At 36.0% G+C, this 71,170-nt stretch overlaps 6 protein-coding genes and 1 pseudogene across 8 annotated transcripts in view; 1 reads left to right on the plus strand and 6 right to left on the minus strand.

Moving 5' to 3' along the window:
- Window positions 1-286: 286 nt before the first annotated feature.
- On the minus strand, window positions 287-5,942 carry LOC122316823 (fumarate hydratase 1, mitochondrial). Its single transcript, XM_043133627.1, has 18 exons — window positions 5,739-5,942; window positions 5,495-5,649; window positions 5,309-5,426; window positions 4,905-5,054; window positions 4,245-4,355; window positions 3,964-4,047; window positions 3,368-3,466; window positions 3,230-3,280; window positions 3,092-3,141; window positions 2,726-2,807; window positions 2,484-2,578; window positions 2,339-2,405; window positions 2,205-2,255; window positions 2,027-2,122; window positions 1,476-1,574; window positions 1,329-1,358; window positions 1,169-1,234; window positions 287-669 (listed from the first exon to the last, which is right to left on the minus strand). Exons 2-18 carry the CDS (start codon window positions 5,635-5,637, stop codon window positions 583-585), a joined length of 1,479 nt encoding a protein of 492 aa, XP_042989561.1. The 5' UTR covers window positions 5,638-5,649; window positions 5,739-5,942; the 3' UTR covers window positions 287-582.
- Window positions 5,943-13,474: 7,532 nt separating this feature from the next.
- Window positions 13,475-16,920, plus strand: LOC122315112 (probable polygalacturonase). The gene is made up of 6 exons (XM_043130878.1): window positions 13,475-13,670; window positions 14,514-14,836; window positions 15,025-15,145; window positions 15,245-15,419; window positions 15,556-15,626; window positions 15,818-16,920. The coding sequence occupies exons 1-6, from the start codon at window positions 13,622-13,624 to the stop codon at window positions 16,489-16,491; spliced, it is 1,413 nt and encodes a 470-aa protein (XP_042986812.1). The 5' UTR covers window positions 13,475-13,621; the 3' UTR covers window positions 16,492-16,920.
- Window positions 16,921-37,266: 20,346 nt separating this feature from the next.
- On the minus strand, window positions 37,267-38,458 carry LOC122315137 (annotated as a pseudogene).
- Window positions 38,459-45,313: 6,855 nt separating this feature from the next.
- On the minus strand, window positions 45,314-46,170 carry LOC122317034 (major strawberry allergen Fra a 1-3-like). The gene is made up of 2 exons (XM_043133925.1): window positions 45,866-46,170; window positions 45,314-45,793 (listed from the first exon to the last, which is right to left on the minus strand). The coding sequence occupies exons 1-2, from the start codon at window positions 46,047-46,049 to the stop codon at window positions 45,495-45,497; spliced, it is 483 nt and encodes a 160-aa protein (XP_042989859.1). The 5' UTR covers window positions 46,050-46,170; the 3' UTR covers window positions 45,314-45,494.
- An 883-nt stretch (window positions 46,171-47,053) lies between these two features.
- On the minus strand, window positions 47,054-48,076 carry LOC122314923 (major strawberry allergen Fra a 1-3-like). The gene is made up of 3 exons (XM_043130573.1): window positions 48,009-48,076; window positions 47,767-47,888; window positions 47,054-47,651 (listed from the first exon to the last, which is right to left on the minus strand). The coding sequence occupies exons 1-3, from the start codon at window positions 48,074-48,076 to the stop codon at window positions 47,350-47,352; spliced, it is 492 nt and encodes a 163-aa protein (XP_042986507.1). The 3' UTR covers window positions 47,054-47,349.
- Window positions 48,077-49,865: 1,789 nt separating this feature from the next.
- LOC122316778 (kinesin-like protein KIN-14I) lies at window positions 49,866-56,495 on the minus strand. Of its 3 annotated transcripts, XM_043133556.1 has the most exons (19): window positions 56,060-56,481; window positions 55,722-55,888; window positions 55,473-55,616; window positions 54,929-55,165; window positions 54,759-54,830; window positions 54,348-54,416; window positions 53,915-53,992; window positions 53,632-53,760; window positions 53,456-53,537; window positions 53,246-53,341; window positions 52,969-53,142; window positions 52,778-52,884; window positions 52,492-52,670; window positions 52,023-52,184; window positions 51,669-51,922; window positions 51,403-51,566; window positions 51,106-51,303; window positions 50,324-50,811; window positions 49,866-50,219 (listed from the first exon to the last, which is right to left on the minus strand). In XM_043133556.1, the coding sequence occupies exons 1-19, from the start codon at window positions 56,184-56,186 to the stop codon at window positions 50,087-50,089; spliced, it is 3,060 nt and encodes a 1,019-aa protein (XP_042989490.1). In that variant the 5' UTR covers window positions 56,187-56,481; the 3' UTR covers window positions 49,866-50,086. The 3 variants fall into 3 exon arrangements, with proteins under 3 accessions (XP_042989490.1, XP_042989491.1, XP_042989492.1); XM_043133557.1 differs by lacking the exon at window positions 53,915-53,992 and having other exon boundaries at window positions 56,060-56,484; XM_043133558.1 differs by lacking the exon at window positions 49,866-50,219 and having other exon boundaries at window positions 50,666-50,827; window positions 56,060-56,495.
- Window positions 56,496-66,222: 9,727 nt separating this feature from the next.
- The window catches only part of LOC122316513 (nicotinamide adenine dinucleotide transporter 1, chloroplastic-like), a 13,039-nt gene continuing 8,091 nt past the window's right edge, over window positions 66,223-71,170 (minus strand). Inside the window, exons 6-9 of the mRNA XM_043133095.1 lie at window positions 67,765-67,859; window positions 67,583-67,671; window positions 67,358-67,452; window positions 66,223-66,764 (exon numbers count right to left, since the gene is read on the minus strand). Coding sequence (XP_042989029.1) covers window positions 66,528-66,764; window positions 67,358-67,452; window positions 67,583-67,671; window positions 67,765-67,859 — 516 coding nt within the window. The 3' untranslated portion in view covers window positions 66,223-66,527. The remainder of the gene's footprint in view (window positions 66,765-67,357; window positions 67,453-67,582; window positions 67,672-67,764; window positions 67,860-71,170) is intronic.

Below are 71,170 nucleotides of genomic sequence, written 5' to 3' on the forward strand. Positions count from 1 at the left end.
CTATCAACAGCCCAGATTTTGTTTTTTTTTTTGGGGGGGGGGGCGCTCATACACTTAATTGGTGCTCTTTTTCTCTTCACATCCTGAGAGTAATTGCTTGGAAACGAACAATTTATTTTCAGATGCTGTTATAAGTAAAAGCTGACCTGTCACTAACGGAAACACCAGTCAAGGGGCCAAGGGGCCACTGACGTGACTGAAGGCCATCCTTCCTCGATTATCCGTCATGAATTATCTAATGATATATATATACTCTTCAAGGTTTGAACCACCAAATACAAATGGCTGTCCCAAAACGTAAAACAATTCTTTTATTTATGGAGCCCAGATCTCTCTGATACAACCATTACAGAATGAGAGGTTTACCCCTTATTTACCCAATCAAAATGTCATCATCGATAACCCCCAATGACCCAGACCAGCCATGGAGAAAGCCTCAAGAATATTGTTTTACAAGTCAAAAAATATCTGTTCGATGCTCGATTCCTAATACAATTGTGTGAAATAAATGATTCAAAAATGAAACATCAGGCACTTAATGCTGATCAATTCTCAGGAGCTTCAAAATCTTTAATAAGCTTATCAGTCAGATGGGCCAATCATTTTCTCGGGCACGACGAGATTATCAAATTCTTCGCTGGTTAGCACTCCCAGGTTCAATGCAGCTTCCTGCAGAGTGAAATACTCATTAAATTTGGTACCTCAGCCTCCAAAGGTGCCCCAAAAACACCATTACTGGATACCAACATCAAACACCCTGCTGTAGACATTATCTTCCCCCTATTGAGGTTATATGCACCTACCATTCCGGCTTGGTGTATTTTGGATAGATTTCTAATTTTCACGGGCTTATTGATCATTAGTGGCTCTCTAGTATGAGCTAGGTGTTTCTTGTATACACCCAGTGTACTTGGTTACTCATATCGATATTAATATATATAATATTTTTACTTATCAAAAAAATATATGCACCTACCAGCCATACAATTAGCACTGAAAGATGCATCAGTCTAGCAAGAACAGGGTATAATTAAAAGCAGTTGGTTTTACCATACTTGGCTAACTAATCAAGAACAACTGATATGTCGTCAGAAAAGTTTAAATGAGTCACAAGATAACTAACATACGGAATAAAGTATGAAATCACATGTGCAAGAAAAAATCATACCTTCAGAGTGCTTCCCTCCTTGTGCGCTTTCTTGGCTACCGCTGCAGCATTGTCATAACCAATTTTCTGGAACAGAATCAGTGGCAAAAGTTGTAAACTAAAGCAGAGGAATTCAGGAAGCATAGACATTAACACAGGCAGAGCATGGGCGTAAACTTACAGGGTTCAACGATGTGACAAGCATCAGTGACTGCAATGCAATGCAGAATGCCACGCAGCAAAAACAAAAACGTTCATTAGCACTAAAATCTATAACATGGCAGATGGTGTTTACAAGTTTTATATTCTGTACCCAGCATCAGCCTACCTCGTGCAACAATTTTGCAATTCTTTCCTTATTAGCTTGAATTCCTCTAACACAGTTCTTTTCGAAGGAGGCAGATGCATCCCCAAGCAATCTTAGTGACTGTCAGTAGGGAAACAAAAATGCTAGTTACGTACGAGGACACAAACACCAGCTGAGTAAGAACAGAAGCATGCAAGTATTAGAAATATGGCAAGGCATGAGATTTTGCACAAAGGCATCAAGAGATTAAGAATTTAGATTGGATCCAGTACAATTATTATAGGCAGGTTCACCACATAATATGATATTATTACTGAACTTTCCAAATTCCCAAATTAGCTTTTTGACTTATGGTTGAAAATTTAAAAAGCAGAATTGCTGGGTTGACTTAATTTCTACCCCAAAGCACTCTCTGATAAAAATTAAAAAAAAAAAAAAAGGTTTTTCCAACAAAATCATGGCCAATTGACGATGAACAGTGGATGTGCTTGGCACCTCTAATAAGTAACTAATTCTGAGATTGTATCCCTCATTAACAAGTAAAACCAAAATAATACAAGAATATAGCATACATTTAAAAGACCATTGGCAATCATTGGCTTGAACACATTTAGTTCAAAATGACCATTTGATCCCCCAACTGTAACGGCTACATGGTTTCCCATAACCTGAAAGTCATTTAGGGAAAAAGACGTCAAGAAAGGTACTAAGAATAGAATTTGTTGACCAAAATTCAAGACCTAAACTTACCTGAGCACAGACCATGGTGAGAGCTTCACATTGAGTAGGATTGACCTTCCCCTGAAACAGAATAGACTCGGTCAAGTGACAAGGATTTGAGATATTTTGGTCACAAATGAAAGTATGGAATGAAGAGATTTTACAGGCATGATACTGCTGCCTGGCTCGTTTTCAGGAAGAATGAGTTCGCCAAGGCCACAACGCGGACCGCTGTACATGAGAAGCATGGTGAAAAACTTTCAGAATTTATTAGGACAAAAATGAATTGGTCATGCTAGGCATACAGACCTTCCTAAGAAACGAATGTCATTAGCAATCTTCATCAGAGAAGCAGCAATTGTGTTGAGGGCTCCACTGGTTTCAACAAAAGCATCATGAGCAGCCTGCCCAAAATGAAATATATGAACATAAAACACTATTCTGCCTCATGCAGGACAAGAATAAGAGTTCCAATTGCTCGATAAAGTGTAACATCCATTCTTAAAAAGAATAGAAAGAAGAAAATCAGAGTCAGAGGATTAGAAGCTAACCAAAGCTTCAAATTTGTTTTCTGCAGTAACAAACGGTAAGCTTGTTTCTTCAGCTACAGCTGCAGCTATCTTTGCATCAAACCTAAATTCCAGTCAAACAACAACTACTGTAAAAAAACATAAACAAAATGACAGAAGGGTAAAAGCAACTTTCTGAAATAAACCTTAAAGGGAATTTCAGAAATAAAAAGGAAAAATGGCAGATAAAAAGAAGCATTGTCTACAGAAAGGGCTAGGAACATCAATAAAACAGAGTACAATCAAACCATAAAAATGAGAAAAGGCAATGACTTATATTTTCAGAATCATACACATTGCAAACACCAACAGAAGTATAATTTATTCAACCTCAAAGAAATAACATACCCTTTCTTTGTGTTCAATCCTGTACCCACAGCAGTACCACCCTGTGCAAGCTGCTCAAATAAAATCTCTAATCAGTCAGATGCGTGAAAAGAGAGGAAAACAAATAAAAGAGTTCACAGTTTAAAAAGAATTGATAACCTGATACATTCTGGGTAAAGTGCATGAGACCCGATCAATTCCATACTTCACCTGCAACCAAATCACAAACCAATGAGAAGTCCATCCCAACTAACATCAAGTTTGGCCCATCCTTCCATCCAAGATATGTCATCTTACTTGTGTAGAATAGCCACTAAACTCTTGCCCAAGAGTCAAAGGTGTGGCATCTTGAGTGTGAGTCCGTCCTATTTTTACAATATCTCTGAATTCAAATGACTGGTAAAAACAAAAAGTATTAGGAGTGGTGCAGTATACTTCAAAAGCATGAAAAAAAATGCCCGGGCCTGTATTTAACTTCTTATGTTACTTGCTGATTACATATTTGAATATGCAAATGCACATAATTGAGAAATGTAAAATTCAAACCTACTGAGGGAAAGAGAGAGTTTTCATGCATAGAAGAAAGATAAGGTAGAAGACATCTTTTGAAAGTTGATAATGATAAAATGAGGAAATATCTGTCATACTAAGATGGTCTCAGGCCACCTAATGTGGCTAAGTTTAGATCATACATCTAAAACTAGCATGACAGCAAATACAAAGTCGAATCACGTGAAGCACAAAGGGCTACATCTACATGCATCACTCTAAGTTATAAGGGGTTTCCAAAGATGTAACATTCAACATACATATAAGGCATAGGACATCAACAAGAAGTCTAATTTAAATATCGTGTTTCAGTCTGCTTCTAAACTATAGAATGACCATCAAACCTTTGAATTCAGTGAAGTATGCAACTGTTTCAAATTTGGTAGTAATCTCGAATTTATTTCCATTGAAGCTGCGATATGCATTACCTGGAGAACAAGGAAACAACATTACTTAAAAAAAGATGGCTAGAAACCAGGTGATCAGACCCAAAAGTCGATTAAGAAACATAAGGAGGAAGTATCTGTGATTGCTTTCCAGAGATAAAAATGACTGTTTAAAATAAAATCAACTGCACATCAGCTTTAGATATAGGCCAAGACACAAAAGAGCTCAAAAAGCTTACAGTAGGGAAAGTGTCATTAGAAGATTGTGATCTGTTGACATGATCATTAGGGTGCACAAACTTTTCACCACGCTTATGGCCAATGATCTCAGCTGCTCTGTTTGCAATGACCTAGAATGGTACACTATTACAACATAAATTTAAAAATATAAACCATATTCATGATCAAAGACAAGAAGTTAAGAATTTTTATACCCAGCATGCTTGATTGTAAAGATACATGCTGAAAAAGATGAATATCTATATGTTTTATCAATAGAGAACACCGTATCTTCACCTCCCTGAACTTAGAAGCACTTGCTAGGATGCTTTAAAATGGGCCAAATATTTTCCTCATCGGCATGTCAAATCTCTTAAATGGAATATCTCATGGATAATCACATGCACTGTCACGATTGTTGAAATAGACCATCTATATGAAATATTCAAGCAGGGGTTCACGATTGTTATCACTTTTTCTTTTTACATTTTGTTGAAATAGACCATCTATAGACCATTTACATTTTCCCGATGAATCCTTAAATGACACTTTTTCCCCCAACGAAAGTACTTCAGCGAATATGGAATCAATCCAAATAGGGTGCCTGCAGGCTGCAGCATTCGGGCTAAGTATAACAGATTCGAAAAAACCCATAAGCATACACATAAACCAGCTCTAACCTCATTGGCATTCATATTACTTTGAGTGCCGCTGCCAGTTTGCCATACAACAAGTGGAAAATGATCGTTTAGCTTTCCTTCTGCTACTTCTTGGGCAGCTTGCATAATCGCTTTCCCTATTGCCGGGTCAAGTCCATATTCCATGTTCACCTGCAACACAGCACGTTAAGTACTATTATCAAGCCTATGCTACAGTCCAGTGATTGTTGCATTAAAAATTGATTTAATACACGTTAAATATACTTAAGAAGGCAATTGATGGGCTATGAATTCAACTATTTTAGTGTTATAATGTTAAAAAGACCACCCGCGTATAAGCTAAAATGTAATTCTAGATTCGGATTGGTTGAAAAAATGGCGCCAAAATCCCCAAGGGGTAAGGGGTAAAGCTGAAAGGAACCGACCTTGGCAGCGCATTTCTTAAGGATGCCAAAGGCACGAATGATGGGTTCAGGCATTCGTTCACGCTCGCCTCCAATGTCGAAGTTCTGCAACGATCTTTGAGTCTGAGCCCCCCACAACCTTTAGAAAAAATAGATTAAAATCATATCGGGAAAGAAAAAGTAAGCAAAAGTAAAAAAGACACCAACTTGTCAGCGGGAACGAGTATTGGTCCGAAAGTGTCTCTCTCCTCTCTGAAAGACGTGGAATAGGGTCTCCAGAAAGAAGCACAACGCAACGTCCCTATCGCCGATCCACCGGAGAATCGCCGGGACACAAAATACATCGCCATTTGTTGGTCTACCTGACCTCACAAACACGATATCATGAACAACAAGATACGTAAATATATGCACAGAGAGAGAGAGAGAAGTAACAACGAGAGAGAGGAACCTGAGGAGCGGCGGAGCTGGGACAGAGATGGGAAAGGTGGTGGTGGTGTTGCAGATGCAGAAGGGTAGAGAACAAAGAAGTTAGGTCAAAATTGAACAAAGATAATTGGTAGCATTTGACGCCGCCGTAGTGGGATGCCCTCGGACCGTAGTTGTCAGCATGGTTACGAATTCCTAACAAAAATGGCCCGAAACTACAGGAGATGAAATTGTGACACGTTAAATTGGCGTGGTGTATTTAGCTACCAAGATTAAAAGCCATTTAGGTTGTATTTAGCTACCAAGATTTTTCATCTTAAACATAAATTTTTTATTCTATCATTACAATTTTTTTAAATCTCTACACAAAATATAATAAATAATTTATTTTTTTTTAATTTTTTCATATTTTAAAATAATAATATTATTAAAATATAATATTTTAATATTTAACCTTAAAACTCTAAATAATTTTTAATAAGAGTCACGTTAATAAGAAGAATGTTAGAAATTGCACTCTCATGGTATTTTTATAACCTTCAGATGATCTTCTACTTTTTAAAATAAATATAAAAATTGATTGACAATATTACCTTGTCATAATAAAATAAGAATGTAATTTATAGAATTTTTCATTTTAATAAAATAATCATAAGAGAAGCTACAATTATCGTGGGATTAAAAAATGGCAAGAAATTAGTGATTAGAAAATTGCAACAAGTAAATTTAACATGGCCTACCGGTAAAAGATATTTTAATCGATAAAAATTTTAAATATTTTTTCGTTGAGAGTTTAAAATATGATAGGGCTATCGAATATATATACTTGAAAAGAAAATCATCCTTAGAGATTTCTTTGCGGAGTTTGTAAAGGATGTTAAATAGAATTGTGTAACTATCGCACTTTAAACAAAAAAATAACTTTTAATAATAGATTTTACTCTTTTTTATAATAAATGCACGACGCTTATATAATATATAACTGTGTCTAGTATTACCTTTTTAAGATTTTTTATTGTCTAAATACATTTTTGAAGGTGAAAAATCTTTATAAGAAAAATAGTTGGCAGGTCATTTAAAAATAACAAATATTTCTCAATCTAAATGATGTCACGTTGAATGATCGACCAATATCCCCTAAACTATTTATCCAAACTCTAATGGGATGAGTAGGTAGTAAATTCTATAATATTTATTAAGTATTTAATATTTCTAAACAAACATATGATATGTTGTGAAGTTTGATTGGAAGCTCTATAAATATCTAAATCCTTAACAAATGATAATTAAAAATCTTGTGAGGTAAATTTAGGAAAGAGAAAGATATGTGCGGACTCAATATAATATTATTCAAATTTTAAATGGACAATATTATATGAATAGTATTACATGTACTTCCAATTTTACTTACAAGATTATTTTATTAGTTTTATTTTGAAATTCAAATTTTGAATTTAAAATCTAATTATTTTCAATATATTAATAATTGATATGTAGAAAAATAAGTTTTTTGTAAGTACATTTAACATTTTTTATACTCTATATATAGTGCAATATATATAATGACAATGATACCTTTACACCTTATTTATTACTGTTTTACTACCCGCCTATTCTTTTTTCATTTCATTATTTGAATTTGGATTAAAAATCTTATAATATGACTTTCTTATATAATATAGAAAAAAATAAATTCAATCAACTAATATAATCATGTATTTTAATTAAAAATAAATTTAATTTTATAAAAATTGACCTTCTTCTATTTTTTGAGTCAAATTTTATAATATCATATTATCCATATTCCAAAATACCTAATAAATCTTTTATAAATAAGCATGTAATTCCTTGGTCACGCATTTTATTGGTTAAAGACAAAAAGGAAAAGATAAAATCCATTTGTAAAGTTTTTACTTTTTCTTGGGTCGCGAACCTTAATGGGTTTTGGATAGAGATACGATTTACAAAAGAGATTTCACATAAAACTGTACATAAATTGACCAAACCGGTCATTGCCAGCGTGAACCAGCCGTTAAACTTCAAAACCGGCAGAAACTGGTAAAGAATTAGTCGGCTGGCGATAGGAAAATGATAAAATCAACATTGGCCGGTCCGGTACCAGTTGGCCGGCCTATAATAATATATATATGTATATATATATTATACGTATATAAAATGACGTTATTTTATACCTAAAATTTATAAAAAAAATTATATAAAATAGGGTCATTTTGATTTAAGATTTAGGCCCTTTCAGTTCTTTGAATAAGTTGAACTCAGCTCAGTGTAATTTAAATTTAAATCTTTTCTAAGAATCAAACAACTAACTGAGCTACATTGAAGTGAGTTGAAGTTTTTATACTATATCTAGATGTAACCCCTGACAAATGGCTGCTCTTAATATGAAAAAAATAAAATAAAATAAAATTGAAGATGGCAGCTAGACATTGCATTTTGACCATTATTTTATAAGCCGTTGGGGGCTGTAGTGCACGTGAATTAGTAGTTTTGCTCCTAATGTTGTATTTGGTGGGGTCCAAATACAAACTATTTGAGTCAACTCTTATTAGATTCAACAGTATAAAATAATAGTGGATTCAATTCCTTTTAACTTTCTATAAATATATTTAAATTCATCTTAATATTTAAATACATCTAAACTTATCTTAAGTAAACCCTACCAAACTTATTTAATCATCTCAATTTATTTCTAATCATAAATAATTTAGTTCAACTCAACTCGACATCTAAATACAGCCTTAATAAACCCGCCCCTCTCCTCCCTCCTATTCCAATTCCCAATTCTTCTTCTCTCTTTATATTTTCTCTCCTCTCTCACATGCAACTTGCGGCCTCACAGCCCGCCACTCTCCTCCTCCTTCAAGGCTCCACCTACAGGAAACCAATTAACCGATCCAAATTACACCGAAATTTAGACTATTGGTTTTGCTCCCTCTTTAATCAGTCACAATGACGATGTTGATTTTCACCCATAATCTCATGTATAAAAGTAAATTTATAAATTAATATAACTTAATATAATACATTAAATTATAAAATTATATTTATTATAAAATATATTTAACGTATCATATTTTTATATCAACCTATAAATTTATTTTTATAAAATTTCTGTACGTTGGTTCAAGTTCCGTATAAAATATGAGGTTCTCTTTGGCGAAAGAGAATGCTGATGGACCTCATACGTCACATGTATATCCACCTAATAAAGCAAAACATGTTGCACTAGAATATTGTTCGACCTCAAAATCTTCATATAAGATAAGCTCCAGTGCTCCATTTCGAATCATCGGTGTGCCAGCCTTGTACATCGATACAGATATTCAAATCCAACTATATGCAACTCTATCCGATTCATATTAATGATTTGCTGACTTCTTCGAAGATGGATTTGGAGAAGGAAGAAGAAGTGTAAACCTTTTTCAAAGCATCAAAATCAAGAAATTAAAAATGTTACCATTTAGATCTCTACTATTGGGTTCTTTTTCTTTTTCAATTTTATTTTGTCTATGGAAGGGGGGAGAAGTTTTATTTTTGCCCTTTCGCCGCTAAGGAGCCAGGGAGAAGCTGAATGAGCAAAAATGTGTAGAATGGTAGGTTTTTGCAATGGTAAAGAAAAGATAGAATATAAAATAGGATAAGTGCAATGATTATAATGAGATCTTATAAAAATAAATTTATAAATTAATGTAAATATTTTAAATTTATTTTATAATAAAATTAATATTATATCCAATCACGTGAATTTATAAAATATTATATTAATTTATAAATTTAATTTTATAATATTTAGATAAAAGCATCTGTCTCTGACAAGATGTAATAAGCACTTGATTGTGGATCCCAACACCTACAAGGATGTGTGTACACGGCGGTTGATAGGGGAGCAGTACTACTCTGCCGTCTGAGTAGTACCGCTCAAAGTGATCGATAGTCACTCTTTTCACATTTTTTAATAGATTTAAATATTTATAAAAATAAAAGTACTCCAATATATTTAAAATAACTTTCTTAACCACTAAGTGAAAAAAAAAAATGACCAGCAATCACTTGGGGGTGGCATATAAGGTTTTCTCTCAAGATCTGATTGACATTTGAGTCCTTTCGCTTTTTAATTTTTTCCTCCACAAATTATCATATGTCAATTATATAACACAAAATCGGTGGAGACGATTTCACTTGCATATAATATACCAAGATATATGGAAAATGCTTAGCGTGCATAAAAAAGAAAAAGAAAGCAAATCATATTGTTGGTGTAAATTGATTGTTGTATCATAGGGAGTGGTCGATATTTGATATGTGACTATCCATGTTTAATTAGCGAATGAATAATTTTGCTTGCAACCGCGTGGGGAAACCCCAACATAACCGGCGCCACATGAAAAATGAGAAATGAGAAAATGAGAGTGAAACGTAGCGTTTCATATAAAAGAAGCCCCAAATCACTTATTCTTCTTCTTCTTCTTCTTAGTTTTTTTTTCCCAACAGCTACGTTTCCGTACCGATTCGCGCACAATAGTTCAAACTTGAGTAAAATGCTGAAGTGTTTAGGGCTGCTTGAGTACAATTGTTGTGGGCGGTGATTCATGCCACTTCCTTCCTTGTTCTAATTTTTGAGCTTTTTAAACCATTGAAATAAATTGTATCTTTCGAATATATGTTAGAATGAGCTCTGAAATTTGTTAAACCTGCAAACTGTAGACGCAAAGTGCCCCTTTTAAAATGCGGCTAGAAGTAGAGTGGTTTCTAGGAGTACAAGAATGGTGGAAAGGTTATGGTTTTCATGGTCTATCCATTGAAATATTATATAGAAGTCAAAATCTTTAATGAAAGATTTGGGAACATGGAATAAGAAGCATTTTGTTGTAATGTCGAGTTTCTAATTATTTATTGTTATCTCGTAAATTATGTATGCTTTTTGTACAAAAAAGGTTTGATGCAGTTGAGAAATAAACTGATAGTGATGAAAGGACTTGAAAGCTTAATGATCTTGTCCGAGTGCTTTGGGATGGTGAGGAAAGTTGGGGCAAATGGTTATGGGAACTAGGTTATTGCTTCTAGCCTGAAAGGGATTTGGGAGAATGGAAGACGAAGGGGAAAGAGGATTTGGGAAGAAGGGAATTCAGTTGAGTGAACTTTGAATGCAACGACCCCATTTGAATGAATCCACGTTAGCCATAGTGCTCCCGTGATTCTCCTAGCCGGTTGCTTATAGAAGAACTGTTAGTTAATTTGATAGGAAAGATATGGAAAAAGAGTTTTGTTACTCGTCATTCTGACACGCCATACACCATATTTTTTTTTTAAATTTTATTCTTCTTAAACTAATTGAGTTTTTCTACTCATTATCCATACACTAAATTTTTGGTAAGAGAAAAAAAAATTATATATGATATGTGGTGCAAGGATGATGAATAAAATTTTTTAAAAAATACTTAGATGGCATCGGTAAAGATAAGCTTAGCCGTTGTGGGCGTACCATCGACTGATTAAAAAGCTTAGTGTCATGTTAATGATGCCAGAGGAATAACGATAAAGGTGCCGCTATCAAGTGAGACGCATGTGCAATTGTGCATATTGCTCAAGCACTTGGTGGGGAGGTGGCGAAGAGCAAATATGGAAACGACTTTGGTGGAGCACAATGGTGACCGGCTATTGGTGAGGAAGCGTCAATCTAAAAACAATGTGGAGAATGGTGTGGAAGAAAAATAACCTATTGAATGAAATTTCTTTAAAGAGAGATGTTAAACATTGATATAGTTATCGATGCCAAGACCAACCTTCTATTCTATTATGGTATCTATAGACAAGAACATGAGGTCCCGGCGAGTAAAAACTCTTAAAATTTTAATTTAGATTCTAAATAAAGTAAAGTGTGAAAGAAAGTAAATTAGAGATAGACTTTTGACTTTACTATAAATACTATCTATAAATACTATTTATAGCTGGGAGAAGTTATATTCTCTTACTCAAGTGAAATCTCTTTGTAATATGTATTTAGAGATGTGTTTATAAGGAAAGATGTGTCTCATATGATGCAATTCTTCTCGAGAATACGATTATGTAGTTGATAGTATTATTCGGATGAGAGTGTCTCATAAGGACCTATCTTACCAACATAAATCTAAATTTGAGATATACTTTGTCGGCCGAGATGCCTTACTGATTACCATGGCCCTTTAAGAGTCTTATTCTGTAGTCTCTAACGGTACATTTTATTTAGCTTTAGCCATTTCTCGTGATGGATCACAAAAACTTCTAATGATCGTATCATTGGTTGTTAGTTATATTTTTTTTCCTATTGCATATATTTAATCTCACTATTTTGTTCAAAAAAAAAAAAAAAATCTCACTATTTGTCTCTCATTATTCTTTTAAAGATTGTGATGGGAATATATGCCCAACACCTACCATAGCCATAGAATCTTGGTCGGGTAAGCCTCTAAGCCAAGGCTCTCAAGGATCAAAGGCGTGGCTTCATTTCGTATTGGGTCCATCGAACCCATTTAGCAAGAAATGACAGATGCCAAATAGTAAAGACTTCAAAAATAAAAGAACAAGAATTATAATCATAGAGAAGAAAAGGAGCATGGAGGAAAAAGAGCTCATTGCTCTCCCTGTGGAACCAACAAATCAGAAAACAAAAAGCATAACGTTAAGAGTGAATTTCCCGTGGGTCCTACCAATTTACAAAGGAATAATTGGGAATAATATATAAATATAAATTTTTTAATAAATTTTTATATAATTATATTTTAAAATGAGAATATTGATTTAAAATAATGTTTTTTTATAAATTATTTTGTAAAAACGATCCTAATTTATAACATAATTATATGTAAAAGATTGTAAAAAAAAATAATGTCTGTGATTTTATTTACAAAGACCAACTAATGAACTCCTAAGATGTACGTCGCCGCAACGAATCTAGTAAGCAATAAGCATGTTTAGTACGACGTCGTGTAGGTAACATTAATTGGGGACCGTTGCTTGAATAGTCAAGGGTACGGGCGTAAATTCAACCAATGGGAGACGACCCGTACGAGACAAGCAGACAGCAGAGACTAATAAAGGACGAGTGGGGTAGGATCCACAAATGACGCCGTATAACCCCCTAACTTTACCTCTGATATCTGGCGACTAAAATTGAGGACAGCCTAGCATTTTCCACGTATCATTATCGTGGGTCCCGTGTTTCCCAAACTGTAGACGCACATGCACATGATTCCACCCAGTTTATTTCCTTAATTGCAGCAAAAACCTCGACTCTCGAAATATAAGAAAAATAAAAATTCTATTTATTATCTCTTTCTTAATATTTTATTAGGTGACATCTGATTATTGGACTCACAACTTAAACATAATAAATAATTATTATAAATTAAGCATTTATGAATTTTATTGATGATATTAAATATCTAATAAATATGTTATTTTTTGATAATAATTTTAGATAAATGTGATCGGAGCTCTGCTTGGCCGATTAATGTTGTGTCGGCAAGATGTGGTTTCGATAGGGGATGATGGAAATAATAATAATAAACTAATGGAAGTTGGGATATCGGAAAATATTATTCAAATCAGGCTTTCCAAGTTAGATGCGTGGAATTTGCTTTTACATGGTTATAGGATACGTAAAAATGTTAATGAAGAGCTGGCTTTTCTTTATAGCTGTCGCTTTCCATGTACCGCACCCACCGTTTGTTTGTTTTCTTGTTTCACGTATTCGATTGGCATTATATACATAAAGGTTCCCCTGTTTCTTCTTCTTCTCTCTCAGTTTCTCTTCTTACTTCTTGCTGATCTCCTTCTTCTTTACTGCACGCTGCTCTTCTCTCATTGGGGTTCTTGATTTTCTGTTACTTGGTGCCGTGTGTTCCAATGGTTGGTGTTGAGGGAAGGAGAAGAGACCCAATGAAGAGGCTAGTAAGTACGTTGGCATTGTGGGATATGTTGTTCGATTCATTTACTTTCATTGGTTGTGTGAAATCCCGAAGTGGGGCTGATTTTATTAAGTGTTTTAATCATTTTATTTGTTTCTGTGATTGTTCGGTTGAATCTGATATGGCTATTGCCAGTGTTTGATAATAAGAGTGATCTTTTTAAGTGCTATTGAATTCACTATTTTTTTGTTTTTTTGTGGTATTTCTATGACCATGCGTTTCAAGTGAATCTTTTACCGGTAGTTTTGATTCACTATGAATTCCATTCTTCAATCTTATACTCTAATCACTATCCTTTCTGGTCTTAGATCTTTGTGATGTCAGATGAAGATATTTGTGTCTCGAAGCCGGTGTCCTTTAAGACCTTTTTTTCCAAAACATCCACAGTTCTTCCACCAGTATCATTTTGTGACGAATTTCTTGAAACGTTTTAACCTATACAGATTTGGTCCAAAACCAATTCCGATTTGCCTAAATTGTGAAATACGGACTAGTTCTATTCATAAGATCAGGTTCTAAGGTGTTGCATGTTATTCCACCATAATGTCATATATATTTCCCTTCTAGGAGTCTCTTTCACCATGTTGTAACTTTCAGAATGTTGACTCCATATGCATATACTGCATATTATCGTCCCAGCCTCCAAGGTTACTATCGTGGTGGTCCTTTGAGTCCACCCCAATGACGTGGTGCTCATGCCCAAGTACATTTCTCTAATGATATAGCCGCAAGGCTCATATATATATATATATAGGAACATTTCTTTGGGTTGAGTGCTTGTTTTGCAAAACTGGTCGCTAACCTTTTCTTTTTTCTTCACGTCTTTTCAGGCCAGGTGACTCTGCTTTTGCTTTTGGCATTAAGCGTTGCTATCGAACATGATGGTGAGGGAAATAATGGACAATGCAGTTACAAGAGATTTTTGGATCCCAGACCGCACAGTGTGTCCATCTTGGAATTTGGAGCAGTCGGAGACGGGGAAACATTGAACACAGTTGCCTTCCAAAATGCCATTTTCTATCTCAAGTCCTTTGCTGACAAGGGTGGCGCGCAGCTTTATGTTCCTGCAGGGAGGTGGCTGACTGGAAGTTTTAACCTTACTAGCCATCTCACTCTCTTCCTTGAAAGAGGTGCTACCGTTCTTGGATCCCAGGTTCTCATTTCACTTCTGCATACATTTTTCAGTGAATGCCCTCTTAAGAAAAGCGAAAACAAGAGTATTGAAGCACCTTTCTTGGCAGTGTTGTGAGAGTCTTTGGACCCTATGATACGTCCAGTATGTACTTGGTTGTGAATTGTCGGTGCAATGACCACAACTCTTACTTTTTATAGCTTTTGCAGGATTACATTCACTGGGATATTGTAGATCCTCTCCCATCTTATGGTCGAGGTATCGAGTTTCCAGGTGGCAGATATCGTAGCTTGATTAATGGGCAAAATTTAAATGATGTGGTGATAACAGGCAAGGATTTCTCATTATCAGTTTGTCTGTTAACTAGGCACCTTACTTCTGTCTTCCTCATATAAAAGATAATTTGCTTGCCTTTTGATAATTCAACAGGTGATAACGGAACAATAGATGGCCAGGGTTCTGTCTGGTGGAATCAGTTTAGTTTTCATTCCCTAAATCATAGCCGACCACATCTGGTGGAATTTATTGACTCTGATGATGTAATTATTTCAAATTTAACCTTCTTAAATTCTCCTGCTTGGAACATCCATCCAGTGTATTGCAGGTACTTCTTACTCGGCCAAACTACTGTCTTATTTGACTCATATCTCATTTCTTGTATTCTTGACCCATTTCTACAAGATTTCTAGTAGAGCAGAATTTCCTCAACTGATGTGTGTCTTTATGTGGATAAAATGCAGCAATGTGTTAGTTGAAAACATAACTGCTCATGCTCCACCAGAATCTCCTTACACCTGTGGTATAGTCCCAGGTTTGTCAAAAAACATCTTTGGTTACAGACCAACTATCTATATTGCTTGTTTTACTGTCTTGATTGTAGATTTCCCCATCATGAAATGGATAGCTTCCTACTTGACATATTTTCTTTTCTCCCAACTAACGTTGTTTCGAGGGAAAGGTCTTTCGCTGGAAAATATGTAATGTATATATTGCAATTCGCAGATTCTTCCGAGTATGTTTGCATACAGAACTGCAACATTAGCATGGGTTATGATGCAATTGTGCTTAAGAGTGGTTGGGATGAATATGGAATCTCATATGGCCAACCAACCACAAATGTCCACATCAGAGGTGTTCACCTTCAGTCTTCTTCGGGCTCTGGCCTTGCTTTTGGCAGTGAGATGTCTGGAGGCATCTCCAACATACTTGTGGAACAGCTGCATCTACGAGACTCTTTCATTGGAGTCGAACTAAAGACAAAAGAAGGCAGAGGTGGTTATATGAAAAACATCCTTTTCTCAGGTGTAGAGTTGGAGGATGTTCACTTGGCAATCAGTGTAACAGGTCAATCTGGCTCTCATCCAGATGAAAAATATGATTCTAGTGCTCTTCCAGTTGTTGGAGGCATCACCTTTAGGAATATGGTTGGTGCAAATATCACAATTGCTGGAAAATTTTCTGGAATCCAAGAGTCACCTTTCACATCAATCTGTCTCTCTAATCTTACATTCTCCATCAATTCAAGATTTTCTCCCTCATGGTATTGTTCCAATGTGATGGGTATCTCTGAGTTTGTGTCTCCTGAACCATGTACAGATCTACAGGACTCATTTTCGAATTCTTCCTCAGCTTGCTTTCTTCTCTTATATCCACATTCCTATTCTTCGGTTTTGTGATATAGTCACCTATAACTACAATTGTTTGTTCTGTTATCTGTACATGAAGTACTAAAAGCTTCTTTCATTCTTAAATTCAGATGGAAAACGCATGTTCAAATAAATTTCGGCTATGAGTCTTCATCTTTTTGCTACTTCAGTCGAAAATTCCTAGTCTTGCACTAGAATTTTCCATAAATGATGTCACTCCCGATCGTCTGCGCATTGCCTTCTTTCTTCAAGTAGAAGAGAATTTCAGATAGTACAGCTCAGATATAATTTGCTTTCGATATATTCTTTCCCTGTTTTGATATATTTAGCTACCATACAAGTTATATGTTGTTTATTTGCTATCTAATTTCATTTTGGATGGTGCGTGGTCAGAGGACTACTTTTATTGCAGAAAGACCCAACTGTTTCTTCCAAGTTAAAACTGTGCACTCTTTTTAATTTCTTGTCTATAATTGAAATGACTTGCTACAAATGGCTGGTCTTGCCTCATTTTATTTTCTTGAAATGATTAAAATGGAGCACTACTATAATACAACGACATTTGAAGTAACCATCCCTTAATGTTGCTGGGAACGATAAGAGAAAAAGTGAAGCAAAACAAAATCAATCACACACAAATACAAGACTTACGTGGTTCAGCAACATGCTTGCATCCACAGAGCTGCAAATGATTTTATTTTCTTAAAAGTCAAATATAGTTTGACAATACCAACCCCTCAATGTCGTTAACATGGCAATATCTGATTCAATAGAGATTTAAAATTTAAATCTCTTACAAATCAAATATTGTCATATTAATGACATGAAATGTGTGCTTTATACACCAGCTTACAAGAAGAAGAACTCAAAGTACAATATATATATATATATGTGGTGAAGCCCTAACTAGCTAGGGTTATTAGGGGTCGGGTCGGACCGGTGTGAAGCCCAATAATTCTGTGTTGCTAATTACTTATACCAAAACTCTATGCCAAAGGAAAAGATGTAACTTGTATGACTCATTTTCAAACACTTGACATAGACACTGGTGTCTTTGAGCATAAACGTTTGAGATTTCTTTCCCCTCCCCTCTTAATGTACCCATAATCAATTTCTATATTTGTTGGTGTTAACTAAGATAAGTCTAATCTTTGTGAATGTTAACTAAGGTGAAGACCAGGCATTAGGGGAAAACATGAGAATATAAATTGTGAGCAAGTTGATAGAAATCATGCAGTAAACTTTGGATTCAAGTGGTAATATCGCTACATATCGAGATAACAGAGAACATATGACATAGACTTGTAACAAGTTCAAATAAAACAATCCTGGAGTCCTGAATATTGATCCAATTGAGGAATTTATTGAAGTGGAAGACAATTTTCCACACATATTATATAGAATGCAAGAGAAATGTTAAAAAAGTAATAATAAGAATATGAAGAAAACAAAAAATCAAGAAAGACAATAAAAGACAAAACAAAAAAATGCGAGCACATATATAAAAGCTTGAAGACAGCTTAAGGGAATGACTCTTTAAGCATTGCCAGTGGCATTTTCCAAGAGGTAAGCTTCAACAACCTTGTCCATGGTCTGAAGGGACCATCCCAACCGAAGGGCCCTGGAATGTATAAGAAGGCCCATAGTACAATAAAAACCAAAAGGCCTAGAGGATGGGCCCAGGGGTCATAGAGGGACAATCAAGAAGAGTTTGAAAAAAGATATGCATGGCATCACCTTTAACAGAAGGATAAAAACAGCAAGGAGGGATGCGGTTATTCAAAATCTTAAGCCTTGATCTGTTCCAATAAATCTTGAATCAGATAAGTACAACAAACGAGCCTATATATATAGGTAGTCTTTGGTAATTTAACTCGAATACAATGATCTCTTAACTGACTTAAGCATCAGAGTGTTTTCAGGAGAAGGAGTCCCCCTCAAGTTTCATCAACGAAGATCGGTTGCATAGTGGAAGATTGGAAGTGAGACACGTCCCTAACATTTAGCGTCGGCTGTGCGATCTATGTGATTCAGTGTGGTTCTCACATGTCAATTGTAACACGATCAATAGCAAGCCGAACGATGGACGCCTGACCGTCATCTGTGGAAGTGCGACTAGCAGTAGCAGAAGAAAAATTGAAACAAGCTCTGGAGGTCGTAGGAATCTTACAAAAGGAGAACAATGACTTAAGACAGAAGAACGCCAATTCCCATAATGTTGATGTGTTCGCTCACAGCAAGCAAGGAGAAGATGAGGCCCATTGCAAGGTCGAAAAGCTTGTTGAACGAACAGAGAAAGAAAGAATGCATGAGGAGTTGAAGGAGCTAGCGGGAAAGTATGAAGAGATGATGAAAAAGATGGGCGGTTCTTCCTCGATGGAAAGTCTACTATACCAAATAGATTTGCTGTACATCGCTCGTATTATGGCTATGCTGCTCCCGCTAAAATTCAAAGTTCCCCAGATAGGGATGTACGATGGGTCCAAGGACCCGATAGATCATTTGGAAACTTTAAAGCTCATATCACACTCCACGGTTTCCCTTTGACCCTGAAAGGAATGACTAGGGGCTGGTTTGGGACCCTTAAACCAAAGTCAATAGACAGCTTTGAGGAACTAGCAAAGCAATTCTTGATCCAATTCATGCCTAGCAGAAGATGACGGCGCCCAGCCGCCTACTTGTTAACGGTTAAGCAAAAGGAGGATGAGAATTTAAAGACTTACTTGACCTGTTTCAACAGAGAACGCTTAACAACGAATGACTAAGATGAGAAGATCACCCTGACCGCCCTTTTAGGAGGGGTATGGTCGCGCAGTCCTTTTATGGCAGAATTGGCACGAAGGTCTCCTTCCACCCTCAGGGAGTTCATGGACAAGGTGGATGATTTTGTCAATGCAGAAGATACTCTGCAAGCTTTGGTGGACCCTTGTAAAGACGATACCCAGATTGAGCGGAGAAACAGGCGGGCTAATAAGAAGGGTAATCCAAGTAGGCGAGAAAGAGCGAGGGAAGAGCAGTCAGATCTCAACCTCAGACTGGTGCACAGTAATCTGGGCAAACAGGAAGGAGAGAGAGAAAGGGAAAATCGCCATCCTATCAAAATGGGCAGTCGGTACTGCAAGTATCGTCAGACAAGCTCGCATTGGACTGAGAACTACACGACCATGAGAAAGAGGGTTGCGAAGTTAGCAGGAACTGGCGAGCTGGAGCGAATGATCTTAGAGCGGTCAAAACCAAGAAGGCGCCAGGAGACTAAAAAACAACCAAGGCGAAGTTTCAGTCCAGAAAGAAGGTGCCACGCTAATGACCGCCAGGACAGGAGAGCGAGGTCGCCCCCAATAGGCGATTGGAACAGGGCGCCTATAGGAGAAATAAAGACTATAGCCGGAGGTTTTCCTGGGGGTGGTATTTCCACATTCAGCCGAAAGGCGTATGCACGAAAGGCAAGATATGAAGAGGTGTTCGTGGCTAATAGAGCACACAAACAACCAAAGCTTAGTAATGAGCGAATGGTGATATCCTTTGAAGAGGCAGATAGGGAAGGAATCATATATCCGCATGATGATGCTCTAATAATAACTCTCGTAATAGCCAATTATACAACTAGGCGGGTACTAGTAGACAATGAGAGCTCGACTGATATACTGTTTTGGGAAGCATTTGTCAAAATGAGAATTGATGTTGGCAAACTGAGGCTCTCCCCTACGCCATTAAAGGGTTTCTCAGGAGATACTATCCAGCCCGTAGGGGCAATCACACTTCCAGTAACTGTAAGAACGGGGACGAGGACGACAACTACCATGACCAACTTTTTAGTAGTGAAAGCTCCTTGCTCTTACAATGCTATATTGGAAAGACTGACACTTAACCATTGGAGGGCGGTAACATCCACCTACCATCTCAAGATGAAGTTCCCAACAGATAGCGGCGTGGGAGAGGCAAGTAGGCCCTGACTCAAGAATGTTATGTGCAAGAATTAAAGAAAGTCAAGAAGGAAGTCTGCACGGTGGCAGGACAGGATGGGGCCTTGCTGCCCCTACCACCACCTGTAGCGGTAACTTATGAGAGAGATATAGAAGTCAGGGATGACCGGATTCAGCGACATGCAGAAGTCAACGAACCTCTGGAACTCGTGGCATTATACACTGACCGCCGTAGGACCACTATCCGTATCGGGACACAAGTCCCACCAACAGATAGAGAAGCCCTAATACAGTTGTTGGTAGAACACAAGGATGTCTTCGCATGGAGCCATGAAGAGATGCCAGGTATAGACAACGAGGTCATTGAGCATTGCTTAGGCGTAGACCCAACACACAAGGCAGCGTGATAGAAGAAGAGATCATTCAGCGCAAAAAAGTACGCCGCCATTAATGAAGAAGTTGAAAGGTTGCTTGCGGCCGGCTTCATTAGAGAGGCCCACTACCCGAAGTGGTTATCCAACGTTATCATGGTGAAAAAGGCAAACGGGAAGTGGAGGATGTGCGTAGACTTCATAGATTTAAACAAAGCTTGTCCGAAAGATAGCTTCCCCTTACCATGCATCGACGCCATTGTAGATGCTAGAGCGAGGCATCCTATGTTGAGCTTCATGGACGCGTATTCAGGTTACAACCAGATACAGATGAATGCAGTGAACGAAGAAAAAACATCTTTCATCACAGACCGAGGGCTATATTTCTACCAGGTCAAGCCCTTTAGACTGAAAAATGCAGGGGTGACTTACCAGAGGCTGGTGAATCGGATGTTCAAGAAACAGATTGGAAAATCCACGGAGGTATATGTGGATGACCTACTGGTAAAGAGCAAAGAGCCTGCCCAGCACTTTGTGGATTTGCGAACGGTGTTTGGAGTCTTACGTCGTTACAAAATGAGGTTGAATCCATCAAAATGTGCTTTCAGGGCCCAGTCGGGAAAATTCTTAGGCTTCATCGTATTTGAGAGAGGAATTGAAGCTTCTTTAGATAAAAAAGAGGCCATAATCAATATGAAACCACCAAAAAATCTAAACGAGACTCAATGTCTGGCAGGAGAGTGGCGGCCCTGGGAAGGTTCATAGCCAGGTCAATAGATAAGTGCCTCCCCTTCTTCCAAGTATTGCGGAAAGTGCATCTTTGGAATGAACAGTGCGACCACGCGTTCAAAAAATTAAAACAATATCTGATCAATCCGCCCATTTTAAAGCGACCAGAGAAGGGTGACGTACTCTATGCGTATCTAGTAGCTCCCAGCATGCTGTATCTGTTGTTCTCATAAAAGAAGAAGGAGCCGTACAACATCCAGTATATTATGTGAGTCGAGCACTCAGAGTAGTAGAAACAAGGTATCCTCGAATCGAATTATTGGTATTCGCTTTGGTAGTGGCGGCTAGGAAGTTCTGTCCTTATTTTCAAACCCACATGGTAAGGGTACTAATGGAGGCTCCATTGGCAAAAATTCTGAGGAAACCGGATAGCACAGGGAGGCTGATAGGTTGGTCAATCGAGTTGAGTGAATTCAATGTAGAGTATGAGCCGAGAAAAGCAATTAAAGGGCAAGCGATGGTGGATTTTGTGGCAGAGTTCTCAGACTTTCCCTGGGAGGAGGCAGTAGCACCATCAGAGAAGCCGTGGATATTGTTTATACACAGGTCGTCCTACCAGATAGGCGGAGGCCTGGGGATACATTTGCTGAGCCCTGATGGCCAAGAGCGGTATTATATGGCCACACTGACATTCAAAGTAACGAATAACAAAGCTGAATATGAAGCGCTTTGTTGAACCCAAGGTTTCAAGTTTCATGTGATTATAAATCTACACATGGATTTTGATGATAACAAATGAATTCAAAGAATAAAGGAGTTTCAAGCTCAAGTTGTTCACACAATAGAATCAAGCACATCAAAAAACCAAGCATGAGCAAGAAGGAAACAAGTTCACATTAAAGTCATAGAGTAATATTGTAAATCTCTTAAAATTTGAAATTAGGATTAATGCTCAAAATTAATATTTTATCATAAAGCATTAAAATACATTTTCCACATGTGCATGAAATTTTTTGAAAATTAAATTTGAAAATTTTGAAAGATGATTAATTGTCATCTTTTGCATGTGCATGCCTTGATTAAAGGGTTGAACTTTGAAAATATTAAAGATAATTGATTGTCATCTTTCACATGTGTATGTTTTATTTGAATATTTTCAAAAGTGATTGATGCTTTTTTAGACTTATACAAAAGGTAGATGATTTTGTTTGAAAAATTTGAAAAGTAAAGTGTGCTCATTTTGTCATATGCAAAAAGTAAAAGATTATGTTTGAATTTTTTGAAAAGGAAAATGTGCTCATTTTGTCATATGCCAAAAGTAAAAGATTAAGTTTGATTTTTTTGAAAAAGTGAATGAAGTTGTCTTTGACAATTGAAAAAGAAGAACCTTTTATTTGAATTTTTTGAAAAAATGAATGATGTTGTCTTTGACATGTGAATCTTTTTAAATTTGAATATGAAGTCTCATATGCCTATAAATAGATCATTTGAGAGCTTCACATTCACAACATCAAGAGCATATAACATTCATTCAAAACTTTCATTCTCTCTTCTCTAAGCATTGAGCATTAATCCTTATTCATTTTGAGAGATATAGTTTGCGCTGTATTGTTCTTATTTCACTCATTGAGGAGTATTTTCTGATAACCTACCCACTATCAGCTTTTGTATCAGAAAAAGGGTGTGTATAACCCTTGTACCTGTAGAAAGTATTCTATACGGGAAATAGTTGAATCACCACTTGTAAGGTGATTGCAAGTGTAGAGGGTGTTCTACACGGATCCTTTGTAGCGGTGTTGTTCAAAGGTGTAATAGGTTTCTATCTCCACCTGAATGAGGTTGAATAGTGAATTTGGGAATCCTCAAGGGGTAGCTTGAGGCGATGACGTAGGCAGTAGGGCCGAACCTCGTTAACATACTGAGTTTGCTTCTCTCTTACCCTTACTCTTTATATTTATTGTTATTTCATATTTTGTTTATATTTTATATTATATATTTGATTTATAATTGTTATTTTTTTTAATACAACTCAATTCACCCCCCCTCTTGTGTTAGTCATCTGGGCAACAATTGGTATCAGAGCTAAAAACTCTATTATAAGATTAACTATCTTTAGAGTTAAGATCTTATGGCTAACATTGCAGCTTCATTTGGTAAAAGTTAATCTAGCAGTCGGCATCCACTCTTTTGTGGAGATAATTACTCATTTTGGAAAGTTAGAATGAGAATATTTCTTCAAGCTCAAGGTAGAGAAATCTGGAAATGTATTGTAAATGGACCTTATATTCCAACAAAAGTGGTTGATGGAGTAAAGGTCAAAAAGGAAGAAGAAGAGTTTGATCGTGAAGACGATAGACTTTATACTTTAAATTTAACTGCTATGAATTTATTATATAATGCTCTTAATGGAAATGAGTTTAATAGAATAATGAATTGCGCTACGGCAAAGGAAATTTGGGATAACTTGGAAGTAACTTATGAAGGAACTTCGCAAGTCAAAGAATCAAAAATTTATATTCTTACTCATGAATATGAAATGTTTAAGATGAATGATGATAAATTTATTTCTAGTATGCACACTCGTTTTACTAACATCATAAACAGCTTGACAGCTCTTGGCAAAGTTTATTCCAAGGTGGAGATAGTAAGAAAAATTCTCAACTCTTTACCAAAACGTTGGAAATCAAAAGTTACAGCGATTCTTGAAGCTAGAGACCTCAAGAAACTCGAAATCAATGAACTCATCGGATCACTTATCACCATGAGTACACATTGAAAAAAGGAGAAGAAGAAGGAAAGCCAAAGAAGAGCTTAGCACTTAAAGCTATTCCTCATGAAAGTGAAAGTGATGAAGATGAGGAAAATGACGATAAAGATGAAGAAGTTGCGATGATAACAAGAAGAATTCAGAGGTTCTTGAAGAAAAATAGAACTCCTCTGAGGAAATCCTTCAAAAAGTTTTCCAAGAAAGATTCAGGTAAAAATGACACTTTAATTTGTTATAAATGCAATAAACCTGGTCATATCAAGCCAGATTGTCCTCTGCTAAAGAAAGATCGAAACAAGGGCAAGAAAGCAATGAAAGCTATATGGGATGATGATTCAAGTAGTTCAGATAGTGAAGCAAGTAATGAAGAATCAGCAAATCTTTGTCTTATGGCTAAAGATGACATTGAGGTAACAAATCTTGATAATATTGAAAATCCTTCATATGAAGAATTGCAAAATGTTTTAGAAGAGATTTATGAGGAATTTAAAAAATTGGGTATCAAGTATACTGCTTTGAAAAAGAAAAATTCTTCTTTAACAAACGAAATTGAAATTTTAAGAAAAGAAAGTATCATTTTGAAAGATGAAAATCTTGAATTGAATAAGAAGAAAACCGATTTAGAAAATATTGTTGAAAACTTTACAAATGGAAAAAGAAATTTTGAAAAACTTCTTGGTAGTCAAAAATGTGTTTTTGACAAGGCAGGATTGAGATATATGCCAAAACAAAAATACAAACCTTATAAAAATTTCTTTGATAATCATTCTACATCAAAGACTAATATTCAAAATTCTTTTCATAAAAATAATTTTGTCAAAAAAAGATATTATTATAATCATTCAAGTTTTTCATATATGTCACATGCTATTTGCAATTTTTGTAATAGAAATGGTCATAATTATCATACTTGTCCTATTAGAAGAAATCATACAATGACTATTAGGGTCATATGGGTACCTAAAAATCTTGTTTCTTCTAATACTAATAAATAAAGGACCCAAAGAACTTGGGTACCAAGAAAAATCATTTTAATTGTTTTATATGTATGCATGAAGTCATCCACAAACAAAAATAAGTGGTTTTTAGATAGTGGATGTTCAAGACACATGACGGGAGACAAGACTAAGTTTTTTGATCTTAGATCTAAAGAAGAAGGACACGTGACATTTGGAGACAACTCGAAAGGGAAGATCGTGGGAATAGGTAAAATTGGTAATGAATCTTCTCTCATAATTGAATATGTTCTACTTGTTGAAGGTTTAAAACATAATCTTTTGAGCATAAGTCAATTATGTGATAAATGATTTACAGTTACTTTCAAAATGGATAAATGCATTATTTTGAATGATCATGATTGTAATATTTGTTTTATTACTTTTAGAAACAATAATGTTTATACAATCGATTTTGAAGAAATTACCTCACAAGATGCTATTTGCTTTTCAGCTCAAAATGAAACTAGTTGGCTATGGCATAGAAGATTAGGTCATGCCAATATGGAACTTATTTCCAAACTTTAAAAAAATGATCTTGTGAGAGGTTTACCAAAAACAAATTTTCTTAAAGACAAAATTTGTGATGCATGTCAATTTGGTAAACAAATAAAAACTTCTTTTAAAACTAAAAAACATATTTCCACTACTAGACCATTGCAACTGATACACATGGATCCTTTTGGACCAAATAGAGTTGTAAGTTTAGGAGAAAAATATTATGCATTTGTTATTGTTGATGATTTCTCTAGATATACTTGGGTAATCTTTCTTGCTCATAAATATGAGACACATAATGCCTTTACCAAATTATGCAAGAGAATTCAAAATGAAAAGGGCTATACTATTTCAAGTATCTGAAGTGATAGGGGAAAAGAGTTTGTTAAAAAAAATATTGAAACATTTTGTGATGAAAACGGTTTTGTGCATAATTTTTCTGCTTTTCGAACTCCTCAACAAAATGGAGTAGTAGAGAGGAAAAATAGATCTCTTCAAGAGATGGCAAGAACAATGCTCAATGAGAACAACTTGCCTAGTTATTTTTGGGCCGAAGCGGTAAGTACTGCATGTTATGTTATAAATAGAGTTATGCTAAGGTCTAAGTTAGATAAAACCCCCTATGAGCTTTGGAATGAGAAAAAGCCCAACATTGGTTACTTTCATGTATTTGGATGCAAATATTTTATTTTGAATGATAGGGATAATTTAGGCAAGTTTGATGCAAAATCTGATGAAGGTATCTTTCTCGGATATTCTACTAATAGTAAAACTTATAGAGTATTCAATAAAAAGACTTTGACTGTACAAGAATCTATGCATGTAGTATTTGATGAATCTAATTCTCTACTCTCCAAGAAATCTATTGATGAAGAAACAGGAGGTATAAATAACACAGAAAGTCTCAATCTCAACAAAGAGAAAACAATAGAGGAAGTTCAACATGGAGCCATCAGGAAAGATCATCAAAATTTAATACAAGATGTAACCAAACAGTGAAAATTTGTGAAAGATCATCCAGCGGAACAAATTTTGGGAGAACCTTCACAAGGTGTAAGTACTCGATCATCTCTTAGAAATATTTGCAATCATACTGCTTTTCTATCTCAAATTGAACCCAAAAATATTGATGACGCACTTCTTGATGAATCTTGGATTCTAGCTATGCAAGAAGAGTTGAATCAATTTGAAAGAAATGATGTTTGGACACTTGTTCCTAGACCCAAAAATCATACTATTATTGGAACAAAGTGGGTTTTTAGAAACAAGAAAGATGAGTCCAGAGTCATTACTAGAAATAAGGCTCGACTTGTAGCCCAAGGTTTTAATCAAGAAGAAGGAATCGATTATGATGAGACATATGCACCTGTCACAAGATTAGAAGCTATTCGAATGCTACTTGCATATGCTTGTTATAAAGATTTCAAACTTTTTTAAATGGATGTTAAAAGTGCTTTCTTAAATGGTTTTATAAATGAAGAGGTATATGTTGAGCAACCTCCAGGTTTTGAAAATCATATTTCCCCAAATCATGTTTTCAAACTCACAAAAGCACTATATGGACTTAAACAAGCTCCTAGAGCTTGGTACGAAAGATTTAGTGGTTTCTTGATTGAAAAAAGTTTTTCAAGAGGAAAAATCGACACAACTCTTTTCATTAAATATGAAAATGATGATATTCTTTTTATTCAGATTTATGTTGATGATATAATATTCGCTGCTACTAATGAAAATATGTGTCAAGTTTTTACTAAGACTATGCAGGAAGAATTTGAAATGAGCATGATGGGAGAACTTACATTCTTTCTCGGATTGTAAATTAAGCAAGCAAAAAGTGAGACATTCATCAATCAATCAAAATATATTAAGGAATTACTGAAGAAGTTTGGGATGGAAAATGCTAAGGAAATTGGAACACCAATGAGCCCATCAACTAAACTTGATAAAGATGAATCCGGTAAACCAGTTGACTCGAAGATATATCGAGGTATGATTGGTAGCTTATTATATTTAACAGCCAGTAGACCAGATATTATGTTTAGTGTGTGCTTATGTGCACGCTTTCAATCATCTCCAAAAGAATCACATTTAATTGAAGTTAAGCACATTCTTAGATATCTTAGTGGTACAATTAACCTAGGGTTATGGTACCCTAAGCACACATCTTTCGATCTAATTAGCTACACAGATGCAGATTATGCTGGCTGTAAAATAGATCGAAAAAGCACTAGTGGAGCATGTCATTTCTTAGGTCATGCATTAGTTTCCTGGTTTAGTAAAAAACAAAATTCTGTTGCACTATCTACTGCTGAGGTAGAATATGTTGCTGCGGGTAGTAGTTGTGCTCAAGTTCTCTACATGAAGCAACAACTTGAAGATTTTAAACTCATGTATAATTACATTCCAATCAAATGTGATAATACAAGTGCTATAAATCTTTCAAAGAATCCAATACAACATTCTAGAACTAAGCATATTGAAATAAGGTATCATTTTCTTCGAGATCATGTGCAAAAAGGCGATATAATATTAGAGTTCACAAACACACACGATCAGTTAGCAGATATTTTCACAAAACCTTTACCAGAAGATAGATTATGTATGATCAGAAGAGAAATAGGTATGATACATGCTATGAATATCTCTTAAAAGATAGACCAGAGTCAATAAAAATAGAGATAGATTTTTTAAATACTTTTACATAAACTTGAGATTCTTAGCCTCATGTTTGAGACGCTCATTCTCTTCATACAATATCATGTCATTCTTATCCATGGGAACCGGCAAGCGGAATGAAGAATCTAATAAAGATTTCAACTGTTTATTCTTCTGCCGAATGATTCCTTCCCTTGTATGAGACTCTTGAACAATTCGTTGAAGTACAACAATTTGTTCTTTGAGCTTTTCAACTTCATGATTTTTGGCTTGTTGCCGCTGAGAAAAAGCCAAAATAGAGGAAGAGTAACGAGTCCCAAGACTCACCAAGTCATAAATAGCATCAGAATCTGACTTATTAGTCAGATTATTATTTTCTTGCTGCAACATGGCACCAATAGTAGCTGCAGAAAGAACAGGAGGTTGAGATGCAGAATGCCTCATGGATGGATCTAGAGAAATGTTAGAAGAATGAGCCATTGAGAAAAGAATAAAAGGCTTAAAACGAGAATGTTGAAGGAATGCAGATGAGTTATAGAGATGAAAAGAAAACTTGATGCGGATTGGATGAACTTCAGGACTGATTTTATAGAGATAGGATAAAGAATAAGACAAGCTATCATCCAAGTCAAAGAGTAATGTATTTTTTTTCCTGATCGGTGAAAATGACATTTTTTAGAAACTCGGAGCCTTCAATCTCGTTTGTCAACAACATCAGACGATTTTTTCAAATCTCTAGCCGCACTTGTCAAGTCACGGATGGATGAAATTTATTTATTTATCTACAGTGTCTACTAACGCACCGTTTTCTTCAGGTCTATTTACTTGCTGCCGATCCTTTTTAATGATGCCAAAAGGGGGAGAAGTTTTAGACTAGAACATTAACGTTGTTTAAATTGCTAAACTTGTTATATATGCTTGGAATTATATTTATACTTTTGCTTGAAAAACTAACGCATATTTTCAGGGGGAGCTTAAGTATTAATATAGGTTTCAAGTTCTATCAAGTATTTGTCATCATCAAAAAGGGGGAGATTGTTGAACCCAAGGATTCAAGTTTCATGTGATTATAAATCTACACATGGATTTTGATTATAACAAATGAATTCAAAGAATAAAGGAGTTTCAAGCTCAAGTTGTTCACACAATGGAATTAAGCACATCAAAAAATCAAGCATGAGCAAGAAGGAAACAAGTTCACATTAAAGTCATAGAGTAATATTGTAAATCTCTTAAAATTTGAAATTAGGATTAATGCTCAAAATTAATATTTTATCATAAAGCATTAAAATACATTTTCCACATGTGCATGATTTTTTTTGAAAATTAAATTTGAAAATTTTGAAAGATGATTGATTATCATCTTTTGCATGTGCATGCCTTGATTAAAGGGTTGAACTTTGAAAATATTAAAGATGATTGATTGTCATCTTTCACATGTGCATGTTTTATTTGAATATTTTCAAAAGTGATTGATGCTTTTTTAGACTTATACAAAAGGTAGATGATTTTGTTTGAAAAATTTGAAAAGTAAAGTGTGCTCATTTTGTCATATGCAAAAAGTAAAAGATTAGGTTTGAATTTTTTGAAAAGGAAAATGTGCTCATTTTGTCATATGCCAAAAGTAAAAGATTAAGTTTGATTTTTTTGAAAGAGTGAATGATGTTGTCTTTGACAATTGAAAAAGAAGAACCTTTTATTTGAATTTTTTGAAAAAATGAATGATGTTGTCTTTGACATGTGAATCTTTTTAAATTTGAATATGAAGTCTCATATGCCTATAAATAGATCATTTGAGAGCTTCACATTCACAACACCAAGAGCATACAACATTCATTCAAAGCTTTCATTCTCTCTTCTCTAAGCATTGAGCATTAATCCTTATTCATTTTGAGAGATATAGTTTGCGCTGTATTGTTCTTATTTCACTCATTGAGGAGTATTTTTTGATAACCTACCCACTATCAGCTTTTGTATCAGAAAAAGGGTGTGTATAACCCTTGTACTTGTAGAAAGTATTCTATACGGGGAATAGTTGAATCACCACTTGTAAGGTGATTGCAAGTGTAGAGGGTGTTCTACACGGATCCTTTGTAGCGGTGTTGTTCAAAGGTGTAATAGGTTTCTATCTCCACCTGAAGGAGGTTGAATAGTGAATTTGGGAATCCTCAAGGGGTAGTTTGAGGCGAGGACGTAGGCAGTGGGGCCGAACCTCGTTAACATACTGAGTTTGCTTCTCTCTTACCCTTACTCTTTATATTTTATTGTTATTTCATATTTTGTTTATATTTTATATTATATATTTGATTTATAATTGTTATTTTTTTTAATACAACTCAATTCACCCCCCCCTCTTGTGTTAGTCATCTGGGCAACACGCTTATAGCAGGGTTGTCCGTGGCCACCCAAATAGGGGCAACTGAAGTAGATGCCAGGTCAGATTCACAAGTGGTAGTAAATCAGGTTTTAGGCCTATACGCTACTAAGGGTGAAAGGTTAAAAAGGTAATTGGCACGAGTTTGTGAAATGTGCAATCTCTTCTCATATTTCACTATAACTCAGATATCAAGGGCGGACAACGAGGTCGCAAACAGATTGGCAGGAGCGGCATCAAGAGGGGAGGAAATCCCCCTACTATGGAAAGTCGAGAAAAGGGTCATCGAGGTCCCAGTTGTTGGCATAGAGGTTGGAGTCCTGGGCTCAAGCACTCCAGATTGGGTGGATAGAGTAGTAGAGTACTTGGAAGAAGGAAAACTACCAGAAGCAAAAGAAGAGGTGAGAAAGATAAAGAAAAGGGCGGCAAGATTCCTACCCATCAATGGAATCCTTTATAAAAGGGGCTTCTCTGTTCCTTTACTGTGATGCATCTCCGCACAAGAAGTACAATATGTCCTAGTTGAAATACACGAAGGGATATGTGGAAATCACAGTGGGGGAAGAACCTTGGCTAGGAAAGCAGTCAGGGCAGAATATTACTAGCCTAATGCTCTAAGAGATGCACGGGAGTTTACCAAAAAATGTGTGAAATGCCAGACTTACGCATTTGTACCACATGCCCCTCCGGAAGAGTTAACATCAGTGACAGCACCATAGCCTTTCGCCTAGTGGGGGCTAGATTTGGCGAGACCCTTCTCACCGGGAAAATGTGGTGTTAAATTCATGATAGTCGCCGTCAATTATTTTACAAAGTGGGAAGAAGCAGAGTCGTTAGCAACAATCACGGGCAAAGCCGTGACAAAATTCTTGTGGAAAAATGTTGTTTACAGGTTCGAAATTCCCCAGAGTATTATAACCGACAATGGGCGCCAGTTCAACTCAAATCACTACAGAGAATGGATCAAGGAAAGTACTCATCCCTAGGCCATCCCTAAGCAAATGGTCAAGCTGAGGTAAAAAACAAGGCGTTACTCTCAATCCTCAAGAAAAAGGTCGCGGAGAAGAAAGGAGATTGGGCGGACAAGCTGCCAAGGATACTCTGGGCGTACAGAACTACAGCAAAAACTCCGACAGGGGAATCCTTGTTTATGCTGGCATACGGATGCGAGGTAGTTACACCGGTGGAAGTAGGGCTACTAACCTATAGAACGAGACATTTCTTGGGTGCCCGGAATGACAAAAAGATAGAAGAATACCTCGACTTACTCGAAAAAGAAAGAGAGATAGCCGAGGCTCAGATGCTGCAAAAAAAAAAAGGAAAGCCACGTAGTACTTCAACAAAAAAGAAAGGCCCAGGACCTTTAAAGTGGGCGACCTGGTTTTGAAGAAAAGCGGGGTGACTACCCAAGGAGAGGGAAAAATGGGACCCCGATGGGAAGGTCCTCATCTAGTAGTAGTTAACAGCTGGCCTGAATTGTACTGGTTGAAAGACAGCGAGGGTAAGGAATTACCGCACCCATGGAAAGCTGAGCACTTAAGGAAATTTTATCAATAACTTTCTTAGTATTTGTTGGTTTAAGCATTCCTTTTCTTTATTTTTTTCTAATGTTTGAATTATCACTATTTATGAATAAACTTCGTTTTAATTCATTGAGAATTCTGTACAAAGGAAAAAATTCCCAGGGGTGTATATAGATTCCTAGAAAAAAGGGCGAGAAATGTCAGGGACCACCCGACCCTAAACACAAAAAACAAGCCTTAGCAACGTGGTGCCATGAAAAAAGGGTGCGTAGGTCCTCAGACCACGTCGACCCTAAAACACCAAAGACAAGCCTTAGCAGCTTGTGGTGCCATGAAAAAAGGGCAAGAGAGGTCAGGGACTGCTTGACCCTAAACACCAAATGCAAGCCTTAGCAACTTGTAGTGCCATGAAAAAAGGGCGCGTAGGTCCTCAAACTACGCCGATCCTAAAACACCAAAGACAAGCCTTAGCAGTTTGTGGTGCCATGAAAAAAGGGCGACAAAGGTCAGGGACTACTCGACCCTAAATACCAAAGGCAAGCTTTAGCTGCTTGTGGTGCCAAGAAAAAAGGACGAGAAAAGTCAGGGACCGCTCGACCCTAAACACCAAAGACAAGCCTTAGCAGCTTGTGGTGCCATGAAAAAAGGGCAAGAGAGGTCAGGGACTGCTCGACCCTAAACACCAAATGCAAGCCTTAGCAACTTGTAGTGCCATGAAAAAAGGGCGCGTAGGTCCTCAAACTACGCCGATCCTAAAACACCAAAGACAAGCCTTAGCAGTTTGTGGTGCCATGAAAAAAGGGCGACAAAGGTCAGGGACTACTCGACCCTAAACACCAAAGGCAAGCCTTAGCTGCTTGTGGTGCCAAGAAAAAAGGACGAGAAAAGTCAGGGACCGCTCGACCCTAAACACCAAAGACAAACCTTAACAACTTGTGGTGCCATGAAAAAAAGGCGTGTAGGTCCTCAGACCACGCCGACCCTAAAATACCAAAGACAAACTTTAGCAACTTGTGGTGTCATGAAAAAAGAGCGAGAAAAGTTAGGGACCGCTCGACTCTAAACACCAAAGGCAAACCTTAGTAGTTTGTGGTGCCAAGAAAAAAGGGAGAGCAAGGTTAGGGACCACTCGACCTTAAACACCAAAGACAAGACTTAGCAGCTTATGGTGCCATGAAAAAAGGGCACATAGGTCCTTAGACCACGTCGATCCTAAAATACCAAAGACAAGCCTTAGCAGCTTATGATTCCATGAAAAAAGAGCGAGAAAGGCCCTCAGACCACGCCAACCCTAAAACACAAAAGATAAGCCTTAGCAGCTTGTAGTGCCATAAAAAAAGGGAGAGAAAGGTCAGGGACTGCTCAACCCAAAACACCAAAAACAAGCCTTAGCAACTTGTGGTGCCATGAAAAAAGAGCGTGTAGGTTCTCAGACCACGCTGACCCTAAAACACCAAATGCAAGCCTTAGTGGCTTATGGTGCCATGAAAAATATAAGAATTAAAAGAACACAATAGCCAAAGCATTCGACAGAGCAAATCAAAGTCCATTGTTACATATGTACAAAATATAGAAATACAAAAAAAAAGAAAGGGCCGCAGTCAAATACAAAAGGGCCAAAAATGGTCAAGGGGCATCCTTAGGCGGGAACGCACGGCGTACGTTTATAAAAGCATCAGGCATCTCCTTCCAACCATACTCATCAACCTCGTGGTGGGCAATTTCCTTAGGATAAAGTAATTCCTGGTTGAGGATCACAAGGTTGGTGGCAGGATCAGCCAAGAGACGGTTCCTCAGCCTTAGAATGCCACAACCATGCCCATAAGTAAAGGCGTCTTCCCTTGTTGAGGGGACGTGGGCCAACTGGGCGCAGAGCTGTACAACCTCCTCCTGAGCAGCAGTTAGCTCCCCCACCTTCTCAGATAGACTCTGCTGGCAGACACCAAGAGCCGAATTTGCCTCCCCAAGTCTCTCCTCGAAGGACTTGCAGCTATCTTGAGAACGAGCCAGGTCTCCACGAAGAGAGGATAGTGCTTCATTCCGGGCAGCAAGCTTAGAAGTTCAAATGAGAGCTCTCAGCCTCAAGGTTCTCCTGAGCCTCTGAAAGTTGCAGCCTGGCTAAGTACCTCTCTAAGCGGAGAATTGACAAGGCGAAGTCATCTTTAGCCTTGGTCTCGTTTGCTAGGCGGACTGCTTCGTACAGTACAAGGAGTTCAGCCTCGCATATCTCAAGATCGCCTTGCAAAGAATGAGAATAACCCTTAGATTGCTCTAGTAAGATCTTCAACTCCTCCCTAGCCTCAGCCAGAGTTGCCAATTTAGCTTTGTCAGCTCGCCATCTCTCAGAGGCACGCTTGGCTATGTAGCACAACTGACAATGTTCTTTAACCTCCTCCTCAAGACATGAACGGTTGGTGACTATCCACACAGCCAAATCATTGATCCCCTGCAAGAAGGGAGGCGAAGATACGAAAGAAGTATATGCAAAAGGGGACAAAAGGCGTAACACCTCAGAGAGCCAACTTCTCAAACAGTTAGCCATCTGGGCAATGGCCTCGGCCTGGGAGTTGACTGCTGGTGAGGAATCACCACCTCCAGCATCCCCCCTCACGATCTCGCCAGGGTCTGGGAGGGGTGCCTCCCCAGGCCTTACAGAAGAAGCCATCACCCTTCCAGATAAATCAACCAGGCGCCAAGGGGGCAGAGGAGGTGGTGGTTGAGCCAAGTCAGCCTCACAAAGACGGACATCTTCCCTTAAGAAATTCACCCACTCCTCCTCAAGGAAGGAGTCAGTATCCCTGCCAAAAGAGGAGGCATGGGTAGGAGGAAGAGAGAGTCCAAGACCGTTACCAATTGTTGAAGGAGTATTTCCCCCAAAGATGGTGTCCGGCAAACTTTCTGAGGAAGATGGGCGTGAACCAACCTTGCCACCCACTTCGATTAGGCATGGAGGGACACTCCTTGTTACGCCTTTCACCCATCCGAAGGTGAGGCGTCCAAAGTCTCCATGAGGCCACTTAGGGGCAAAATAGTGGCTGCCTCAACAGGGCAACAGTAGAAGAAGGGGGCAAGCAAGCTCCCGCCGTGGTGACTGAGTCAAGGTTAAGGGCCGCGATCACTTTGGCACCCAGTTCGACCTAACTCACCCGCCCCTCCAGCACGGGAAACTCAAACGTAAGGGCAGGAGTTGTGGCAAGCTCTTGAGCCCTAGGCGTGACCTGAAAGAAGGCAACTAGACCAAAAAGGGCCAGGTCGACCAAACTCTCCACGTCCCTCAAGCTACAAGGATGTGGCGGCGACGGGGATGGAAAAGGCGAGGAAGGCCTAGTGGTATCGCGCGGGGTGGAACCCTGGCATGGCTTTCCCCTAATGATATGACGAGGACCTCTAGTTGTGACGATGGAGGCTCAATGGAGGTAAACCGCGTAGAGGCCTGAGAATGGGTGTCCTCCTACAACACCAGGCCTTGGATGCCCCCTGAGGATGCCAGGGTCTCCTCTTGAAGAGAAGAAAGGGGAGAAGGACCCCCAGAGCGAGCTTTCTTTTGGTGACCACCTTCCTTATTCCTTTTCTTGCTCCTCTTCTCGGCGGCCACCTCCTTCTCCCTCTCGTTCTTTTTTCTCTCATTTTTTCCCTCTTCTCAGTGGCCTCCTCCTTCTCCACCTCTTTTGAGTGTATCTTCCTTTTAGAAGGCTCAGACCTCACAGTTTTCTCAGTGGGCTTTGCATGAGGGGAGGAATGGTGGCTGGAATCATGAAGTCCCTCCCTTGAACCGATCAATATGGGCGGAGGTCAGTAAATGGTCCGTCCAAAGTGCCTCTGGATTAGCTTTGGCCCAAGAATGAACTGTCTCGATTCGAGACAGTTCACGACACGACAGAGGCGCCATTTTAAGCCACAGATTCTTTTCTTCAGGGAAAGGGCGCCAAATGGATTTAACTGGGAAATCATGGAAAAAATTTTTCGTGCCAAGGTATTCCCAACCTTAGCTGGAGATATAAAAGAATTTGGAGGTCCACGCCTTAGCATTAGAGTGGCGAGTTTCAAACCGGGCCAATGTTTGCCTGCCGTCTTTCTTACGAAAGCTAAGAATATTACCTTTGGAAGCTTCCCTCAAGTTATCAAATGCCAAAAATTCTTGACCAGTCAAGTCAGGATAAGAGTCCCCAAGAGGTTCCAAAACCATACGGAAAATGATACAGGTGTAGAGGTACGCCCTCGGTGCAAAAAGGGTGTAATTGAGCGGGAGCAATGTTGAGAAGGTCCAAAAGGTCGCGAAGAGGGCAGCAGAAGAGTAGCCTCAACCCATTCTGTAGGAGAGAAACAGTAATAGCTACTTTAGTAGCAAAGCTTTCGTTATCACAACATTTGGATTCAGGAACGGTCAAGATAACGGTTTTTGGAATACGAAAGTCTTCCCGAATCTTGAGAAAATAAACCTCTTGGATGGCCGAGTGCCATCGGTATCTGGCAAAAACCGTGCCTTCAGGAACCCTGAAGGGGTTTTCAGAAACCTCGCCTTCACTGTAAGAAGCCATTAAAATCGATGGGAAGAAGATAGCAAGAAAGATCAGGGTAAGCAAAGGGCGCAAATGGGAGTGGAGAGGCAAAAAGCGTAACGGGGAAATGAATGAGAAAGTGAAGTATTTGAAGGATAGGGAAATGCGAAGCGCCAACGAATAGGAAAAAGTAACTCTGCACTAAAGAAGAAGACTAACTGATGCAAGAAAGCCTTTCTTCTTCTCTGCTACAACAGCAGGAAATGATATCAAATCTTCAATTCTTTAAAATAAAATCTTTTTGAGGGAAAGCGAAGCAATATGAAATGGCAAGAGAAGCCGCGAGCCTGAAGACACCAAAAAAGCGTGGATAATTTGGGCCCATGCGATCACACACAGCACTTCCACAACGACAAGTTTGATCAAAATTGAATTTTGTCCGCCAGAAGGCTAATGGAATTGGCCGGGTAACTGGAGGGACCATCCCAATCGAAAAGCCCTAGAATGTATAAGAAGGCTCATAGTACAATAAAAACCAAGAGGCCCAAAGGATGGGCCTAGGGGTCATAGAGGGACAGTCAAGAAGAGTTTGAAAAGAGATATGCATAGCACCACCTTTAATGGAAGGATAAAAACAGCAAGGAGGGATGCGGTTATTCAAAATCCTAAGCCTTGATCTGTTCCGATAGATTCTAAATCAGATAAGTACAGCAAACGAGCCTATATATAGGTAATCTTTGATAATTTAGCTAGAATACAATGATCTCTTAACTAACTTAAGTATCAGAGTATTTGCAGGAGGAGGAGTCCCCATCGAGTTTCATTAATGAAGTCGGTAGCACAGTGAAAGATTGAAAGTGAGACACGTCCCTAACATGGCCATTACTCTTTTTTTGCCACCCTTGATTTCTTGTTCCTTTATGGATAAGTCGCCAGATGTGTGGTACCCGTTATCTTGCAAACACACCCTCCATCTGAAGAGGTCTCAAACTTAACCTATATGCAATGGACTAGATCTTGTCCGACAGCACATCCCCTTCAATCAAAGCATACTTGCACACAAAATTCTCTATGTCAAGGGTGTCAATCCTGTGCTTCATGTACTTGAAATGAGTACCTGCATAATATTCAAAAGCATGTTTAAAGTTTTGAAGTCCTTCCAATAGTGTCAAATCTACAATGCACTAGAATGTCCTTGTTGGCAATACCTTACTCTTGAGCGCATCTAGGGTTCCTCGAACAATGTAAAAGTTATAATGAGATAAATGAGGATGTAAGAAGGAGACATCAAAATAAATACTTTGATACAATATGTTTAGACACTGCTCTACCCTAAAAACTCAAATCGTTTGGACCTAATAATGTTATATCAGCCATTTAATTTTTTTGTCATCGCTCCATATTAGGAATATTATCACTCATTAAACAACAACATAATCAACATGATGTTAAGGGTGGTGATATATGTTGCTGACCTTCAGCAAAATTGATTTGCTTGATGCTTCCTGCTCCTTCATCGCTAGGAATGATATCAACACTCTTGATTGCCTGAGGCATGAGCTTAGGAACGAGATTGTGGGAGTCAAGGATCGATCAAGGCCTTGAACATCCTTGCCGGCGGCACTGGACAAACAAACTCTTGGGTAATGCTAGTGACACCCATATCTATGTTGATCTTGGATATGAAAATGGAGGATAAAGAGTCAAGGATCAATAGGAAGTTGAAGTGTGTGAGTTGTTGTGGACATGGAGAAGAGCAAAAGCTATTAGATGTATATGCATCATGTGCTTATTATTAAGCACTTAGTAGTTCTTTTCTGGTTTTAAGTATCCGTGTGTAATCGCATTATATTTTTGCTTCTATTTTTCAATAGCTTCTGTTATAATGTATACAAACAGAACAATGTAAAGTGACTTTACTTTTTGGATAAAACTAGAATCAATTTCTCTTCTTGCACCCTGAGTCTCTGAAATTTACATGGTATCAGCTTAGGTCTTTTTTTTTTTTTTTTTTTTTTTTTTTTTTTTTTTTTTTATGGCATCTTATTCTATTACTTTTACAAATTCTTCAAATATATGTATTTGCTTTACAATGGAGATCATCCAGGCTCCATCCTGGTTACTCAACCTCTCACAGGAGAGAATTACTCCACTTGGTCGTGATCGATGATGATAGTGCCACGAGCAAAGAATGAAGTTGGGTTTGTCGATGGTATATTTGGCAACCTATTTCCATGGATCCTCTATTTCCTACTAAGGAGTGCTGCAATGACATGATTTTATCATGGATCCTTAATTTTGTTGCTAAGGATATTGTTGTGAGTGTGATCTATGCTTAAACTGCTCATGAGGTATAGTCTAATCTTAAAGAACACTTTGATCAAGGTAATGGCCCTCCTATCTTTCAATTAGAGAATGATATTTGTTCCTTATCTCAAGATAATTTGTCTGTTAGTTCTTGCTTTACATAGAGGAAAGGGCTTTGGGATAAATTACAAAATTATTCTCTCATTCCACATTATTCTAGTATTAGAGGTTAGATCTTGCTCATGGACCCTCTACCTCCCATCAATAAGGTTTTTTCTCTTGTTTACAAGAAGAAAAATAACAACAAGTGAGTCATATGATCATTCCATCTTTGAAATCTTCTAATTTGTTTTTCAAGTCAGTGAATAATAATTGAGTCCCTTTTGAAAAATCATTTACTCATAAGGATTGACCAACTTGTTCTCACTGTGGTATCATTAGTCATGTTGTAAATAAGTGTTACAAGCTCCATAGTTACCCACCTAGTTTTCGCACTAAGACTAAGACATTTTCAACCATTTTAGTTCAAGATCCAGATCCTACACCTTCTATAGCTCCAATTCCTCAGTTGCCTATCTCTGTAGAACAATGTCAAACCACTGTTGGCATTTATCAATTCTCAATCTCAGCATAGTGTTGAATCTAATTCTGGTCATGTGACTGCTACTGTGGTCTCCAATAACACTTTGCCTAATGCCACTCAACATCTTTCAGGTAACCAAATTTTCTCCCTTGACATTATACATTCTATGTTTTCTAGTAATTTTCAGTTGTCTCATTTGTCCTTTGATGCTTGGATCATTGATATAGGCGCCACTGATCATATTTCCACAATTTTTTTCACTTTCACACCTTCTACTGTTGATTTTATTGTCAAGTTACCAAATGACTCTTCTATTCCAGTTTATCATATTGGAACAATATAATTATCTGATTCATTTGTTCTTACAAATGTTCTTTGTATGCCATCATTCTCTTTCAATCTCATTTATGTTAGTAAACTGACTATTTCTTTACGTTATTGTTTCTTTTTCCCGTCTCAACATTGTTTCATTCAGGATCTTACTCAATGGAGGATGATTGGATTGGATAGCAGACATGACAATCTCTACATTCTATAGCAACCAGTGTATCACAAGTCTTTCATTTTTGCTATATCTCCTACTGTTTTTCCTGTTTTTCACAATTTTATTGGTCTTTGGTATCATCGTTTAGGTCACCCTTCATTTTCTAAATTGACTATTCTTCATGATGTTGTATCTAAAATTCCTTCTTGTAATAAGCAACATCATTGCTCAATTTTTCCTCTTGTTAAACAAAAGAAACTGTCATTTCCTACTAGTACTCGAGTTACTAATTTAATCTTTGATTTGGTTTATTATGATATTTGGGGTCTTATGACTACTCATATAATTGATGGATTCCAATATTTCTTGACAATTGTCGATGACTATTCTAGGCATACTTGGATTTATTTGCTGAAATATATATATCTGAAGTACACTCATTGATTCATTCTTTTTTCTCTTTGGTTGAAACTCAATTCTAAACTAGAATTAAAACCATTCGAATAGACAATGGTGCAAAATTTTCAATGTATGATTTCTTTGCTCTTGAGGGGTGTTGTTCATCAGCATAGCTGTGTGCAAACACCTCAATAGAATTCCATTATTAAACCTAAGCATTAGCACATTCTAAATGTTGCTCGTTCTCTCAAGTTTCAAGCTAATATTCCTATATACTTCTGGTGAGATTGTATACTTACTACTGTTCATCTCATTAACAGGCTTCCTACACCTGTTTTTTCCAATAAAACTTCTTTTGAAATGCTATTTCATATTGTTCCTTCTTATACCCATCTTAGAGTTTTCAGTTGTTTTTGGTATGCTGCAACCCTTTCTCATAATCGAGCTAAATTTGACCCTGGATCTTGTCGATGTATTCTCCTTGGTTATCCTCATGGTCTCAAGGGTTACAAACTTTTAGATCTTGATAATAACTCCATTTTTGCCTCATGGGATGTTTTGTTTTATGAATCCATTTTTCCATTCCATTCTTTTAATCTACATACTTCTTAGCATTCTCCAGTTTCTAATTCACAATTTTCCTCTTTTGTCTTACCTTTCCCAATCTCTAATCCTACCACTTCTAATTCTTCATAGTTTTCTTCATATTCTAATTCAGCTTTTGTTCCTTCTTGTCCTTTGAGAAGATTTACTCATGTTTCTCGATTACTTGGCTATTTGAATGATTATAATTGAAGTTTTGTTTCAGCGCCTATAGTCCTATCTCCTCCTGCAGGTAAACCTTATAACTTTTCTCATACACTTTCATATTCCAAACTATCTTCTACCCATCGAGTTTTTTCCTTATCTATTTCTAATCAATTTGATCCCACCTCTTTTAAACAAGCTATGCATTATAGTCACTGGAGAGATGCAATGGGAATTGAAATTGCAGCTTTATAAGAGAATAAAATGTGGTCTCTTACTGATTTACCTGTTGGGAAGCAACATATAGGCTATAAGTAGGTTATAAAGTTAAACTTAAAGCTGATGGTTCGGTTGAAAAGTATAAAGCCTGCTTAGTTGTATACACAGCGTGAATGTTTGAATTACTTGGAGTTTTTTTCTCTTATGGCTAAAATGATGACTATTCGATGTTTACTTGCTTTGGCTGCAATCATGGGTTGGTCTTTGAATCAATTAGATATTAATAATACATTTTTAAGTGATTATCTTGATGAAGAGGTTTATATGACTCTTTCACCTAGTTTTGGCAATAAGGGGGAGTTTTGGGTTTGTCGGTTATACAAATCGTTTTATGGATTAAAGCAAGCCTCCAGCCAATGATTTGCTAAATCCTCCTATACCTTGGTTCAACATGGTTTTGTTCAATCTAAGAATGATTACTATTTGTTTACTCGGGTTCAAAGTTCTTCTTTCATTGCTCTCATTGTCTATGTTGATGATATTGTCATTGCTAGTAATGATGCTCGTGCAGTTTATGTTTTGAAAAAGTTTCTCAACAGTCAATTTAAACTCAAGGATTTGGGGTCTCTAAAGTTTTTTTCAGGCTTTGAAGTTGCTCACTCAGCTAAAGGAATTTCTGTTTGCCAAAGAAAATATACCCTTGACATTCTTAAATATACAAGTTTTCTTGGAGCTAAACCTATTGATTTTCCTATGGAAAAGCACTTGAAACTGAATAATTTTGAGGGTGAATTATTATCTGATCCTGGTGCTTATTGATGTTTGATTGATAGTCTATTATACTCATGTTTGACTTGACCAAATCTCACCTTTTCAGTTCATACCTTAAGTCAGTTCATGGCACAACCTCATGTTCCTCATCTTCATGTTGTACATCGTATTCTACAATACATTTAATCCTCACCTGGTCAAAGCTAATTTTTTCCATCAAATTCTCCACTTCACCTCAAAGCCTTTGCTGATTCAGACTGGGCAGCTTATTCTGATACAAGGAAATCTATCACTAGTTTTTGTGTGTTTCTTGGTACGTCTTTGTTGTCTTGGAGATCTAAGAAGAAGTCCACTGTCTCAAGATCTTCTGCAGAGGCTGAGTATCAGGCTATATATGGCCTCTACAGTTTGTGAACTTGGATTCGTTCTTTGCTTGCTAATTTCTCCATTTCTCACCCACAAGCTGCTTTACTTTTATGTTATAATCAGGCTACACTCCATATTGCAACAAACCCTATTTTCCATGAGTGCATGAAACACATAGAAATTTACTGTCATCTTATTCATGAGAAGATTTAGGATGGATTAATTCAGACATTACATGTTGCTTCTGCATCTCAATTGGCTAACATTTTCACCAAACAACTTGGTTTTCAATCCTTTTTTGCTTTGTTACGTAAGATGGAAATCTTAAACATTTATTCTCCATTTTGATGGGGAGTATTAGATGTATATCAATCACGTGCTTATTATAAAGCACTTAGTTATTTAGTTCTTTTCTGGTTTTAAGTATGCATGTGTAATTGTGTAATATTTTTGCTTATATTTTTCAATAGCTTCTGTTATAATTTATACAAACAAAACAGTGTAAAGTGACTTTACTTTTTGGATGAAATTAGAATCAATTTCTCTTCTTGCAATCCGAGTCTCTAAACTTTACAAAAGTTGTATATATAGGTTAGAGTTTGAGCCGTACTAGTCATGTGAATACTGAAAATATTTGAGTACGCAGCTAACCTAGAGGGCTGTATTTTAACAAGGTTTGAATTCTATAGGGTGGACTAATTCATATCTAAAGTACTTGATATGTAGAACACAGATCTTGACCAAGTATTTGAATGTACACATGATGATGTAGAGTTACATCAATTCAATCAAGAAATATAGACTAATAATATTAGGTTTGTTTCATTTCTGATTTCAGATTGCATGAGAAAATTGCTTATTTGCGACTAGTTATTTCTAGCGAAATGATTATTTCCGACTAAAATGAGTCTATTTTTGTCACAAATAATCCTTTTTATTACAAAAAATTAATCACAAATACTTGTTTTTCTTGTAATTGTCATATGATGACCGGCAATGGAGGAGATCAGAGATCAGGAGACTTTCAAGATGTTGAAATTTTAAGGCCAACAACCTTCCTTTCTTTCCCTCTATGGATCAGTTATAATATATTATGAAAAATTCTGTTCCAACGATGTGATGGTAAGCAATAAGAGATGAGCTTAAGGCAATTTATAAGACATTTATAATTTTAGACAAAATGAAGATGAAAGCATGAGTTTTTTTAATAGTAGTAAATGTTCAATAAATATTTTAAGATCTATTTTATACATATATCCCACGAAAAAGAAAAAAAAAATTACCCGAACTTGATCCCTTCAAGCCCTAGTCTAGGAAAAGCAAATCCTTGTTTCCTTGCTAACATTGATTACCTAGTGATGAACGGTAGACCATGTAAAAAAATCCGAAACATGTTAAAAAAATCTATTAAAATCCTAGAGTCGCTAGAATTTTCAACCTTGAAAATATTTATAAGAAATGATAGTTGTAGTCATGATTGTGTAAGCATCACACAATCACTTTAGACTCATAAGAAAAAAAAAATTAATAGTAAATCTTACTCATTTTCAAAGCGATTGCACGATATTTACATACTATTCCATAACTGTACGTAACATTACTTAATATTTATTGAAAAAACATACATGATAGCTTAATTGCTACTTAGCATTTAGATTAATTGGTATCTACCAAATCGAAAAGAGAAAGATATACTTTAGTCACAATAGGATTGTATAATAATAAGCTCACAAACTAATGTTGGTTTGACGTGGTAAGTTAAATTATAAAATTATTTTTATTTTAAAGTAAATCTAACAAATTACATGAAATTATGTCCTTTTATAAATTTATCTTTATAAAATTTCTTTTATGTCTGTATAAAGACTCAGAAATGAAAGAAACCCAACAACTCATAATTAGTTAAAGCAACTGAGCAACATAGAAATCACCGAAGCATTCATGAACCAAACTGAACAAGTTAGAAATGAAAACAACCCCACATCAAAAATCAAAGCAACCCAGCCACACAACTCCTAATAATGATATATAGAATTCACAAAGATGTAAGAATATAGGAATCTATAGGCTTGTGTTTGTTCTGTTCAAGCAGAGATGCAGGCAGTCAGTAACGCCACCTTCTTCAAGGGATAACTTCAACACCCGAAGAAAAGCATTTATGACCCCCTTCCCATGAAACCCAAAGAAAACATCCACATATACTGCATACACATACAAAAATCACAGATTCACAATAACAGAGAGAGAGAGAGAGAGAGAGAGAGAGAGAGAGAGAGTAATAATACCTATAGATGAGGGAGACCTTCTGAACAATAGACCAACACCGAGGAAGAGCGAGCTGCACATTTTGTGTGTAAACGGGTTACGGGTATTACTTGATAAAAATAGAAACGGTTACGGAATAACCTGTTTCCAATTCTGCAAGTAAACGGGTCGATATTTCAGGTCAGGTCGAAAAAACAGTTGGGTCGGCCCATAGTTTATTTGTACGGTCCTACGTTAAACTGTAAAATTATTTTTATTATAAAATAAATCTAATAAAATATATAAAATTATGTCAATTTATAAATTTATTTTTACTTTATAAAATTTCTTTTATGTCCTGTATAAAGACTTCTAGAATGAAAAAAGACCAAGATTGATAAGACTGAAAGAAAGTAAGGGATTAAAGAGGGTCAACGACAGCGGCTTACGTCCAAAATGTACAAATACATGATGCAGTATGTAATATAAAATTTAAAAATTATTATTGAAAGTTATTACAGTTCCCGGTCCGACTTAGGACTAGAGTTCTACAGAACGACCACCTGTAGTCTCCATTAATTAAAGATAAGAGAGTGGATTTGTCAAAAGGTAAGTTTCCACCACTTTGTATATCTCTGTTGCTCTTTCTTTGCCAAACTCTATATCTTCATCCTTGAACTCAAGTTCTTGATCTGAATAATACTCACTCGACATCTTACAAATGCAGCCGCCTCCATGATCAGCCACAAACTTCATCTCGTATTCGATGGATTTGAGCTTCTCTCCCAACACATCTCCTTCAGTTATAGTGTACCTGCACTGGAAATTCTCCATATCCAGCTCATCAATCCGGTACTTTGCATATTTGAAATGAATGCCTGCGCGCATATTATTACAGATAAATTAACCGTAGCAGGAAGTTAAAAATAGCAGTAGATATTGTTACTAACCTCGGGCGAAGTTAATCTGTTTGATACTTCCAACACCTCCATCTCCTTCTATAATGTCAATGCTCTTAATATGCTGAGGCAGAAGCTTGGGGCAAAGGTTGCATGAATCCAATATCAAGGCTTTGAATAATCTGTCCGGATCAACTGGTGACTCAAACTCTTGAAGAAAACTTATGACGCCCATGATCTTTTCTGGTAGATGAGAACAAAGTTGGGTCGAGACTTGAGAGGGTGTTTAATAATTAACTGAAGATGTGGATGGTCTGCAGCATTTATTGTGTATACCCGGGGTAAGATGTGAGAAGTGGACTTCAGCTGCACATTTTTTCCAGTTCTGGCGGGCTGAATCCAGACCTAGTGGCATATTCCAAGCTGTGGGACCCCTTTCTTAACCTAAAGTCCAAGCTGCTAGCTTTGGACCCATTAGCATATTGGTCTAGAAACTGGGCAGAGTCGAATGTGCGTCTCCCTTGATCAAAGTTTACTTGCAAACATTTTCTGATATTCAGCCCATCAATCACGTGCTACTGACACAGATGCCTAATAAAACATGTTTTTCTTAAGATGCTCAGATGCTCAAGTTTTAGCAAAACAAAAAATCTACACTAACTTTTTACTATTTACACAACTTTTACACATTACATTTTTTTTAATTTTTATTATTATTTTTCTTTTATCAAATATTTAATATATTAATAATGAATAGAAAAATTAAATTAATTTTAAAAAAATAAACTCAAAAAAATTTTAAAAAATTTAAAAAAGTTTTAAAAATTTGAAAAAAAAAAGTGATGTGTAGAGTTTGGGAGGTTACGTAGCATTGCTCTTGACAAAAATTAAAGATTGAAATCTACCCTTCATAGAAAAGAAATTAGAAAAATACCTAAAAAATTCTCTCTTTAAAACTAGCATTATTTTTTTCTTTTCATTTTATTTAAATTAAAAAATATTTTATACTTAAGTGATATTTAAAATATATATATATATATATATATATATATATATATATATATATCTGAAAATATCTAAAAATACCTCAATGTCTAAACTAGCCTTAATTTTAAAGTATTGTTTGAGTTCAGTATGCCTTCTTTTGTTTTAACTAGCATTATTTTAATATTATTTCTCACATATTAAATGGAATAGAGTCATGTAGAGTTAGAGTTTAAATTAGGATCTCTGCTCTAATATAAACTATCACTTAGCCTAAAAGATTAAACGGGTGGAAATGGGTAAATTTTATTATTTATTTATATCTTGATCATGCAAAAAAAAAAAACAAGGAATTGAAAGCTACTTTATTCATTCATGATCTATTACATGCATCTAAAGCGAAAGCCAACAATACAACATCATTGGTCGAGTCAATACCAGGCTTCTTATTACCAAGCAAAAGGCTTTCTGCCAAGAAACATACAGGACAAAAAAAAAAAAAAAAGATAACACTTGGGGATCGAGGGACTCGGCAGGCAGAAAACAAAAATTTAAGCATAGACATTGGGATTGGCAAGGAGGTATTCCTCGACAAGCTTGTACAACCCAAGGGCCTTGTCTTTGCCATCATTGATACCCCCTTCCTTGATCACGAACTCACCCTTTGTGTGATAGTGGCTTGTCATCTTGCACACGCTACCTGAGCCTGAGCCTGATGCCTCCATCTTCACCTCGTAAGAAATCGATTCCAGCTTGTCACCCAACACACCTCCTTCAATCAAAGTGAACTTGCACATAAGGTTGTCTGCATCAAGGTCGTCGATCTTGTGCTTTAAGTATTTGAAGTAACTCCCTGCAGCCAACATGTTCATGTTATTAATTTCCGTTGCTTTCTTTTCCTGGTGTGAAATACTCTTTGATGCCAATTAATTATTAAGAGAATGCAGGGTGCTGAAGTAACACATTACCCTCGGGGAAGTTGGTTTGCTTGATGCTACCAAGACCACCATCGCCTTGAATGAACTCGATGCTCTTGATGGACTGGGGCACAAGCTTGGGGACGAGGTTGTGAGAGTCGAGGATCAAGGCACTCCAAAAAGAAATGGATTTTTGTGATCGTTATTTTGCAACTAATATGATTATTTCTGACAAAAATGATAGTCATTTTGATTGCAAAATAATGGTTATAAAAATCTATTTTTCTTGTAGCGAGGCATTGAACAACTTAGTCGGTGAGACTGAAGTGTTGAACTCCTGGGTAAATATGGTGACACACATCTTTGCTTAGAAATAAGATATGAGTTTTGCTAGATACAAGCATATTTTGTGTACTAGTTTGTGTACCGATAATATTTTTTTTTTTTAAAATATAAATTTTTTTTTGAAAGAATAAAAAAATCTCTTATCTCATGAAAATTATTTTCATCTTTAATTAACGTCGTTTCATTAAATATATATCTTGCATATTAATATTGGAGTGCAAATTAGTATATAAAGTGTACTTGTAAGAAGATTTTTCCATAGGATATACAGGATGGAGAAGATATCGATCAACTGGGTTTAAAATTGAAAGTTGTGGATTTGTGAGAACTGAGAAGAGTAGTGCTGGTTTATATAGAGTGGGATCAGTAGCATACCTGCATGTCAGGACTCGAGGGGAGAGAGTTTTGTTCTTCGGGTGTAAGGATAACGGGTCAAAGTTCAAAGGTCTTATTTACAGCGCACTCCTTTGCAGAACGTTGCTTTCAGCCTTCTACATATTTGACCTTTTTAAGCCTACCCAGATACGTTGTGGCCTGAAATATTTGAAACCAGATCCAACATATCTTTTCTTTTTCTTTAGAAAATGTATATTTCAAACATATTAAAATAAAAAAAAATACTTTAATCATAAAATTATTACATAAATATATATTCACAAACTGACATAACTTGACATAATATATGAGATTATAAAATTATTTTTATTATAAATTAAATTTAACAGATTAGATAAAACTACATTAATTTGTAAAATTAATTTTGTGTAATTTATTTATGGTTATAGCACTCCTCTTAAAATAAATAAGCACTTTTAATAATTTTATTCTTTTAAGATAACTGATGTTTAATATGGTATCAACAGAGGAGATTCATATGCAAAAATGTATGATAACAAGTTATTTTTTTAATAAAATATTATTACTTTTAAGGTTGAACCAATTAATAGACCTAATTCATCTCCCTTGGGCTAGAGTGATTCTTTTAATTAATTTATTCTCTTTAATATTTGATCACGTAAACAATAGTGTGGCTTAAGGGGAAAAAAAAAAAATACTAAACAATGGTGTGAAATATTCCATTACTCCTATAGAATCATCCATGCTATGATCTAACTCCCTTAATGGGTTGAATAAAAATATAGTGAGGCTCTATTAAATTCCTTTGAACAAGTGATTATATCATATGATGCTCGGGAAAAAAGAAGATTATAGGGTATGATAGAAAGAGAATGGCAATAAGTATGATAATTAAGAAATGATAGTTACAGTCATGATTGCATAGGTGTCTTATAATTACTTTTAAAAAAATAAATAAATACGGGAATTATATGAGATAAAATTAAATTTTTAATAGTAGATCACAATCTTTTTTAAAGTGACTACACGGCGCTTGCGCTGTTGCGCACTCTACAACTGTATATAGCATTAGTCTCATCTCCACACACTACATATCACATTTTTTTTTTAAAAAAAAAAATTTGGTTTTATTATTCCTAAACTATTTGAATTTTTTTTCTCATCATCCATGCACTACACATTTAGTAAGAGAAAAAAATAAAAAAATAAAAAATTATGTATGGTGTGTAGGGATGATGAGTAAAATTTTTATTTTTAAAATGACCAGATATTGGATACATTGAGATAGAGCTTGTAGCAATGCGGTATAATATAACCCAGAACCTCAGGTCCACTGCAATGGCAATCCTTGTGTAGTTGAGATTGATATGTGATTTTTTAATTTTATGTTTCATTAACAACCAAAGAATAGAGGACTTTCGGCTCTGTAAAGTATAAAACAGAAAACATCAGTCATCCAATCCACACAGGAAATACACATCTAATGAACTCATCAGTATACAATTACAAGCAATTGGAATTATTGCTGCATTTTACTATGTAAGATTACAATAAAAATACAAAAGAAGAATATAGTAACTCCTCTGTCTCCCTCTCTCCAACAAATTCAAAGAAATGAATAAAAAAAAAAAAAAAATCAGAAATCGGCCGACCAGCCCTGTCCAAGTTTCTATTTTCTATTCCCAGCTTTGCGCTTCATATCAGCTGAAGCTGGCTGTCTCCCACTCCGCTGCAGATGGGCACCTACCCCATTTGATTGTTTCCGTGAAGGGGAAGCGCCTAGAGAAGCATTGCCATTCTTGCTGCAAATGTTAACAACTCGTCAAAAAAGCATGTAAATTTACCTGGTAGACAGTATTTAGATGGAGTTATAGTATACATCAACAACTGATCAACTTTGTATTACCTTAGTTCTGGGCTTTTTGACGTCTTTAGATTGGGTTTCTTGGGTTTTGCCCCAATTCCATTGGTCATGCCTGTAAGTTTTGTGTGGTTGAATTGCCAAAGCAAATCTGGCTCTGAGGAGTCACTGGTGGCAGCATCAAGATCATCCATTTCATCGGTACTAGTGACACTGAACTGGTTGCCTCCCATAAACATGTTGTAGGATTGATGTGGGTAAATTTTGGAAGAATCTGGGAGATACTTCTGATAAAATACATCAGTTAAGTCCCCATTATCTGTTGCCCAACTTCCCAAAGGGTTTTCAACTTTGCTTACATCATGCTTGTTTACCATGACTTTATCAACCCACTCACCGGAGCCTATTTCTCTGTCATCCTCCCCATAGGTCTGGCCATGATTATTCACAGGAGGCCAGGGAGGGGAGTTCGCTAATAGCTCATCAAGATCAAAACTTGTTGTCTTTTGCCTCAGTGCAGATTTTTTATGGACCTGCGGAATCATTTTTCTGATTTCACATTTTGGTTAAAAATAAAATAAAATAACCGAACAAGTTTATGCCAGGATATAAAACAAGACCGAAACATGCCAGCCTAAAGGTGATAAATCCTTCTATCATACTCTATTGAAATCACATCAGCACTTCAATCGCTAATATTGTCTACATTACAAGATATAAATTAACTATTTAAAAAAAGAAAAAACAGTGTTTCATTTACATACTGGTCACTGCTAGTATGAAAATGAAAAATATCTATCGAGTCGTGATCAGGGAACATGATTTACCTCAATATTGCCAACATCACCCATTGGTTGCCGGCAGCTGTTCTGGTCTCCCAAAAAACCTGCATCATGCTTTTTAGAGCGAAATGGTGATAACTCACTAGGTTTCGTCCTGTATTTTTCAGAGCTTCCAGATATGGAATTTTGCATGTGCTCTGGCTCCCCCTCTTTCCTTGCCAGTGCTGCTTTAAGACAGGCAATCTGAAGAAGAATTCAAAAGATTTATAGAACACTGGTATGAATGGACAAAGTCCTTGAAATCACTATTATGAGAACTATACAGATGACAGAATGTAAAACCTGTTCTTTTAGCTCCTTAACATCTGTGCTATCTTTGTTTACTCTGGCAGCACCAAGTTCAACAGTGGCAACTCTCTCGGCAAATTTAAGTGTACTTATTGTTTCTCCAGTAGCATCAGGCTCAGGGCTTATGTGAACAAACATCAGTGTCTTGGCCTGCCCTCCTGAAAATATTATTACAACCCCAAAACCCTACTAAGATCTTTCCAAAATCTCAGGATATAGTTCCACTATACTCTTGAAGAAATGCGTAAATTTAACCTTACCAAGTGAATCTTGGAGCAGCTGTGTGAGTTTGCTATTTCTATACGGAACATGCTGATTCTTTTGGGCAAGGGAAGATATCACATCACCCAATGCTGAAAGGGATTTGTTTATATGCTGCGCTTCTTTGAGTCTATCTCCTGTCACTTCAGATTTGTTTACCCTCTCACTTCCTGCCAGATCAACCAGATGCATGCATCCACGAAGAATAGTTCCAGATGTCAAGTTTCTTCCTTGAACATGAACAGTCAAACAACTGCAAATTCACAATTTATTAGAAGAAACAAATCAGCCTAACTAAAGATATTCCATAGAACCATTAATATAATTAATTCCATAGAGAACTATGTTCCTACCTATGAGAGCGACTACTACGATCATTTAAGGCTGTTGCACCCACTGCACGATTCCTTTGTCCGAGGTTCATCAGATCAATAACATCAGATGTCGATGACACTGGCACAAGGTTTGCATCTGGTACACTAAGTCCATTATGAGAACTATTACGAATTTCTAATGTAGCCACAATTAAGGAAAGCTAGTTGATGGGAGGGGCGAGAGAGTGAGACTGGCAAAGAACAAAGTTTATAAACTTAAATAAAATTCTGAAAGCCTGGACATTTTAACATGATTTTTAATCCAATTTGAAAATTTGAGGTTTGTGAAAATATTTCACAGCATTGAACTAAAATAACAGTAAGTCCAAAAGTTGAAATGATATTCAGAGCTCTCAACCTACTATGACCATCTCTATAAGCAGAAAGCTCATCAACTTATAATTAAAAAACTTGATGGTAACAAAAACAAATAACTTATAAAGGATATCTTTTGTTTGTTCCATCAACGATAAGGAGATCCCTAACTTGCTCGTTATAGATCTCGATCATCTGAACAGAAACATCATAGGAGAAAGTGTCTTTTCTTTGACTTGCTAAATAAAACAAATCGCCCAAAGCCCGATAATTTACTCCCTGGTTTTTCTCTGTAAGATCTTTAGGTCCAGACTGGACATATAAACAGCAAAAGTTAGCCACATTTGCCTAGCTTCACAAACAAACATCATTGAAAACATTGTTTCGTATCTTTTGGGATTAAGCTAAACCTAACCTACCATGGTGTAAGTTTTTCCTGATCCAGTTTGACCATATGCAAATATGCAAACATTGTAACCATCAAGAACAGACCGAATCAAAGGCTGCATATCAGAAAAGACCTCCGCTGCAAGAAGTCAGGAGACAAAAGAGTTAAAGCAATGTTATGATCATAAAATCTGAAAGGTATCTAATTAAAATCCTCATCAACCTTGGGTTGCAGATGGCCCAAAAACCTTGTTGAAGCTGAAAGACTTCTGGCCTTGCCCATGCTTCGATGGAGTACTGATAGTGATACTGCCATCTTCTATAAAATCCACATTGCTGAAATGATTTGATTGTCCCGGGAGGAAGGGTCTCACTCGACAGTAAACCCTAATACTTCCTGATACAAAAAAACCATTTAATCCATTTTGAGGACTTAAACCTAGGCAGTCAGTATTTTACTTTTTCCTTTACCCCAAGGAGGCTACAAGTGAACTTCTTACCCTTGAGATCCTGCACTTGATTGTATAGCTTGCGATTTTCCTCAAGAACTCTATGATAACCAGAAGCAGCATGAGACAGACCGTGAATGTGCATGCCTACAAAGAAACAAGACAAATTTTTCTTCTCAAAAACTCTTCCAGAAAGAAAGGAAAAGAAACATAAAATAGAAAGAAACAACATATAATGAAAATTATTTTCCCGAATCGTACCAAGATTGTGGAACTCCTCATGAAACTTCATTTGCATAAATTGCATCCCAGCTTTTGTAGTGTGAAGAGTATGCTTCAGTTCCTACCCAAAAAAAAAAAAAAAAAAAACAGATTAGCATTAATAAGCTAAGCAGTCAAGGGAAACTGAAAAGCAATGACAATAGCAGTTTTTGTACTTGAATGTGTCTCTGCTGTTGATCAAATGCCATTTGCTGTTTCAGGAGTTGCTCTTTTGATTTCTCATCAGAAATGTAGGTTTTCTGGATGACCTCTTTCTTTGTCACCTTTTCATTTTTACTTTCAGTCTAAAAAATCACAGCAACCCAAAGGAAAATATCAGCAATCCCAAGTTATAATCCAATCATAGATTCTGTCATCGAATATATGCTTTTTCTATAGACTCACTAGTGCATATTAATCCCTAGGTACCTGTGCAGAAGGTAAGAAATAATGTATCACCTTTTTATCACCAGAAGCAAATTTCAATAAAGATTTGTTGCTGTGAGAAGCAGCCATGTCTTTTGGAGTTGTTGTCATCTATGGGTTACGAATAAATACCCAGTCAGACATGTTGATTGATAAAGAAAAATTATCTTATAAAGGAAAATAGGAGAAAAAAAACTCGTTGAGGATCCAAGAAACCATGTTTTGCTGATTTGGATCGTGCACTAACCCCTGGTCTAATGTTGAATTTCAAAGCACATCTTTTTTATCAGTAAATATAGATTTTATTGATGAGGAATAGGCATGGCTCAAGTACACGGAACATATACAAGAGCAACAACTAGGCATGATTGCCAAGGATACAAGGAATTCATGAATATTCAAACCATTGGAAATTTTCAAAGCACATGCAAATGCATAATTGGTCTCATAGTCCATATTAACATACCAGTTCTAATTGGCTTGAAATGCGATGCTCAAACTCCTCCACAACCTTATTTAGCACAGATTCAACCAACTGTTTCATGCAAAGGAGCAAGATTAACACAATTAAGAAGAAGCAGCAGTATAAGTAACAACTATTGCAATCCCAAAGTAGTGATGGTAGGTAACAATATAATTTAGATTCATTATTCTCACAAGATTAAAAGGGCAGTCTGCTTGATCAAGCTAATCCCTTCAGGATGCTCAGGACACATTTTCCAACTTGGAATTGAATGGTACAGATATAATTGGTAAAATCACCTAAAATTTAACCATAGTGGATTCATAGTCCATAGTTGCAGGCTCCATTACACGATAAAATCTATACTAAGCCCCAGCTTGATCAGCAAAGTGGTAGCTAGTACTTAATCCTTACCGTTGGAACTTCTTCAGGCTTCTTATCTAATAGAACCGCACGAACAAGCATACTCAAGGAACAGTTAGCAGGCTGCAGGTAACATGAATGAATTAATAAAATTCAGGCTTCAATCAACTAGACAAATTACACACACACACTGTGTAAAAAGAAAAGTTAAGGTTACCAACCATTTTATTAGACTCAAGGTCAGAGGACAGCATATTCAAAGATTTTTCACCCATTGAGGAGTTCCTTGACAAGGAATTCGTGAATGGCTCTGAATTTTTCCTCACAAAAGATTTGGCAGACACGGCTGGTTTCACATTTCCACCAAATTTCCAAACCCCATTCCCCCCCGTCTGTTTCCATTCACTGTAGGATTTAAGCGCCAGAACACAATTCACAACCCTTGCAGACTTCCCACCCTGAAATTCAATGGATGTTTTTATGCCAAAATTACCTGTAAGATCCTCCCTACCAAAAAGTTTTACGCTAGCACAATAGTTGTTTAATCCAAAGCATCAGATGTGTGTAAAAAATAGGTGGAAAGTAACATATATATTAAGTTAACAAAAAACAAGGGTACTAAATTTCTTAATTCATCGTCTCTCGATGAATTGTGCACTTTGATAGGAAAATCCACATTAGTTAATTTAAAGTAATCTTTAGTATTTTAACAATTGCACCGTGAATATCCTAGGCAATTCAGATGATCCCAATCCGAATACATACTTGTTCGAGATCAGATGCCTCGAAAGTAGGAATTCCCATTTCCTGCACAGCCACTAGGAAGTTTCTCGCATTCTCAAAGTATTGAAATGCTGACAATGCCGCTCCATCAGGAACCAGAGCAGAATCACATGGACTTTCCACCACCTGAAAACAATTAAACTACGTAATTATTCCATATTTAAAAACAATATCAACATAAAAAAGGTCCCGAAATTGGAATGAGGATGAGGATAATGATAAGATTGACACCTTGGGCACAGCTCCAGGGTGAACCTTATTGAGAACATTGCAGAGAATAATGCCACTTCTCAATCCAAGCCTGAACTCTTCCTCCGAAGGCTCCGCCGGCAAATCCTTGGCCGCTACTACTCCCACCATCTTTCTCAGCCACCCCGCCGCTTCGTTTCTTCTCAAGGCTACCAATTCTCAAACAAAACAACTGATCAGTGAAATTCACTCATCATCTCCAACATAATCTTAGAACACCGCACAGCAACTCAAGTTCCAAAATTAGTGTCTTTCTTTCACCCTTCAGATGCCAGAAAAACCTAAATGGAAATACGAAGACAAAAAAGAAAAAGGAGTACCAGCTTCCTCAGCTTTTCTAGACTCAAGATCAAGACCTCTGAGACGGTTCCCGTGCTGTTGGAGCACATCTTCCACCACCTCCGCCACGGAAAACGACAATGCCCCCTCCGCCGTTGCTGCCATCATATCAGAAACGGACTAATAAAATCCCTTGAATATCCCAGAAGAAAAAACCAGCAGCATTAACTAAACGACGGGATCTTTTGGAGGTTTTCTGAAGATCTGAAAGGTAGGAAGGTTTGGTTGGTGATGGTGGTGGGAGGTATCTTTGTTACCAATTCATCATACAATACAGAGAACTCACAGGAGTCACATTCTCCATTAGACCTTTTGCTTTCCTCTTTCCTTTTCTCTCTCTATACAAAAAGGAAAAGTGGGGGGAAGGGTGCTTTCTTCTTCACTCCTCACTCTTCCTTCCTTTATACTCTGTCTTTCTCCAAAGCTGCCTCCTTTCCCGAACCTGTCTCCCGAGCCTCTCCTTCTCGCAAGCCCAAACTGCGATGCGCGTAGAAAAAACAGTTGGGAGTATAGAGTGAAAAGTGGGACAAGGAGGTGGTTAAAAATAGTTGGAATGTGATGTTAACGGTCATTGAAGAGAGTGCGTGGGTGGGGGAATGAGATTTACAACAGAGTTTTAAGATTTGTCGTGCAGTGATTTTGGTTGGGTTTAACGTAATTCGGCGTGGACTTTGGAGTTGGAACTTGGATCCGCTTACTTCTCCAACTTGTACTCTTTAAATTACACTGAGCAAGTCAATTTTAGTTGTTTGGAATCGAATCGTTTAAAATGAGTAAATATTAATTAAGTGTGATTGATTATGATTTATGGAGAGTTACAAAGAGTAATATTTTCCTAAAATAAATTATTTATCAATTACTCTCAAGGTATATAATAAAAATTAGAAAATAATTTATGTAGTCAATCATGTGCAAGTCTAGCAATATTTTTTTGAAATAATTTTATTACGTATAAATAAAGTTACGTACTATTACATATTAATATTGATTTTTTTATATTTTAAATTTAAATTAATACTGTTTTTAATAAAATCTATTTTTTAACCGATCACATTAAATTTGTATATATATTAATGTGCAGTTGTGCTTACAATTAGATAGATAGAAAAAATTTGAAACTACTATTAAAAATAAATATTTCAAATTAGTGTGTAGGATTTGGATCTGTTTTTTAAATGATCTTTTCCTAAGAAATAGAATTGATAATTAAATAAAAAAAATTTTATCTTAAATCATGTATTCAAGTATGACATTAACATAAATGACTGGTGCAATTTACATAATCACATGGTTATGTCACATAAAAATCCATTTATGATAAAAAGAAACTTGGCGATGACTTTGAGATCGATCTAAGGGTAAAAAGGCTAACACCATATTCCACAACTAAAACGGTGCACTGATAATTTGTATTGAATCTGAAAAAAAATCCCTCCATTTAGGGTTCTAGAAAGCCAATATTCAAAACTTTTGAATATTTGAATTCTTTTAAAACATGAAGTTGGGTGGATTTGTCCGCTTCGTTTTGTGCACTTTCAACATTCAACATGCACATTATATATATGATCATGTTCAAATCAGTAGGCCCTATCTTTTAATGTTATAATTCAAACTAAGCAGGAACACTGGCCCCACGAACCGACGTACAATGGCTTGAGGATGACACTAACGACAAACTACTACAGCCTCCAAATATTGTTCATTATATCCTAAATCAATTTCATATGATATTATATGGCAGGGTACCTCTCCATAAACCTTATACTTGTAGAACATTGAGATCATCAGTGAACAATCTGTTAATGATTCTGAGTGAATCATGTCCCTGATCCCGTGCATGCAATGTGGTTTTTCATGACATGGATATAGGCTGATTAATGGGACAATTTAATGGGTATGCATGTCTCTTAATATCTGTGAATTTGCTCTTGGAATCATTAAACCTAAGCTTTTGATCGATCTTGATCTCTATAGCATTATGACCACTAATGCATGAGAAAAACATAATTCCGACAAAGTTTTACTAGCTAGCTAGCAACCTTTTTGTAGCGTTCTATATATTTGACCTCAATGGTACTATATCAATTGATGAATGCATGATTTTTGTAAAACTACGCCTAGTTCTCAATGTCTCATTTACCTCCCATGTCTCTTGCTAATATGGGCAAGCGTGCAAGCAAGCGGGTTTTAGTTCAAAATAAAATGGTACCCGAATATATAGAAAATAAAATAAAATAAAAAGAACACTGAAATCCTAAATTCTATGTACTTTTTTATGTTTGTGGTTTTAGTTTTTTTTTTTTTTTTAAAATAAATCATGTGATACCACATTGTGGTGCAACATCAAGGGTACAAAATGAGTAATATAAATTAGAGTGTATAGTAGCATTACTCTTTGTCCAATCAAGCAATTGACAAATCAATGAGGGGTGATGCTAAAAAAAAGGATTTGTTCAAGATTGTGGGTCTCACAGTCCCTCATGTTCTACACTCACCGCGGGAGCTTCAAGGGATCTGAAATTTGTATTCAGTTGCTCTTCTTGATGTAAAAATCACAGTAACTGCTTTTGTTGGGAATCAAGCCTTGCTTTTCAATCTTAAATACTACATACATCAATAGTCAATACAAAGAGATATTTGAATAAGATTGAGGACACACACATGTCCAACCATAAATTTGCTTTGCATTAGCATCAAAGATGTTGGTAAAGTTTCAAAGCCACGAAAACCATTGCATATAGGAAATTTTGCCACATAGTTGCAGAGTCTTGAGCAAGTAAAAAGGAAAGAAAGAAAGAAGAAAGGTTGAAAGCAAGCAAGTTCATGAAAATCATCTAATTAATACATCCAATTCTTACTTAAATGTCCCACCAATCGTTAGGCAATATGTCCATCTCATGATCAGCTAGTGGGATTGGTTCTTGAAAACAGTTACCGACCCACCATGGGCTTCTCTAAGCTGATAACGATGGAATTGCCTATAATTAATAACATAAATAGGAGGCCATGGCCTTGTGTTCCAAGTAAAGATATACTTTGAATCTTTTCCTTCATTACTATGGACCAACCATATTAATATTGCTAATCTGTTGAGATCAAAGATGTGCTACAAAAACAGAACTGACATGCCCTCAGCATCTATTCTTTATATGGCACATCATTCTATTCTCATGAATGGTTTACCTATTTTAAATACAACTGCAAGATTTCTAACAATGAATGATTTCCATCGGCTTATGTAAAATTAATGGGAAATGCATTTGTGCTATATTAGTGATTCTCTATATCTGGATAAGTATTATTTATTTCTCCTTCTCTCTCTTTTTTATATTTTGATAATTGATGGAATATTTAATTAATAATATAAAGAAAGAATAGGTAACATGCTGTAGAGTATATTTCAAAAATTATTAGCTAAAATAAGTAAAGTAGGCAGCTTTTCATTAGCTATTTTAGATCAGATTTAGATATATTATTGGGAATGCTAGATATGAATACATGTATAAGAATACAAAAGATCTATTTGAAAGCCTCTATTTTTATACACTCAATACATCGCTGACGTGAAAGTGTTCCACATCAATGATTTTAAGAAAGAAGTGGTGCGTTAAGACATCAATTTTGTATGGTAACTCGTAAGAATACACACTTATTATATGGAAAATCCACAGTGCACTGAAGATGGGTACTGAAAAAACATACCGATCATTATTATTATTTTTTTTAAATACACACTTATGCTTTAAAAAAAGACAAATACTTTTACCACAAAATATTTACATAAAAGTAAATTTACAAACTGATATGACTTGATGCAGTACATCAAATTGTAAAATTAATTTTAATATAAAATAGACCATCTAATATATTACGTGAAATTATATCAATTTATATATTTATTTATATATAATTTCTTTATCTATATATATTTATATATATATATATGTAACAATTCTCTTTTAAAAAAATACCCTATTTGATTCACTTTTCAGTATCCATATTAGGTGTCCCTAGCAGGACCTTGTTAAATATGTCATAATTAGAAGAATATGATCTTGGCCATCACCGCATAAAAAACAAAAAAGCAAAAGGACGATTTATCAAACCTTTTTTTTTTTTTTTTGTTTTCTTTTCAAAATTTCAATTGGAACCCAACGACGCCGAACGATGGAGTGGCACACCCGTCAATTAAGATGTTGTGTGGCTTGACTTCAACGTTCAAAAAATTCAAATAGTTGGTTCGGCACCACAGCTACGAGGCTAGGATACTACCTAAGGCCCACGTGGAGCGTCTTCACGTCACAGGCACTTTGCAAGGATATTACAAACGCGAGTCCAGACCCACTGACCACCAATTGTAGCAGACCACGTGGCGTGAGACTGCCACTTGTTTTTCTTCTGTTGGATTTTTTTTTTGTTAAACAATCGCCGGAAGACGTGGTACACTTTGCAAGTAGCAGAAGACCCGCTCAACAGAACCACTGGCATCTGAAGCGCGTCGAACAAAAGTTCGTTGGGTAAATTCTACATTCTCAATTCGGATTCTCACATTCACGTAATTTAAATGATAAGAATTTTATTGAATTATATTATATAAATATTTTATTATTTATATTCTATATATAGATTTAAAAATAAAATATTTCAATTCTAAATACTAAGATCTAGTTTAGATTTTGAAATAAAATGAGATGTTTTTAGATAAAATATAAAAATTAAATAAAATATTATTATAATATTACTTATTAATATTATTATTATGGGATTTTAAAAAAAATTAAATTAGAATTTAAAAAAATTAAATTATTTATTATATTTTTTAGTGTGAATTTAAGAAAATTCTAATGATGAGATAAAACGCTTTTCGAATCTAAACCGGACCTAAATCCTCTTCCCTAGTATAAAAAGGTAGGGTTAGGGGTTTTGTCACTTGCCATAGTTTGATTGGACAAATATGATTAATAAACTTGATACCATGGTATCTTACATTAGTTGATGTGTCATATTTTAAGTTATGTCTTTATTTAATTATTAACTTATTAAATCACTAAAAATCTATCACATCAGTCTACGTAAATGTAACTAAAAATAACATATATAAAATGAAGAATAACATTACTCTCCATAAGAAATATGCTCTCCCACATACTTAAAAATGACCCAAACTTGATAGAATTGGGTAAATTCTGAATTCAATAGAAAAAACGAAAAAGCTCCGCATAAATGAACTGTAAATGGAAAAGCTATGGGGATTATGTCATGTAAACGAAATGAGCAACAGGTCACAAATTAGGGGCAATTCCAGAGCATTTTAGAATGGTACAGACATGGCACATGCAGAAACTACTAATCATTCCTAAAGTTGCAAGTAAAGGTAGTTAGTTTAATTGTTGGATTATAATTGCGAATGCCAATTCACGGAAACTCATCTGTCACAGTAATTATTTCAGCGCCTAAAAAGTTAAGTTGTGTGAGCCCAGGAGAGTGATGCTGCCCATAACATGATTATATTCATGAAAAATCACTATTTATATAAGGTTCACATCACTTTCTGGTGCAAGCATTGTTCAGACTCGTGCCTTGAAGATGGTGAGCCACATCATAAGATGGGAAAGCACATGCGTCATTATCTTATCAAAGAGGAGGCAGCAGCAGTAGGATTCCCAAAAATACCAACATGGCCCTGATGCAAACTTTCTGCTTGGCAAAATAACCAAGGGTTTTTGGGGTATGAGGTGGTTTCTAACCAAAGCAAGAGATAATCCCCAGGTAAAAGGTGTCATTCAAGCAATCATACTGGTGAAAAACACAAACCTCGTCAACATTTAATTTAATGCAAATGTTTATTGAGTTTAATCGAAGAAACATAGGCAGGTATGAAGCTTTTCCCTTAGGCTTCTTCACAAGTGGGCACTATATCAGTATTAAAATTCCTTCACTTACTTTTGGTGGGGGCTGAGAATTTTTCTTTTCTTTTCTTTTTTATCCTTTCCTCACGAGGGCCTCCAAAAGCCCAAGTCATTTACAGTCTGCAGCACCTTTTGTTGCTTTGGCAAGTGCATCATCATCCCCTGCTGAAGAAACAAGCACCATTAACAAGTGACTTTCTGGGTGGTAACTTTGGAAGGAGGATATGACCTCAATGTAAAATGACTATAAAGTTCCCATTCCCATTATGTTAACAAAGCTAAAGCTCATCATTGTAATCATTGTCATATCTGGCAAGAAGATAAAAAGTAATTATTTTAGCTGTCCAGAATGAAAGGAAAGATCATATCAGCAAAATACACATCATAGCCCCTCCTGGAAAGCAAAGTAGCAAACACCAGCCAGCCTTATTAATCACACATACACACAGGTATAGATTTGGGGGAAAATCTAACAAAAATTTGGTACATTAAAAAAACCAACCAAGCCTTTATTTACAAGAAAGAGTAAAGGGTTTGTTAAGAGACCAAACTTCGCAGTAGTTAGGTCCTGGTTTTTTGAGATTTCAACCAAGTGCCTGTTGTTGAAAGATTTGGTTTGGTTTTAATTAATGAGGCTAATTAAAGTTGTGGATAAATAAACAAAAACAGGGAGAGTAGAAATATCATCATAGGTTTGTTCTTCTTTATTTCTGGGGTGGGGAAAAGTATTCCCAGTAAATCATGAAAGCATTCCACTCCAGCATCTTTTGGTGGCTCTGTGCCTTTGAGCCGACCAAACTATGATGAGGGTTGACAGCATAGTCCTTTTGCTCCTCACATTCCCCTCCCACCCATGCCTTCAAATTATACTCCGTACTTGTTGCAATATCTTTGTTTCTAATATTTTGTGGACAACACAAACCCACCTACAACAGAAAATTAAGATCCCGAGCTCTAGTTTTGCTCCCCTCAGTTTTTGAAGCTACTTTCAAAAGAAAAGGTGAGATTTTCAGTACAAAAATTGAGATATAGCACTACTTTATTCAGCCCCATGTGTCTGAGTGATGTCCTGGATAATGGATTCGAGCTAACAATCAAAAGCTGTTTCTAAAACAACATTAAACATCGTTGTCCAACCGGAGAAAAGGGGAAAAATTGCTCTTAAAGAAGGTTATAAGACTGGCCCTTTAAGTTGTCTTCGTCTTCAAGCCCTTTTTCTACACCATTGCGCTGTCAAATAATGGGTTCCATCACCTTTATTTCCTTACACTTAAGGCTGGCATTGGGATGGAAAGATACAAGATTTTTCTAATAATCAGTTTATTGTTTTGAAGGTTAACCAATCATTGTTTGAGTTTTCTTTTTTCTTTTTCTTTTTTAAGGAAAAAAAAAAAAAAAGAACTGTGGTTTTAAGGTCATTTTATATATATATATATATATATATAGATTTCCATTTTGATTCATATCATTCTCGTTCTCTTTGTATACAATGCATGGCCTAAATGGTGCCTAACTTCAACACCATTAGAAATATAGAATGTCGACACGCATGTGAATCAAGCCAACTCAACTTCACATGCACAAGATTGCTACATCAGAGTCATCAGACAATAAATCAAATAAAAAAAAATAAGAAGATGAAAAAATTGTGCTTCACCACCTAGCAATAGGATACAAGACACAAGGCACGTTGGGTTTTCTCTATAGAAAAATGATATTTGTAATTATAGAGTGTGCAAGTACATTATACTTTTTTTTAAAAAAAATTAATAAATATAAGACTTACATGAAAAAATTAATTTTTTAATAATATTGAATCCCACTCTTTTTCAAAAGAAGGTACAACACTTACATAACCGTTAAATATATCTAACATTACTCATAAGCAAGCAGTCGGTACCCATCTCGAATGTAATGGATCAAAACCCCACCCCCTCGAAGTAGATTTCTCCCAAAAGGCTCTACATGATATGTCTATTTCCATTATCGAACCATCTCATATTTTGTCTATTTTTTCAGCATCGCACTGTTCAACTCGGTCAAGAAATTGGTAAGAATCTTTATTGGACGCGTATTGTTGGTGTGAAGCGATCACAACCTGGTTAAGCTTGCCATGCACGACGGCACATTACTTTTTCACTTGGGACACCCCTACTCAACATCCAGGCTATGGTCTCCACTTCCTGTTTTAATAGTCCGGATTGATCACCAAAAGCACGTTGCTTTCTACAGGACACGAGGGCCGGCTATTCTCTAAGGCCAATTAGGCAATTGCCTAATACCCCAGGGGAAAAAGAGACCCCTTTCAAAAAAGTTTAAAGTAGAATATTTTTAAGAGAAAAATTATTTAATTCAATAAGGTAACATCAAAAATATTAAATAGATATTATGTCATTATTAGTTTTAAAAGCATCACACTTAATAATTATTTCAAGTATTATTCTTCTAAGAAGACACTTCTCTTTTGTCATTATTAACTTAATATATAATGTAAAAATTATAAATAGCAAAATCTAATTTTTAAGTGTTGATAAGAAATTTAGTATGATTTTTGAAAATGCAAGGGCCTACATTTTTTCAAATGTGTAGATTATTTATAGAACTTTATTGACAATTATAATTATAATTACTTTTAGGGTTTGTTTATATACTAAGAATATATGTGAATAGTAGTGAAATAATTTGAGTTAAGATATTTTATTTGGTTTTGAGAAATGAGAGAAAAAAATTTGAATTTAAGAATATATAATAATACCTAAAAGCAATTGTGTTTCCAAACGGTCCCAAAGAGCACTCCCAATAGTTTATCTATCCTATCCTTTAAAATACATCACTAAAACTCACTTTTTCTATTTTACATACTGATTTTTACAATATATCCTACATTAGTTTATCTATTTTTTCTTCATATTATTTAAATATTATATTTTTTATTCTTTTGTATTCATTTCAAATATTTTTAAAAATGTCTACACATAAAGAGGAAATGAGAAATCACATGAGAAGGAAAGAGAAAGTGATTAAAAATGTTTACATTTGATTAATAGGATCCTCTAAATGTAGAGAGATCACTGTAGCAAAATGTATAATGTTTTTAAAATACAAAATCTAATGGAGTAGCATTTTAAGAACATTTCTTTATATTTTGAAGGAAAATGCATTTTACAAGAACCATTGGGAGTGCTCTAAGAGTCTAAAACACGTCTTGTTAAATTAGATTTGATAAAATCCTCTCTAAATTGAAAATTTTTAATAAAAACTAAGTTGGTTATTAGTTGAAAAGATAGTATAAAATTTTTAACAATAATTTTACTTGACAAATAATTGAAATTATTTGTAAATAAAAATATAATATAAAAATTAAAATTATTTTATTTTTTATTTTTTTTAATTCTAATAAAAATTTTAACCACCTATTACTATTGAGCCAGCCCGGCAGGACACGTAACAACTTTAAGAGCCTGTGGCATGTCAAATATTAAAGAATTTTCCTATATACAAATACAATCACGTACTAATCTGAGTATTAATACTGATTTATTTATATTTAAAATTTAAATTAATACTGTTTTTAATAAAATCTACTTTTTAACTAATTACATTATATTAATACACAGATTAATACATAATTGTATTTACAACTATATTTTTTCAATATTAAATATCAGAAACTTGAAAAAAAAAACTACAATAATGGAAACTGTTCTTACAACTTTTCCTTGCTCTTCCCTCAACTTATCCTCGCTCCTCCCTTCCGTGTGGTAACTATCTAAGTTAAGATCTGCCAGACTGCTAGTCACCTCTGACGTTCAGGAAAGTAGTGAGAGTTGGGCTGCTTCACGTAGGGCGTAGGGTAGATGAATCGTCATGAAAAAATATTAAAAAATAATATATATATATTTTTTTAAATATACGTAACATTCGTACAACTCATAAGTGCATCATTAACTTCTTTAATATACAAGAAAAAGACTATAGTAATATTTAAATAATAAAATAAAATGAGATAATTTTAAATAAAATATTATTTTTTATATTATTATTATTTTAAAATTTAAAAAAATTAAATTATTTATTATATTTTATGTAAATTTGAAAAAATTATAATGATCAAATGAGATGTGATATAAAAAAAAAAAAAAAAAAACATTTTCACTATCCAATTACGACCTGTGTCGATGCCTATTTAACAATATGTAGTAAATTACAATTAAATGGCATCCAATTGACAAATATTTCGAACACGGTACATGGTCACTTCCTGATTATTCAGCAGTGCCCAAGGAAATTATTGTATTGATTGAACTACATTGTAACATTTTTCATCATAATCACTGTCTGTATAAACAGAATCATCTCTAAATTTGAATAGGTAACGAGAACTGAAACATCTTTGAATGTGGCTCATACCAAAATCAATTAAGATACACAAATAAATCAACAACTGCATTGACGATGAGAGCATTTAAGTTGGCTGTTGGGAGGCGCTTGCAGTGATGCAAGTTTCTTCTTTAAATCCTCGATTCGGTATGATTCATCTTTACAACGTGTGAGGTTGTGAATCAGGAGGGAAAAGATTGACAAGAAAACGGTGAATCATCTCAAAGCTGGTAAATGTGATTACAGCTGCTGGGGTCGTTCTCAGCAGGTTGGTAGCGCACCCACGGTAAAAACCAGGGAGGCCTTCTTGTTGAAATACTTTCTTAATGCAATCAGTTACACCAGAGTACCGCTTCTCCGAGTGGTGGCCCTGCTCTTGAAGCCTTGAGCGTACCACCTGCAAAATATGAATGAGAATCAAAATTAGTCTGCTAATGTGGCAGTACACTAGAAAAGGAACTGTAGTAAACCCGAAAGTGAAAATGGTGCGATAACAGAATGTTGTACCAAACCCAAGTCACTTTGAGAATAGGATATTTGTCAAATATGAACCCATCCATGATCAGGTCCTAGGAATTTAAGCCATACCACGATAGAATAGGTACGAGAAAATATCCTTCTCAATGCTTTAGATGACAATATGGACAATTAAAATTAGAAAGATAGTAACTAACCAAAAAATTAGAAAGATGGTATAAAAATCTTATTCTACTCGGAGAGTCATAGTTTACAAAGGGTGAGCCATTATTTTTACCAAAATCAGGAAACAGCATTGTTCTCCTTCTCAGGAGATACCTGAGGAAAAGGAGCATCATCAGGCAAGCAACTACTGAAAAAATAAGTATAATGGCATTTCACCCTATCACTTGTAAAAGCCATATACATATATATATTTACTTGAGTGGGATATAGTATTACTCAAGGAAATAAATTTCTACCTATTGACCACAAATAGTTTTTATCATACTGTGACATTATTTAATATCGTACCTCATGTGGATATGTCAATGTGGAAGCAAATATTTTGGAGACTGATGAGGCAACAGCAACATCGCGTGCACTTTGTTTATCCGTAGTAGTATTAGCTGATACAATCACATTAAAAATAAATGAATTCTTTTTGTGCAATAAATAAGAAAATTCTGTTATTTGGATGAGACTAAAAAGGTATTTCCTAAAAAGTTCAAGGAGAGCTAAAATCAGGAAGAAAATAACCTCGATTGGCCAAGTACAACTTTATTTTCTCGTATGTTGGAAATTGTATTGCAACATGACTGATACCAGCCAAAGCAGGCACAAGACCACTGTTAAAAAACAATAACATAAGCACAACTAAATCATTTTCACAACAAAAATGTGATCATTAATATGGTACATTAATGATACAATCTACAAACCTATACAAACCACGAATGCCTTCCTCGTAAGCTATTCTCCTCAAAGCAGACAGCGTACTCCTATATGGTACCACACCAGGTCTCATTCCTTGAGTCTACAAAGAACAAGAGACAAAATGGTGCTTGAAGCATTATCATCTTATGTACATGCTAAGTTTCTTTTAAAAAAAAAAAAAAACAGAGTGCACTAAAATGAGTATGAGGTAGTATTATACAGAACCAAAAGTTGCTCAGAGAAAAAAATATAGGATTGCAAGTATGAAATGATAAAAATGTGACAATGATGAAGAAACCGAGAATTTTGTTTTATTTTTTTCCCATTTAGTGATAAAGTAGAGCTTCCACAGATCACCATTCATGACAAAAATTTATTAACATCATGACTGAGATGTCTGCCAAAAATATAACTGCACACAGGTACAGTCTACTTCCTTCGATATAGCCAAAAATCATCTAAACTTCCTTTTTCTTGATAGGTAATACAAATTTTATTAAATAATGCAAAGTCTTAGCCCAAGTACATAGGGCGTAGAAAATCATCTAAACTTACATCACTACCTTCATCTAGTAAGCAGCCAATGCAGAACTTAGCACCCACGACTACCTTTATAACCTAACCCCTCTAGGTAGGTTTATTCATATTCCTCATGTGCGACTGAGGTATTACAAACCCCCTCTCTCAAAATACTGACATCCTCATCAGAGCTACACAATGCTCTAGTTTCACATGGCCAGCCTTACTAAGTTGGCTCTTATACCATATGTAACAGTCCAAAGAAGTGCCGGTCACATATGTGCTATAATCCCCAAAAAACTATTCATTTTGAAGCTTCCCAATAATCACCTCTCAATCTCAATCTTACCTGGTAAGTAGGCAGTGTGGGACTTAGCGCCCATGACTACCTTTATAACCAACCAACCCTATGTGAATTATTCATATTCCCTTTGAGGGACTAGGGTGTTAAAAAATCCTAAAATTCCAATTACTAAAATTCACTAACAATTTGAGAGAGACCTATAAAAAAATTTGAGATGGTAAGGAGGAAATGTTCATTTCCATACAGTAAAACAAAAAGTAGTACAAAATTAGAGGTGATTACAAGAAACATTTTTTCCCTGAGTGAGATGATCATATGAAACTTCAATAGGAGTACTACTGCCACATGGCCTCCTAATTTTTTTTTTTTTTATAAGTAAACAGTAGTATTAATAGGAATAGACATAGCCCAAGTACACAATATGGTATACAAGAGATAAGACCTATCTAGGTCGCTATAGAGGACACAAGAAAATCATGTACATTTAGGCCATTAAAGTCTATAGCTATAGCCCAAAGAAATAAAGTGCTGAAAAATACGGAATGAAGCTCCTCTAGTGTCTGCTCATTCTCTTCAAATGTCCACTCGTCATGCTCTCGTCATATGCGCCACATAATGCAGATAGGGACCATCTTCCACATAACTTTAATTTAACTTTAATTTGTGGAGCACCACCCAGCATTACCCAACTAGCCAATAAGTCAACCACTGTAGTAGGTATCACCCAGTTTAACCCTTTTTGACTGAAGATTTCGCAGCATAGGACTCTAGTTGTCTCAAATGATCTACTGTCTCACCGGCTTTCTTACACATACAACACCAATCTGAAATGATTACCCGTTGCTTTTGCAGATTATCGATAGTCAAAATCTTACCCAGGGCCGTTGTCTAAATGAAGAAAAATGCTTTGTGTAGTCGATAAACAAGAGAGAGAGAAAATTGTATTGCGTTTTTATTAATGAATAATCAACTATATATATACAGGTAGTGACCATTATACCCTCACACTATACATTTAATTACAATATGTATTCCAACACTCCCCCTCAAGCTGGGGCATATATATCATATAAACCTAGCTTTGAACAAATAAACTTTAGCCGACTATGACAAAGTGGTTTGGTAAACACATCTGCAAGTTGATCAGCAGACTTCACAAAGGGTGTAGAGATGTCACCACTGAATATCTTATCTCGAATGAAGTGACAATCAATCTCAATGTGTTTAGTCCTCTCATGGAATACAGGATTAGATGCAATATGTACTGCAGCTTGATTATCACAAAATAACTGAAGGGGGACAGGAGCTGGAAACCCAATCTCATGAAGAAAGTGTTGCAACCATGTCAGCTCACTAGCAGTGTGAGCCATTGCTCTGTATTCGGCCTCTGCACTAGATCGAGCTACTACTGTTTGCTTCTTACTCTTCCATGTAACCAAATTACCTCCTACAAAGGTACAATATCCAGTAGTCGATCTTCTATCTGAAGGAGATCCTGCCCAATCAGCATCTGAAAAAGTTTCAATTCTAAGATGCCCATTTGGTCTATACAACAACCCAAGGCCAGGAGCTCGCTTAAGATACCGAAGAATATGGATTACAGCATCCCAATGTGAGACCGTAGGCGTTTGTAGAAATTGGCTCAGTACACTTACTGTATAAGAAATATCAGGTCTAGTGATAGTCAGATAATTTAATTTTCCAACAAGTCTTTGATACCGACCTGGATCTCCAAACAACTCATCTTCCTCTTTCAAGAGTTTACGGTTTGGATCCATAGGAGTATCAATAGGCCGTGCACCCAACATGCCAGTTTCTTCCAAAAGATCAAGCACATATTTTCTCTGAGATAGGTTGATACCTTTTTTAGATCTACTAACTTCGATTCCAAGAAAGTATCTAAGTTTACCTAAGTCTTTTGTCTGAAACTGATCATGTAAAAATTGTTTCAGCCTAGCGATTCCAGCTGAATCACTCCCAGTAATTACAATATCATCTACATATACAATCAATAAGATATGACCTGCATCACTATGCAAATGAAATACCGAGTGGTCTATTTGGCATCTATGAAGACCAAATGCCAATACACTATCAGAGAACCTCCCAAACCATGCTCGAGGAGATTGTTTCAAACCATATAATGCCTTTTTTAACTTGCAAACTGTACCTCGACACTCCCCCTGAGCAACAAAACCAGGTGGTTGCTCCATATACACTTCTTCATTTAAGTCACCATGTAGGAATGCATTTTTAACATCCAACTGAAATAAGGGCCAATCCAAATTAGCAGCAAGAGAGATCAATACCCGAACAGATGAAATTTTGGCAACGGGAGAAAAAGTCTCATCGTAATCAATGCCATAAATTTGAGTGTAAGCCTTAGCTACCAAGCGAGCTTTCAGACGTTCCACAGCACCAGTAGGATGGAATTTGACTGTGTATACCCATCTACAGCCAACAGATTGTTTTCCCGACGGCAGAGGAACAAGATCCCATGTCCCATTATGGTGAAGAGCATCCATTTCATTTTCCATGGCTGTCCTCCATCCCGGATCAGATAAAGCATCCTGAACTGTCTTAGGAAC

This window comes from Carya illinoinensis, chromosome 7 (assembly GCF_018687715.1).
Source record: "Carya illinoinensis cultivar Pawnee chromosome 7, C.illinoinensisPawnee_v1, whole genome shotgun sequence".
Lineage (NCBI taxonomy): Eukaryota > Viridiplantae > Streptophyta > Magnoliopsida > Fagales > Juglandaceae > Carya > Carya illinoinensis.

Excerpts from the sequence above, each read along its gene's own strand:
- LOC122316823 (XM_043133627.1), bottom strand. The coding sequence starts at position 5,637 with ATGGCGATGTATTTTGTGTCCCGGCGATTCTCCGGTGGATCGGCGATA. Across the intron at positions 2,406-2,483 it reads GACATTCGTTTCTTAGGAAG|CGGTCCGCGTTGTGGCCTTG; the intron begins GTCTGTATGCCT and ends TCTCATGTACAG. Across the intron at positions 1,575-2,026 it reads TTGCCAATGGTCTTTTAAAT|TCACTAAGATTGCTTGGGGA; the intron begins GTATGCTATATT and ends CCCTACTGACAG.
- LOC122315112 (XM_043130878.1), top strand. The coding sequence starts at position 13,622 with ATGGTTGGTGTTGAGGGAAGGAGAAGAGACCCAATGAAGAGGCTAGTA. Across the intron at positions 14,837-15,024 it reads CTACCGTTCTTGGATCCCAG|GATTACATTCACTGGGATAT; the intron begins GTTCTCATTTCA and ends TAGCTTTTGCAG. Across the intron at positions 15,627-15,817 it reads CACCTGTGGTATAGTCCCAG|ATTCTTCCGAGTATGTTTGC; the intron begins GTTTGTCAAAAA and ends TGCAATTCGCAG.
- LOC122317034 (XM_043133925.1), bottom strand. The coding sequence starts at position 46,049 with ATGGGCGTCATAAGTTTTCTTCAAGAGTTTGAGTCACCAGTTGATCCG. Across the intron at positions 45,794-45,865 it reads ACAGATTAACTTCGCCCGAG|GCATTCATTTCAAATATGCA; the intron begins GTTAGTAACAAT and ends ATATGCGCGCAG.
- LOC122314923 (XM_043130573.1), bottom strand. The coding sequence starts at position 48,076 with ATGTGTGTCACCATATTTACCCAGGAGTTCAACACTTCAGTCTCACCG. Across the intron at positions 47,889-48,008 it reads ACTAAGTTGTTCAATGCCTC|TGCCTTGATCCTCGACTCTC; the intron begins GCTACAAGAAAA and ends TTCTTTTTGGAG. Across the intron at positions 47,652-47,766 it reads GCAAACCAACTTCCCCGAGG|GGAGTTACTTCAAATACTTA; the intron begins GTAATGTGTTAC and ends TGTTGGCTGCAG.
- LOC122316778 (XM_043133556.1), bottom strand. The coding sequence starts at position 56,186 with ATGATGGCAGCAACGGCGGAGGGGGCATTGTCGTTTTCCGTGGCGGAG. Across the intron at positions 54,417-54,758 it reads AGCCTGAAGAAGTTCCAACG|TTGGTTGAATCTGTGCTAAA; the intron begins GTAAGGATTAAG and ends TGCATGAAACAG. Across the intron at positions 53,761-53,914 it reads TTGCTTCTGGTGATAAAAAG|ACTGAAAGTAAAAATGAAAA; the intron begins GTGATACATTAT and ends GTGATTTTTTAG.